The sequence below is a fragment of the Cannabis sativa genome, chromosome 6, assembly GCF_029168945.1.
Source record: "Cannabis sativa cultivar Pink pepper isolate KNU-18-1 chromosome 6, ASM2916894v1, whole genome shotgun sequence".
NCBI classification, from domain to species: domain Eukaryota; kingdom Viridiplantae; phylum Streptophyta; class Magnoliopsida; order Rosales; family Cannabaceae; genus Cannabis; species Cannabis sativa.
This window is the reverse complement of record NC_083606.1, coordinates 7575920-7636867: the sequence shown is the minus strand read 5'-3', so window position 1 is coordinate 7636867 and position 60948 is coordinate 7575920. Positions and strand designations below refer to the sequence as shown.

The 60948-nt window shown below is 34.9% G+C and overlaps 1 protein-coding gene, 2 long non-coding RNA genes and 1 other non-coding gene across 4 annotated transcripts; 3 read left to right on the top strand and 1 right to left on the bottom strand.

The window, feature by feature from the left end:
• The first annotated feature begins 869 nt into the window (after positions 1–869).
• LOC115724647 (uncharacterized) lies at positions 870–3814 on the top strand. The gene is made up of 2 exons (XR_004013242.2): positions 870–1289; positions 3263–3814. It is a non-coding gene; the product is annotated as an uncharacterized LOC115724647 (long non-coding RNA).
• Positions 3815–7956: 4142 nt separating this feature from the next.
• LOC133038743 (uncharacterized) lies at positions 7957–9756 on the top strand. Its single transcript, XR_009688260.1, has 3 exons — positions 7957–8405; positions 8931–8989; positions 9104–9756. It is a non-coding gene; the product is annotated as an uncharacterized LOC133038743 (long non-coding RNA).
• Positions 9757–20719: 10963 nt separating this feature from the next.
• On the bottom strand, positions 20720–22337 carry LOC115725344 (GDP-L-fucose synthase 1). Its single transcript, XM_030654831.2, has 2 exons — positions 22163–22337; positions 20720–21930 (listed from the first exon to the last, which is right to left on the bottom strand). Exons 1-2 carry the CDS (start codon positions 22179–22181, stop codon positions 20972–20974), a joined length of 978 nt encoding a protein of 325 aa, XP_030510691.2. The 5' UTR covers positions 22182–22337; the 3' UTR covers positions 20720–20971.
• A 26495-nt stretch (positions 22338–48832) lies between these two features.
• On the top strand, positions 48833–48939 carry LOC115708537 (small nucleolar RNA R71). The gene has a single exon (XR_004010029.2). It is a non-coding gene; the product is annotated as a small nucleolar RNA R71 (small nucleolar RNA).
• The last annotated feature ends 12009 nt before the right edge of the window (positions 48940–60948 follow it).

Here is a 60948-nt window from a genome sequence, read left to right as displayed (position 1 = left end):
ATATATAATTTTAGGAACACATTTTAATAGTTTTAATTAAACAATCAAAATATTCAGTATTATATTTAAGTTTTATTATTATTTTAATTTATTTATAATTGATGAATAAATATATATTATTATTTACAATAAATTTTAGGGTTTTCTAATATGTCGTGTCGTGTTTTTTGAGCTTGTTGCTTGTTATGTTTTTTGAGCTAGTTTATTCGTGTTAAGTGTCATGCCTTTCGTGCTTTGTCGTGCTTAAAAATATATTTTTAGTATCGTGTTGTGTCAATTTCTAACATTGTGCCGTCATGGCCGACCCTGAGTTGAAATAGGTTATAAGTAAAAAAATATTTTTGGGTCTTTACTATAAAGATAAATATTATTTTTAAAAATTATTAATAAAATATGTATATTTTTTAAAAAATATTTTTTTTATTTAGGCTTTTAAATTAAGCGCGGACTTAATCTGTATGCCGTGTCGTGCCCAAACTTATATTTCTCGTGGCTAGTTATGCTCATTCTTTTAAAATGGTTTTGGGCTATATATTAAAAAATTGGACCCCTATTTACAGCACTATGTGAAATTAGGATTGAGATTTGTGATCAAAAGATACAAATAGACTAAAGCATGACACTGATCAAAACTTCACTGCAGCTTAACACAGGATTACCATCTGAACTTCTTATCTGAACCAAGTGGCAATTTTGGTAATTTATGCAAATAAAAGGGTCTGTTGGTTTTTTATTCAATCAAGATTTTGGTTAAAACTATCTAGAGAAAAGAAAATCAGATAGGGCCACAGTATGTCACCTTCCTTGTCATTAAAAAAAAAATATATATACACAATTTACTTTCACTTTATGATTTAATTATCTTTGGACCCAAAAAAAAAAATAAAAATTTGAAAAAGCTTTTATAATGAGCTTTTCTCAGAAGTCTGGATTTGTGACTGTGAAAAGAGAAGCTAGCTAGAACACCCTCTTTTCTACTTTTTCTTTCCAAAATTGCAAAAAAAAAAAAAAAAAAAAAAATTAAATAAATTATTAATTTATTATATTTTACATAGTTGTCGGGCTAATAACACTTTATATATAATTTGCTCAACTATTTTATTCTACACTCTTTAGCCTTGAGAGACTCCTTTCTTTTTCTCTTCTAAACCTTATTATTTTTTTCCTCAAGAGAGACACAAAATAATACATAAAACTTGTTCTTCAGAAAATGTAGTTTGTAAAAGTCACTACTTCTACTTTGGGTTCTTTTTTTGGTTATCATCTTCTTTCCTCTGCAAAATTACAAGGTACACACACTCTCTCATTCTTTTTTCAATATTAACACTCTTTCTATATGTTAACAAATAACAAAAAAAAAAGTAGTAATTTTTTTTATTATTTATATATATAATCATTTGGGTATCCAAATCATCATAACAAGTTACCAACTTTATAATCCTTGTTTGTGTATGTGTGATCAGAACTGAAACATTTCCAATTTAGTGTTCACAGCCTTTCATTCATAAAACTTTTCTTTTTTGCCATAAATCAGAAACCTTTCAAGTTTTTTTTTTTTTTTTGGTTTGTGTATTATAGTTGTACTATGGACATAATAACTCATTAGAGAGATCTCTTACAATATCTCAAAATTCAGACCCCTTTTCATTCTTTTGATCAGTAAATAATGATGATAATAAAAATCCCAACTTTGAATCTGGATCGTTTGATTATTTATCTCATCTTGGTTTAAGAGCTACCCAACTTTTTCATTGCATTTTTCTGCTATCTCTTAAAACTTTTTCCTTCAATGACTATTCTGTCTCATGCTGTTCTCTATTCGAAACTGGATTTTTGTTAGAGAGTGAGAGAGCTTCAAATCACCTACACCTTTGCTCACTTTCCCAAATTTTGCATCCTACTTTCTTGGCCGTACACGTGTCCCACTTGTGAGTTTTTGCCATTTGGACATTTATACCCCTGTTGAAAAAAAAATTCATACCTAAGAAACTTTCTGCTATCATGATACGTAAAACCCGGGGAACTTTTATCCATCTGCAATGAAAATGACTAAAATACCCTTGTGTATTCGAAAGTGAAAAGTGGACCACTCAAGCCCCACAAAGGTGGGGGAGAGAGTGGAGAATTCTCTTTTAGCTCAGCAGTGGAATTTTATGGCCAAAGGGCAAAATGGGTCAACCTCAAAATCCTTTTTTTTTTCTTCTTGAACCAAGAGGGTATTTTGGATTTGTTTTGGGGTTAATAATAATAGTATTATAAAGCTCTTTAAACCATGAGAAACACTACCCTAGAATCCATAAAAGAATGTTTATTTAGGCATTGAACAACTGTTGTGTATAGGGTTTTGGTGGTCATCTCGATATATAACAAAGTTGTTTTTTTGGGGCCTCGGCTATGGTGCTTGTTTGGTCAGGTTTTATAGTCAGGGCACAACAAAAAAGAAAGAGAGAAAAAAAATAGAAAACAATTTCCATTTATAAAAAAAAAAAGTGTATTTGATTAGACTAAAAAGGGTTATGTTATGTCATTCTTTGGTTTTAAACAAACTTTTTAAGAGAGGGGTGTAATTGGTATTGTAAAGCTTAATAAAGGGTATATATGGAAAAGAAAAAAAGACAGAGATTGCTTGCGCAAATCTAGCTAATCTGAGCTTTTAGGGTAAGCAAGTAAAAAAGTGAGTTAAGGGGGGCCTTAATAAAACACCAAAAAAATGAAATTAAAAAGAAAAAATATTGTTAATTGTGAAGTTTGTTTGTACGAACACAAAAATAAATTCCACTTCTTTCTTTCTCAACATTTATTTGGCCTCATTATGTTGAGATTGACAGGCATACTAATACTCATATATTTATAGTTATAGATATAGATAGAGAGATAAAAAAGAGTCTCGAACAACACACTCCAAACCACTTTTGTTAAGCCTATTTTTTTTTCTACCCTTTTATACGAACAACAAGGCAAAAAAATCAAAGAAGGGAAGAAAGTGAAAGCAAGAAACGTACACACAACAACTACTTGTTATTATTATTACTTTCTTTAAAATCAAATCCTTCTTATGTTTTTCTTTTCCTATCTTTGTTTATGCTCCCACCAATGATGTTATCTTCTTTATTTTTTTTTTTTTGAAGATAGACAAGAACCCATCTTTATTTCTTGTCCATAGAAAAAGAAAAAGCCCATCTTTTTGTTTAATCTAATTTTATGTAAATTTTGTTGTTGTTGTTATTGTTGACTGAAACGACATTGTGTTTTGACACCATAGGTGGATGGTTGAGGAGGTGGGAAACATGGTGGTGGTGGGGGCTATGGCTTCATTCCCCATTTGGATTTTCAATGAAGAAAAAAGCTATGAATTTTCTTCTTTCTTGAAGAAAAAAGTTGTATTAATAATGGGGTCTATTCTAAATGAGGAGGAATATTATTGGTCTAAATGTATTAGTAGAAGAAGCAAGTCAACCATTTTCAAGCTCCAATTCTTGAATCAAGTTCTTCTCTTACTCAATTTCTTCTTCTTCTATGGATTTTGATGATGATGGTGATTTTCTATGGGGGTGATATTGGCGGGAAGGCTCAATCTTCTTCTTCTTCTTTAATTTTTTTTTTTTGGGTATTTTTATGATAATGTTTATTTATCTTCTTTTTGTTATATTTACTCAAAGAAATTAATAACTCATCATCATAATCATCATTATCTTTTACCATTTTTATTTTATTATTTATTTGTTTTATATAGAATTGGGTTATGAAGAGTTCTTTTCAACCTTAAAGGGATGGTCCTTGTTAATTTCTATCTAATGATACATTATTATCATTTTTTTTTTGTGTATTTAATTTTTGTATTTTGTGCTTTTTTTTTTCTCTATTCCCAAGCCAACAACAACAAAAAAAACTTCAATCTCATGTGAAAGAACGAAGAAGACGAACGTTGCCCATTTTGTCACAAAGTCACATCTCATTCAGCTCAGCAGGGTTGGTTGGTTGGTGAGTAAATAAATAAATATAATTTTATTAAAAAAATTAAAAAAAAAAACATTTTTTCATTTTTTTTAATGTCTCTCCAACATCTGCAGAGACTTCAATGCATCAAAAACACTGTTTTATCATGGATTCAAATTACTGTCAGCCTTTTACTATTTATATATAAATATACACAATAGAAAGGGATACATAATACAATTTTATTTTGCTTTCTCGAGAAAATGTGGGGCTAAAAGAAATATATGGTGTTGTATGTATGTATGTAATGTACCATCACATGTTTATTTTTTGAATTGTCAAGTTCATTTTCCAAGTTGTATGTTTGTGTTAAGAAATTACTCTGCCCATTTAGGCTAAACCATCCATGTTGTTTTAACATCAATATCAATATCATGATCATCATCATCTTCTTCTTCATCAATCATCTTAGTGTTATCTTTTCAATTTGTCTTTTTAGTGTTGGCTGAGGTGACAATGCGATTTAAGATTGCGGGTGATTGATGGGGTCCATTAGGTTTGGCTCAAATTGGCTTATAGGGTTTTACCACCAATAGTGTGTCTAATATCACCACCATGAGGTCACATTTAATAAGTTTTTTTACTTCAATTTTTTTTTTCTTTTTTATTGTTGGTTGTAGTTATTTAGGGTCCTAAATTTTTCAAAATTATCAAATAGTTTTCAAAATTAAGATTAAAATATATTGTTGCACACTATTATAATTTTTGGAACACGATTTTGTCTCGTGATGTACTTTCACGGAATATATTTAGTGATGTACGGCAGCCGTTAGATGGGAGAGTTATTTGATTTGAGAGCTGGAGTTGATTTAGGGGTAATTAGGGTTAAAAAATGGTAACGTACCCTGAGACTCATCTAATATACCACAGAATACATTCCGTGAAAGTATATCACGGGACAAAATCGTGTCCCTATAATTTTTATATTTATGATAAGTATTTGTTTGAATTTTATTTTCAGTATTATAAATTATTTAAATTTTTTAAAAAATTTACAAGTAATCTTAAATTATTATAATATACGTGATAATAAAAAATAAAGAGTAATTACTCCATATACTATTTTGTAATATTTTTTGTTCAAATTTACGGTTTGGGTTGCTACGGTGATTTCTATGTGGGTTGATATATGAATTTTGGTTACGATTAAGGTTGATTCGTTGGTTGCTATGTGAATTTTTATAAAAATGTAATAAAAAATTGTTATAAAGTGTAAAAATTCAAAAAAAAAAAATCAAAAGAAATTAGACTACAGAATACTCTTAAATGCCAAAATATATAGAAGTGTCTACCAAAAAACTCATTTAGGGGATATACTATAGAGTTTTTCAAGAAAATATTGTTAGTTTTTTATTAAAAAAAATACATATGATATATAAACTTAATTGCACTAAATATGACATTTTATTTTTTTTAAAAAAAAAACTTAAAAATTTGAGATAAATATCATAGATGAGAAAGAATGCTATAAAAAACTGAAAATCCATATATAAATTTTACTTCTGTATAATTAAAATCAGTTTCTTGATAATATCATAAAAAATTTAAGAACTTATACATAAATTTTACTTTTATACAATCAAAACCGGTTTTTAGAATACGATACATTTACCTTCTCTAGTTTATGCTTCAAACAAAAGAAAAAAGAGTTTTAAAACTTTAAATATGAGATTTAGAAAGATATTTACAATAATATAGCAAATCTATGCCCAATAAAAAAAGCTCAAAAAAATTTCATAAAAATTAGGCAATGATAAATCTGCTATATTTAAGTAAAAAGTTTTTAAAATCTTATATTAAGTGTAATTTCTTATAATTTGTAAAAGAAAAAAAAATTAATTATGCTTAGTAAGCCCTAAGTGTAGGTCTAATGTTTTTCGGTCTAAGCTAGCTCTGCTAATAAATAGTTCATAATGTTTGTGCAATATTATTGGATTATAATGTCCCACGTGAAACAAATATAAAAATATTGTATTAGTAAAAGTATGAGGTACTCCATTTGTTATAAATAGATTTTAATAGAGAAATGTTAAAAAGTAACAATGGTGTCTAACACTTTTTTACATGTTAATATTGTTATTAATAATTTTTAGGTAATACTACTAGCCAATCATAAAACGATACTTCTAGAAAGGGTTAGGTACTATTAGTGCTCAATAACAATGCTCATTTTAATATTAAATGTATTAACAAACTATATGTAGACTAGATAGTATACTAGGGGGCTAATTTAAGATTTAAGAGGGGGTGTCACTCTCATCTCATAGTCCTCCTAGAGTTTCAACTTTCAAGAGTGAGTAGTAATAAATAATATTCAACTAAAAAGAGTAGTAACAATAAATAATGTTGTAATTTATATAGCTATTTAATAGTGAAATAAATTAATAAAAGAAAAAACATATAAGCAAAGACAAAAAAAATAAATCTTAGGCATGAATGACGGAAGACTCTTCTCAGTGTTGTCCCTTTGGATTGGAAAGTGTCCTATCAATTTATTGAATTTTACTGCAATTTCGGACTTTCTTGCTTTCATTTTTGTATGCACGTGAAATCTTTACTCTGTTTTAGTATACTATATATATATATATATTAATATTTATATATATACTTTCATGCTTATTAATTTTCTTCTTCTTTCTATTCTTGACATTTATTTTCTAAGCTTTTTCATGTTTGGGCTGAATCAAAGTGTTGTATATGTTTTCTTAGCTAAGAGAGAGATTTCAATATCATAAAGTTTTGATTTTTACTTCTTTTATTTATGTTTTCAGTCTTTTGTCATTTCTTTCTTTCTTCTCTACCCTTTGCAGATTCTAGCCTTTGAATATGATAATGTGATTTTATATAGTAATACTGATTTCTTGTTATTTATTTTTATTAGGATAAATAGCGGCATAAGTATTCAAAGTTTTAAGTTTGTAAACGGCATAAACTCAATGTTTATTTTTAGCGGCATAAGTATTCAATGTTTGTAAAACTGTAATTTTCTTCCAATTTTGTCAGTACAGACTCTGTTTTGAATATATTAAATGAACATTTAGAAGTAACTGATACCACATGTTTATGTCTAGACCCAATGATCAAGAATATGGACCTTATATGTGGTCTGTTTAAAAAAAATAATAGAGTTTGTACTGACAAAATTAGAAAAAATTTACAGTTTTACAAACATTGAGTACTTATGCCGCTAAAAATAAACATTGAGATTATGCCACTTACAAACTTAAAACTTTAGGTACTTATGCTACTATTTACACTTTTTATTTTATATCTACTTGTTATTATTTGTACGGTATAGTAAAAGCTCATGCACCTTTCTCTCTTAAAAAAAATATTATTGGTGTTTACCATTTTTCTTCGTATTATACTATTATTGGTGTAATTAAGTAGCGGGTCTCTTGAAACTTAAGAAAATAATTTTTAGGAAATATCGCTAACCAATCGTATAGCACTACCTATGGAAAGTGCTCAACACCACTAATACCCAATAACATTTTTCTTTATAATCAATGCACATATTTAATTATTTTCTCATTTCTGTTCATACTTAATAAAACAGTACTAATCAATAAAGAGGGATGGTTCACAAATACAATAAAGGAAATTTTAACTACAAAATTAAATGTGATGTACTTTACTAAAAATATTTACGGTTATAATTTAATGAAAGTATACCGCATTATTACCCTTTTCATAACAAAATTAGAGTTCACCATACTATTGTAAGCGTGTTGTTCTGGTCCAGTTTGTATTTATTTATGCTTTTTAAAAAATGGGCTGTGTCGTGCTAATATTTTTAAAGGGTAAACTTAGTACGACCCGTAGACTTAATATTTTTGTATCGTGCTTTGCTCGTGCTAGCCCGTATTTCCTAAACAGGTCATCCTATTTTTATATCCACTTAAATTTACTTTTTTTTTTTTTTTATATATATTCTTTTATATTATTATAAAGGGAAATTTGACATTTTATGCTTAAAAAATGCACATGGTGTTATTTTATACACAGAAAATATACATTTGATAATTATTCTTAACTTTCAATTTTGTTCCAAAAATACCCCCCTCATTTCAATTCCCCCCAATCTCTCTAACTTCCCTCTCTCTCCTCTCTCTCTTCCTTTCTCGGTTTCAAGCTCACCACCGTTCCCCCTTTCGAACCTAACCCTCATTCTCACCACCGCACCATTCGAACCACCACACCATTCGAACCACCACACGCAGTCGACCCACCAACCCAGTCGACCCAGACGAACCCATTCGACCCCACACGAACAGTGACGACCCACGAGACTTGAACCCCATGAGACCCACTCCATCCCAGTCGACCCACGAGAGCCACTCGATCCCAGTCGATCCACGAGCCACTCCATCCGTTCATCATCGTCCTCGGCACCGTCGACGAACCAGGTATGGGCTTCCTTTAATTTTTTTTTGCAATTTATCCTTTAAATTGTGAATCTGTGATATAACTGAAATATGTAGTTTATGAAAGTTTCGAATTGCTAGTTTTTGTGTTTGGGGATGAATGTAGGCTAGGGGGAATTGGTTTTTCTGGATTTTGGTGTTTTGTGCGATTTTATGCGACTTTAATGCGATTTAATATTGAATTCAAGTTTTTGTTAGGGATTTTGAGCGATGTTATGCGATTTTGTGCGATTTTTGCTAGCTTAGATAGTTTCTGTTATATTATGCGATGTTTATGCAATTTTTGGCGATTTTTGTGCGATTTACTCTGAACAATGGGTTCTCTGTTATATTATGCGATGTTCATGCGATTTTTGTGCGATTTACTCTGAATAATGGGTTCTCTGTTATATTATGCGATGTTCATGCAATTTTTGGCCATTTTTGTGCGATTTACTCTGAACAATGTGTTCTCTGTAATATTATGCGATGTTCATGCAATTTTTGGCGATTTTGGTGATGTCTCAGCTCCTACCCCTACATTATAGACGAGCTACCTCTGAGGTTGCACCACAAACGGAGACCAGGTAAATCTCTCCTTTTTTTTTTTTTTTAATTTAAGTAATTTATTTAATTTTGCATTCCATTATGAATTACTTAACTTAATTGTTGCTAATATTTACTAATTTTTTAATTTGTAGTGGCGATGGTGGAGTGTTTGCCAAGGAGTACATTGAGCACTGCATGCTGGAGCGATCGTTAGAGCTAGTTAATGATGATAACATGCTCACCTTTAGACATAGGTGGTGTGTAGACTTATTTTACTAGAACTTGACATGGTAGTTTTATGTAATGTTATGCCTTGTATTATATTATATTATACTGTGAAATGTGTAGACTTAATGATGATAAACTTTTACAATTGTATTATATTATACTGTGAAATGTGAAATTGATCAATTGTCGCACATATATCGCATACAAATCGCAAATATTATCAAAGTTGAAATAATAACTTGCTTAGCTCGCTAAAAATGTCGCACATACATCGCTTAGAAATCGTAAAAAGTAGACAGTTAGTATATTAGGCATGTTACCAGTGAAATCGCCAAATTCTTCTTCACTTTAGTCACAAATAGTGGCAACAAGTTGTCCACACTCATTTTTGCCTTCATGCTCAAGAACACTCGTAGTTGACTATCTTTCACTAAAACCTCAGGTGGAAACTTAGTGCCTTTCATGTACATGTAAAGAACTTCTAACTTCAATTCATACACCAAGGGATCCACCTCCAACTCCTCATGCAAAACTTCACGCAACTTTTTCGGTGTACAGTCAACGCCCAATATCAATGTCTTACTTTTTGAGGAATCAAATACCCAGTTGAAACCCTCCAAAGTCCAAACGCCATCATACAGTACAAGCACAAATACAGATGAATCTGTCCCAAAGAAATACAAACAAACTTACATTTCAAAATCAGCATACTATATCGCACAGTAAATCGCACAATATCGCACAATATCGCCTTAAGCTAACATAATATAAACCAGTTATGATGTCGCACAATAATCGCACAGAAATGGAAAGCCATCGCATAACGTCGCACAATATCACATAGTCAACAAAATCGCATAACAATGCACAAAGATCGCACATCAATCGCCAAATATTACAATCGCACACATAATCGCATTCAAATCGTACAAAGTCGCCAAAATAAATCGTTTCATCCCTAACCTTGGATTGCTCATGAAATCGCAAACAATATCGCACAAAGTCGCATAAAATCACAAAAAATAAAAAACTCAGAAAAATACAGACTGCTCTTAACAAACTCTACCTCGATTTCAAGGACACAAAAACCACAAATTACAACTAATTACGTTCAGATCCATACAATACAACAAAAAACAACATTATTTACTAAGAAAAACACTTACCCATATGTTTGTTGAGTGTGGTGGATGTTGAGGGTGGAAATGGTGGTGTGGGAGTCGGCCGTGGGTGGAAATGGCGGGAGTGAGCGGTGGACCTTGAGGGTGAAACTGGCGGCCGGTAGTAATAGAGAGAGAAAGTGAAAGAGAGAGAGAGAGAGAGAGAGAGAGAGAGAGAGAGAGAGAGAGAGAGAGAGAGAGAGAGAGAGAGAGAGAGAGAGAGAGAGAGAGAGAGAAAGAGTAGTGCGAGAATAGAGAGAGAGAGAGGCACGAGATGGAGAGAGGGGCTGAATTTTTTGATTGTAGGAGAGAGGGGCATTTTGGGGTTAAGATTAAAAGATTAGCATAGTTAACAAACTTTTGTGAGGGTGACATAAAATAACACCATGTGTGTTTTTTAAGCATAAAATGTCAAATTTCCCATTATAAATTATACATATACTTCAAAACTTTAGTTATATTTATATAATTTTGAACAATATTTTATAAATAATTAAATAAAAATTTATTATCTACTTATAAATACTTAAATTTTTATATTATATCTTATAAATAAATTAATATATAATCATTTTTTTATATTTTATTAATTTTAATTATAAAATTATAATATTCAGTATTATATTTATATTTTATTATTATTTTGACTTATTTATAATTGATAAATTTATATATTATTATTAATAATAAATTATAAGATTTTTTAATATGTCGTGTTGTGCTTTTCGAGCTTGTCGTGTGTCGTACTTTTCGAGCAAATCTATTCGTACTTACGTGTCATGCCTTTTGTGATTCTCATGTCGTGTCTTGTAGGGCTGTTCATTCGATCCAATCTGCATTTTTTTAGTTAAACAACATCCAATCTGCACTAAGTGTGGATTTTATATTTTGGATCCAATCTAATTCGTATAAGAGTTTAAATCCAATCTAATTCCCAATAGTATAGATTGGATCAATTACTTTTTTTTAAAATGATAAATTATTTTATTTTTTTATTAAAATGCAAAAAAAAGAAGAAGAAGAAGAAGAACACAGCAGCAGCAACACAACCAAAATTTAACAAATATTAAAAAAAAAAATTCTTAATCTCCAACAATAATCTATTTCCATCTCCATTTACATACAAAACAAACTGATATTATACATGTCAGTATATATGTACTCATCTCATATGACAAAAAACGAAACAATTATTACAATTTATATTTAGATTTATACCCGAATATGTATGTATTCATTACTAAAATAAATAAGCTAATATATATATTTATCTAAATTTATGTGTATGTGTCTACACGAATAGGAATTATTTTATGATATTTTTCATCATAAAAATAAATAAAATACACCAACTCAATATATTACTAAAAACGATTTTAATAGGTATAGATATTAAAAGTTTGTGTATTTTTTTTTTTAATATCACATGAAAACTAATATAATATTACATTTATATTAATTTTTTAAAATATGTATATATATAATTAAGTACGAATTGGATTAAATCAGTTATTTTTTGATTTCAAACAACTGCAAGTGTGAATATCCGCATTTTGCAAATTGAATTGGATTAGATTAAATCAAATACTTTGTGAACAGTCCTAAGATTGTCGTGCCAATTTGTAGCATTATATTATGTCGTGTTCAAGCTCATAATTTTTCATGCCTAATCGTGCTCATACCGATTTCGTGTCATATAAAAAAAAATTCAAACTGTATTTACAGCAACAGTTCACCAGAACTATATTTTTTTTCTTGTCTTTTTAGTTTATTTATTTTTCATGGCAGATTTTTTTTAATGGTGACAGATTAATTACTTGAATACATTGAATGCTTCATTGATTGGGGTTCTGTGTTGAGTGTCAGAATGATTTTAAATCTTACTAACAAAACGTGATTTTTATGATTCATTATTAGGAAAATGACTTGTCTATGCTGAAAAACAAACAATACTAACCCAAACCTATGATTGTTCTTTCCATTATTAGTATATAGCTTTCAATTAATTTTAGCTATGGAGAGCAAATAACTACAATTATATAATAAATTGTGTTCTATATCTTCCTATGTATTTTCACAAAAACAGAAACCAAAGTGTATTTATTAAGTGTATCAAGCTGAAAAAAAAAAATTAAGATATTTTAGGGTCTTTATGATATTATTTTTTAGATTTTTTATTTTGAATAATTAGTATTTTTTTTTTGCTTTTTAACTTTTTACACCACTAAATTATACTCTTTGTACAGATTTTAATAATACATATCAAAATACAATTTTTACAGTAAAATAGTCATTTTATCACATTTTATTCAATTTTATCGTAAAATTATTGAAGTAGTAAGTAGTAGATGGTAGTTGAAAAATAAATACAAATTAAATAGGGAAATTTACAAAAATACTAGAATTTGGGTTAACTTTTACAAAAATACTGCCACACGAAAATCTTTTCAAAAATACTGTGTTTTTATAAAACACCAGTAAAACACAAAGCATAACAACTCAAAACAACAGTAGAACACCAATAAAACACTAGTAGAACACCAGTCAAAACTTAACACAACATACTGTAGTATGAAACTTATAAAAAAACACAGTAAAAAAGTAAAAAATACCACCTAGCAGTATTTTTGTAAAAAAATAGTAAAAGTTAGTATACCATGTAAATTTCCCATTAAATATCATAAACATTTTTACATTAATAAATAATAAAATAAAAGACTTTTTCCTCTAAAGTGCTTATATAAGGCAAATCCACTCTGTAATATTATTACATCAATAAAGATAATAAAACAGAGCAGAGCTTTTTACTCTGCGATAACTCATATGGTATCAGACGAGATAACTCAATCCATTACAATGGTGTGAAGCACTCGAGGTCACCTTAGCGACACTTCTTCTCAGACCATCCTTGAGCCCCAAATCTCAGTCTGAGGTGATGAGCATGTCCTTGTCGACTCTTTGGTAGCTCATCCTCGCTGCAATTCTTCAAGATCTGATCGACCCATTCAGGAAGACCCTTCAAGTCATTACTTCCTGAGTGTCGGAGATCACTTAGGCCTTCTCTAGGTCTCTTCTGTTCGGACTGAAATCAATTACTACTCGTGGAAACGAGCCATATCCATGGCCCTTGCTGCAAAGAATAAGACCCTCTTCATCGATGGTACACTCCCTCGCCCCTAAGCTCGCGATCCTTTTCTTTGATCTTGGGTTCGTTGCAACAACATGGTGATGTCATAGCTTCTTCAAGCTGTCTCCAAAGAAATTGCCCAAAGTATCATGTTCTTCGATCTTGCAGCAGATATGTGGAATGATTTGGCTGATCAATTCAACCAAGAAAATGGTTCAAGAGTCTTTCAACTCCAAACTAATCTCACTCATCTTTAACAAGGCGATATATCTTGACATCAACTCATACTTCACCAAGTTGAAATCATATTGGAATGAATTGAAAGAATTTTAACCCGCGGCTACCTGTACTTGTGGCGCCATGCAAACTCTCCTAGACTATTACAATCGAAATCAAGCTCTCCAGTTCTTGACAGAACTCAATGAATCCTATGCTTTGGTAAGAACTCAAATCCTTCTTATCGACCCTATACCTTCTATTTCTAAGTGTTTTCAATGATGGTTCAAGAAGAAAGACAACGCACCATTGGTTTTGTTCTTCCTATTGCTTTAGTTGCCCATCCACCACCAGCTCCAAACAATCCATTTCATATAAAGAAGCCTCAACCATCTTGCACTTACTGCAAAAAATCTGGTCATTACATCAATAAGTGCTATTTTTTACATGGATTTTCCCTTGTATATGGTGACAAGAAGAAAATTAAGAATGACAAATCTGTTGCCAATCAAACCTCTTCTTCCTAGGATACTACTACTGATCCAACATCCTCTATCGACATCATAAGTCACCGTTAAGCAAAAACGTTTGCCATTTATTTCTAATCATAATTTTGCTCTGCCACATTTGATTTGATTCACCTTGATATTTGGAGACCTTTCACTTCCATAAGCATCGAAGGCTACAAATATTTTCTAACCATTGTCGATGATAAATCCCAATTCACTTGGACATATCTACTCAAAGCAAAATCTGATGTCCAAAATATCATACTAGATTTTTTTTTACTTTCATATGCACTCAGTTCTCTGCCAAAATCAAGGTTGGTCGAACTGATAATGCAAATGAACTTAATCTTCATTCCTTCTTTGCTTTAAAGGGTGTTCTTCGATATCATTCTTGTGTAGAACGATCCCAACAAAATTTCGTAATTGAACGGAAACATCAACATCTTCTCAAGGTACTCCGAGCACTTTTATTCCAGTCCCATATACCAATTTGCTACTGGTCCTATATCATTAGGACTGCCACATACTTGATAAACCGCACCCCGTTTGCCCTCTTCAAAGGGCTCACTTCCTTTGAAGTGCTATACAACAAAACTCCCACTTATGATCATCTACGAAGCTTTAGATGTCTTCCCTATGACTCTATTCTCTTGTCTCAACAACACAAATTCTCCCCCACAAAGTCGTGCCTCCGTTTTTATTGGCTATCCTAATGGGATGAAAGCCTATGCTTTGTTGGATCTCCAAATCGATCAAATATATCAGTCTCAAAATGTTATTTTCCATGAAAAAATCTTCCCATTTAATAATAATTCCCCCATCTCATGTACCGATTTTTTTTTTTTTTTATCTTAATGTGCTCCCTTCTAACAGCATCCCCTTAGGTGTACAATCTGACAATAATCATCACACATTCGCACCCCATGCTTCTCCCAATGGATCCACACAACCCACACAAATATCTTCAACCTCACCAATCATTACTCGTACTGGGAGATTATCTCACAAACCATCATATCTCGATGATTATGCTTGTTAACTAACTGTTGCTTTAGTTTCAACCATGCATCCCATTGATAATCATCTTCATTATACTATTCTTCCCCCTATTTTATAGCAGCTGCCCTTGTTGCCAACACTATCATTGAACCCACATCCTATGAAGCTGCATCAAAAATTCAAGTGTGGAACAATGGCATGGACAATGAAACACAAGCTTTAGCAAAAGATAAAACTTGGATAGTCACCACTCTTCCTCCAGGCCATAAACCTATTGGCTGCAAGTATGTTTATAAAGTCAAATATAACCAACAAGGTGAGGTAGGATGCTACAAAGCTCGCCTTGTCGCTAAAGGTTATAACCAGAAACCAAGTGTTGATAACATTCAAACATATGCCCTCGTGGCTAAATTCAACACTCTCAAAATCAGGTTGGCATTAGCAGCCATCAACCAATAGACTCTTCACCAAATAGATTTCAATACGCCTTCCTTCATGGTGACCTCCATGAAGAGGTATACATGAAGCTTCCCCCTAGTTACAAACCAACTCAACCCCTTCCCCCTAATCATGTATGCAAACTACAGAAGAGTCTTTATGGCCTCAAGCAAACCTCTAAACAATGGTATGAGAAACTTAGCTCTACCTTTCTAATTGATGGTTTCATTCAATCACCATTCGATAATTCGCTCTTCACCAAAAAAAAAAAAAAATCCACAAAATTCATTGCACTCATGATATAATAGTTTCTAGCAACAATAATCAAGCCATACTTAAATTCAAACAAAAACTAGACATCAAATTCAAACTTAAAGATATTGGCTCATTGCTTAAGATCAGAGATTATTCAAACCACTTCAGGCATATCGATATCTCAAAGGCCCTTCACTTTGCAATTACTTTTCGAGAGTGGCTTCCTTGGCTGCAAACCAACCCCTACTCCCATGGAACCCAATCTAAAACTAAGCAAAGATCAAGGAGATCTTCTCCATGACCCTTTCTCCTACTGAAGCCTTATTGGGAAGCTTGTTTATCTCAACATTTCTTGGCTTGATATCTCTTATGTCGTAAATTGCCTAAGTCAATATCTAACATCATCAAGATTACCACATCTGAACGCTACCCACGTAATATTACAATACTTAAAAGGCACCCGAGGACAGGGTTTGTTCTTCCCATCCTCTAGTACCCTCGCATCTCAGCATATGTTGAAACCAACTTATTTCCATCTGCAATTTGATTGAAACTTTTTTCTGATGCTGATTGGGGGAGTTGTCAAGATACGAGGCGCTCTATTACTGGTATTATGTGTTCTTAGAATCCTTTGTCGTCTCGTGGAAATTAAAAAAACAATAAGCGGTCTCTCAATCCTCTGCGGAAGCTAAATATCGCGATATGATACACGCCACTTGTGAAGTCACCTGGATCATGGCCATACTCATGGACTTTGGAATCACTCCCACCATTCATGTCCTTCTATATTGCGACAATGATGCTACTATTCACATCTCTAAGAATTCCGTTTACCACGAGCGGACCAAGCATGTGGAGATAGACTTCCACATCGTCCGGGAGAAAGTCAACCAAGGCACACTCAAGATGATACATGTTTCCTCCAAGCACAACCTAGCAGATGTCTTTACTAAAGCTTTGTTTCCCTCTCAGTATCTAAACATTATCTCCAAGATGGGTGTACAAAACTTGTACACTCCACCTTGATGGGGGATATTAGACATGTGATTGTATTGATTTTGTTATATTAGTTAGTTTAGATGGTTAGGATTATTAACTAATTCTTTCTACTTAGTCTCCTTTAGCTGAACTGCTTATATAAAGTAAATCCACTCTCCAATATCATTACATTCAAGTCTTGTCTCGGGAGGAAGCAACCACACTTCAAGCAGATAGAAGGGAGTTCGAGTTCTTGAAGGTTCAGAAAGATTCATTCATGAAGGTGTAATGACATACAATTAGAGAGAATCTACTTATGCATAACTAAAAAACTTTATATTTTTACGATCTTACTAATGAATATCTCTAGGTGTGGCCCCGTGAATTAGTAACTGTTGGGTTTTATGCCCTAAATAAAACTCATTTCAATATAATCAGATTTACTTATTAATATAGATCAGAAATAACATTTAATGTTGCATGGTTCACATGATTTATTTCATGATTATATGTACATAATGTATAAATTCATCTGAAACCCTTTTCACATACTTGATCCTGTTTATTGTGCCGTCAACACATTGGAAAGTAAACATGACTATGTGAATAAAGTTTCCTAGATTTATCAGACACAGGGTTTTACTGATATGATAATCTACAACAGAGTTTACTTGCATTTGGAGAAGTGCTATGTTCTTTCCAGAGCATTGGTTAAAGTAAAGCTCAGGTTGGATGCATGGAGTATGCATCGGAAGGGACCGATATTGAACTTTGACTTAGATTTAATTAAACTTACCGTAAAATCTATTCAAGTCAATATCGCCAAGTTGATCCTAGATCAAATGTTCTTAATCCTGTTATGATTAGGCTCAATCTTGAAAGGCTATTCGTGTTCTTTGATTTGTTAGTTAAGCCTACTTTTAGGTCAGGGTGATACGTACATTTTCGGAACGCGGTAGTGCAATTGAGTGGGAGCGCTATCATAAACATGGAATCTATAGCTTCTATCTGGCGAATAGTAAGCAAAGGATGATCTCCTTCGAGCTTGACCAAACGAAAATAAATGGTGGAGTACTCATTTCACATAAGCTGAAATATCATTTATACGGGGTCAAGTGTTTTAAGGAATAAATACATTGTAGGGTGTAACGGTAATTTAATCCCTTTACAATGTAGATCATTCATATAGAGGATCATTGATCACATTAGGATTATAACAATGGATAACTAATGATGTGTCTATATGGTGGAACATATAGAGCATTCTATATACTGAGAGTGCAATTCTAAGTTCTATGCGTGGATTCAACGAAGAATTAATAAGTTAGTGAATTTTAGTGCTAAATTCTTGATCTACTTATTGGAAGCTTGGTTATATAGACCCATGGTCCCCCCACTAGTTGAGATAGTATTGCTTGTAAGACTCATGTAATTGGTTTTGATTAATCAATTATAATTCTCAAATTAGACTATGTCTATTTGTGAATTTTTCACTAAGTAAGGGCGAAATTGTAAGGAAAGAGTTTATAGGGGCATATTTGTTAATTATGATACTTTGTATGGTTCAATTAATAAATATGATAAATGACAATATTATTTAATAATTATTTATAGTTATTAAATAGTTAGAATTGGCATTTAAATGGTTGAATTAGGAAATTGACATTTTTGAGAAAATCAGATACAAAAGGTGTTAAAATTGCAAAATTGCAAAACCCAAGGCCCAATCCACTAATGCTTGGCCGGCCACCTTTGTAGCTATTTTAAGTTGATTTTTTCATTATTTTAATGCCATATAATTCAAATCTAACCCTAGTGGAATGCTATAAATAGATAGTGAAGGCTTCAGGAAAATTACACTTTTCTTCAGACTTCTTCTGATTTCAGAAAACTGAGCTTTCTCTCTCCCTATCTTTAGCTACCACTTCTTCTTTCTTCTTCCTTTGAATTTCGAAATCCTTAGTGATTAGAGTAGTGCCCACACACATCAAGTGATACCTCAATCATAGTGAGGAAGATCGTGAAGAAAGATCATCAGCAAAGGAGATTCAGCATCAAAGATTCAGAGAAAGAGATCCAGGTTCAGATATTGATAATGCTCTGCTACAGAAAGGAAACAAGGGCTAGATATCTGAACGGAAGGAGTCATTATATTCCGCTGCACCCAATGTAAGGTTTCTTAAACTTTATATGTGTTTATTTCATCGTTTTAGAAAGTTCTTATTTAGGATGTTAATAAACATACTTGTGACTAGATCTAAGATACTGGTAAAATAATTTCCAACAGTAACAATCTGCAAATAAAAAATTTATGTGTTTTTATTTTTTTATACTTTTATTATTTGCTAGCTTTCTGGTTTGTACTTACAGAATATTGAGCTGCAGATACAAAATATCTGTTTAGTATCGCATTAATATTCAATAATATTAATGAGACTCTAGAACCCAAATCTTCTAGCTATATTCAGCCCGAATTTAAAATTATTTTTCCTACGATTATGTTTTAAAATATGTATTTAAAAACATGTTGTGGGACTGGCTTTGTGAAGGTTGGTGGTGTGATTAGTAGGGAAGTGTTGGGAGTTGGTTGGGCTGCTTGGGCAGTGTGGGTGTTGTTGAGAATGAGAAGTCATGGGTGCTCCTTCAATAGTTTGGTTGTGTCGAATGTTGTTTGATAATTAAGTGTTGTAGGTGGTGCCACTTGTCATTTAACTAGAAGTGGCCCATACACTTACTTCTATTGCTAGTTTGTTTGGTAATTGTAATTGGGCAAATTTCTGAATTTTTATGTTGATGCAATTGCCTTTTATAAAAAGAGTCATAGACTCTCCTATTATCTAGGAAGTCATTTTTTCTTCTTACATAGAAAACACATTTGGTGAAGCTACTTTCTTAATTCTTTCCAATACTTAGAGCTTGTTTGACTGTGTTTTCAGTTTTCAATTTTCAATTTTTAAAAGTAAGAATAGAAAACAGTTTTTTGTCATTTTAAAAATTTAATGGTGTTTGGCACAAAATTTAAAAAACTGTTTTTAGAATTTTTTTTTTTTTTTGTACGAAAAAAAATCAATATTTTAACACCATACCATGACATTAACCCATCTGAGTCTAGGTTCGGGTATGGTTTCGGGTCTAGGATTCGAGTATGTGAGCAAAATATAAAATATAATATGTTAGAAAAAAAAAATTATTTTTGAAAATTGAAAACAACATTTTGATATTTTCTGTTTTCTAGTTTTTTAAAACTCAATTTTTAAAAAACAGTTTTTAAAAATTTTTGAAAACAGTTTTTAAACTGTAAAGCCAAACAACCGGTTTAATTTAAAACTGTAACTCTCCAATAAAGTAACAATCACTCAAAATTGGTACAGACTATTAAGCTTTTGTCTACTGAAAGTTTAACTTATGATTAACTTTTGTTAAGATTTGGGTTCACCTATTTATATATTGATAAAGCTGACTATTACAATTACAATGTATTTAACCTTTAAAGTGGTTGTTACAAGATTTAATAAGCCAATAAATGAACACTTGGAACATTAATGATAACACTCAAATTAAATCCAAGAGTATCTCTAGAATATATAAGGAAAAATGACATTACACTCTTAGAATATGTTCTGTTATGATAAAGGCACCAACTGGCAACTAACACATTACAAACTATGCAAAATACCAGAACCATGGCACATTTAGATCAAGATAAAATAGTATAAACCAAAAGCAAGCAATTCTAATGGAGAACAAAGAATCATAAGCACTGAAAAGGCCATGCATTTCTTCTAGTAGTAGCTTTAAAAAAGACATCTGACATAATAACTCACTTTGTTCTTATATAAAAAATGTACAAAGCAGGCATGAAAGGTATTTCAATTCTTCACATTAACTCACTTTGTTCTTATACAATTCTCTCTTAAAAAGATGTATCTCCCAATATTCCAATAACATGGTACACAGAATCAGAAATTATTCCACATAAATTTGGTACATAACAAGTGTTCAAATAACTTAGTAAAGACACATTCAATAACAATGATTTAGAATAACTTAATTCTGAAAGAACAAAATGGGAAAAAGCATATACGATTTTGAGTTGAAATCACCTGAAAATCATTGCTTGACATGTTCCAAATACCAATTATAGGTATCAACAAGTCCATCCTTGAGAGAAATATTTGGGTTCCAACCAAGTCCCAGAAGCTTGGAACTGTCCATGAGCTTCCTGGGAGTCCCATCAGGCTTGGAACTATCCCAAACAAGGTCACCTTCAAAACCCACAACCTCCTTAACAAGCTCAGCTAGCTCCTTAATGGTGACCTCCTTACCACTCCCAACATTCACATGCTCCAATCCACTGTAATTCTCCATCATAAAAACGACACCATCTGCCAAGTCGTCTACGTGCAAAAACTCCCTTAAAGGGCTACCAGTTCCCCAAACGACAACTTCCTTAGAACTCTTCACCTTGGCCTCGTGAAACCTCCTCATCAATGCCGGTAAAACGTGAGAATTCTCCGGGTGGAAGTTGTCGTTTGGGCCGTATAGGTTTGTGGGCATCCCTGAAATTGCGTCCCAACCGTATTGGATCCGGTAAGCCTGACACATCTTGATTCCGGTGATCTTGGCCACTGCGTACCACTCGTTGGTTGGCTCTAATGGACCGGTGAGAAGAGCTTGTTCGGGAATTGGTTGGGGTGCGAATTTGGGGTAAATGCATGAGGAACCCAAGAAGAGAAGCTTCTGGACTCCATGGCGGTAAGCGGAGTCGATGACGTTGGTTTGAATCTGAAGATTGACGGCGATGAAATCAGCAGGGTAGGTGTTGTTGGCATGGATTCCACCGACTTTGGCCGCCGCGAGGATGACGAATCGAGGCTTCTCGGAATCGAAGAACGAATCGACGTCGTTTTGGCGTGTGAGATCGAGCTCGGCGTGGGTTCGGAGGACTAGATTGGTGAATCCCAGAGCTTGAAGCTTCCTAACAATGGCGGACCCGACCAATCCCCTGTGTCCCGCCACGAAGACCTTGGCTGATTTGTCTGAGAGGAATGAGTTCGGTGACGCCGTATCTGTTTCAGCAAAGAAAATGGGGTTTCGAAATTAGGGTTTTTGAGATCTAGAAGTATAGAAGAATCACATGAATCTAGTTAGAGATTGAGGTACTTAGTAGTTAAGTTAGAATGAAAATGTGGGCAAAAACAAAGAACTGGAAAGTTTAGTACATTCAATTATGCAAAATTTTCAAGTTGAAGTAATTTTCTCAGGAAACAAACAGAGAAATAGAAAAGAGAAGAAATATACCGTTGCCGACGCCTCCCATTTTTTTTTTTTTTTTTTTGAAGTGAAGAAGCTCTTTCCCTCTGTAATTGCCGATACTGGAAAAGGGAACTGTTTTTAAGTTTCTTCTCACTCATATTTCTTCATTTTAACCAAAAAAAAGAAAAAAAAGTTCGTTGGGCCAGATCATATTATTGGGCCATAATGATGTGAAGTTTTAAAGCCCAATTAATAGTGATGCCATAACAGGGCTTTGAAATAGGGGTAAGTTGAAAAATGCCTCTTTTATTAATCAATTAATCAAATTTACCTCTAATTTTATATTTATTTGAAACATACCTCTTTTTATATGTATTGTACCCAAAATACCCTGACATAAGAGAGTCACATGGAGAGTATCTTGAAGTGACGGGGGCAAAATTGGTACAATGTTTAAAAAAAGAGGTAAAAATGATAAATTTTAAAAAAGAGGGTAAAAATAAAAGAGGACAATATAAAAAGGGTATAGAGTGTAATTTCCTCCTTGCCTGGAATAATGAGATTTATTTTGGGAAATTTACATGTTATACTAACTTTTGCCATTTTTTTACAAAAATACTGTCAGGCGGTATTTTTTACTTTTTTATTGTGTTTTTTTATAAGTTTCATACTGTGTTAAGTTTCATTGGTGTTCTACTGGTGTTTTTAAGTTGTTCTACTGTTGTTTCGAGTTGTTCTGCTTTGTGTTTTACTGGTGTTTTATAAAAACACAGTATTTTTGAAAAAATTTCCGTGTGACAGTATTTTTGTAAAAATTAACCAAAATTCCAGTATTTTTGTAAGTTTCCCTTTATTTTGGGAAATTTACATAGTATACTAGCTTTTGCTATTTTTTTACAAAAATACTGTCAGGCGGTATTTTTTACTGTTTTACTGTATTTTTTTTATAAGTTTCATACTCCGGTATACTGTGTTAAGTTTTCACTGGTGTTCTACTGTTGTTTTGTAGTTGTTCCGCTGTTGTTTTTAGTTGTTCTATTTTGTGTTCTACTGGTGTTTTATAAAAATACAGTATTTTTGAAAATTTGCGTGACAGTATTTTTGTAAAACTTATCCCAAATTCCAGTATTTTTGTAAGTTTTCCTTTATTTTGAGATTTATTATGGGGCAGAATTTTTTTCTAAAATACAGTGTAAGTTTTATACTGTGTACTGTGTTAAGTTTTCACAGTTGTTCCACTGTTGTTTTAATTGTTCTGTTTTGTTGTTTACAGTTGTTTTATAAAAAATGGCGTATGATAGTAAAATTGTAAATTTTTACCTAAAATTCAGAATCATTGTAAAAATCTTAAAAAAAATATTTAAACGTAACAATATAAATAATAATAAAAAAACAGTGTGATATATGTAATTATCCCTTTTAAATAGGGTATTTGTTGTTTGGACAACCTAAATAGGATGTGAAGCTTCGTTATTTGAAACAACTTATATTGACTAGGAAGCTTCACAACCTAAAAGGAACACTTCCTCTTTTGTTCTTTGTGAAACTCTTACCAGGTGATTAATTTGGGAAGAGAAAAAGGGTGGAATATGATGTGGACAGAAAAAGATAATATTATACAAACAAAGAAATTGGATTAGTAAATTTCGAATAATGTTTTTGAAAATATAGCATTTTTGAAAGAGGGAAATATACATTGGTTTTTAGTGTCATTCTAACAAAAATGTCAATCAACCAATCAAACTACGGGAATTCGAGCAACTCAATGAGTTACCAATAATAAGTAATGTTGAAAGTAATCTACTAAAGTTTTTAGTTACTCTTTCATATTACTTCACTTTTTAGTAGCAAAACATCATATTTTGCAAAATAATTTTACTTGGTTAACTTGTTAGTAATCTAAGATTACAAATGAATTTGTGCTTTCTCATGTTGACTAAGATTGATCGCCACTGCAATTTCTAACCTTCAATTATTATTTTTTTTTTTTTAAATTAACTTTTATTTGTTAGTTGGACTAAGATCAAAGTGAAATATATTTAGTATTTAATGGAGCTTAAGGGATTGAACCTAATAGACTAACTATCTTACTTATGTTTGAGTACTTTTTTGTTAAAAGATATCACTACCAATTATAGACATCAAAATTTTGAGTACATAACACCACTATATTAAAAATAGGGTGATTTGCGACTAAACTACTTAAAATTTTAAGTTTAGCACGATTAATCTTTATATTTAAATTTGGGGAGTAAAACTCCCAAAATTACTATTTCTTTTTGTTATGTATTGTTCCATTGATCTAGCTCTTCTATTTGCCAGGCGGGTCCTAAGTGATAATAAGTAAAAAAATATATGCACTTACTTGCCTTTATGTGAGATGCAATTAAGCATATTATAAGAAACTTAAACAAAACCAATCAAAATTATATATAAAAAAAAAGCATGATTAAAATAAAATAAAATAAAAACTAAAACATACTCATTATAGAAAAAAGAAAAGACAATAAACATGAAAACCAAAAAATCAAAAACGAAAAACCAAACGGTTCTCCATTATCAAAAATTGGAAACGAGAAGGTGTTTTGGATTTAGAGGAGGAGTTCGATTGTCGATGGTGGAATTGTGATATCTCATGCGATTGTTTGGAGATCTCCCACCTAATTACGCTAAGTTTCACTGGTTATTCATATTTGTAGGATTTTTCATTATGGGTAGTCACATTTTTAGGTTTTTGTTACGGGTAATGACATTTCTAGGGTTTCTGGTTTGGAGATGGTTGGTAGGATTTGTGAGTGAGAAAATGTTGGTTTTATAGTGGGATTCTTGGTTGAGTATTTGGTTAAAGGTTCGAGGATTTGCGGCTTAAGTGGAATGGCAGATGAGTTGTTAATGATACTTTGAATATTGAGTAAAGAGTTGAAGAAGTGAGTTATCCTAAAAGAATATTTGCTATTTATTTGTCTTTGTCTGTAGGGTACACTTGCACATGCTATTTTTTTGTCGGTTTTCATGGGGGTTAAATGTTTTGGAGGGTTTCACCCAATATGTCAAATAAGTTGAAGTTTAGCCTAATTCAAGGCTCTTACAATTGTCATCTTATTATTGGTTCCTAACATATTTCCAGGGAATAAGGATGATCAATTTACAGTGAAGTTATTCCATAGGGGTAGATGGTTTACCCCTTTTGGAAATAGAAGATATGAAGGTGGGGTGTATGATTGTTTTAAAAATTACAAAGTAGAAAGTTTCTCAAGGGAGGACTTGGAACATATAGCCAGAGAACTACAATAAAAATTCCTATTCGACTTTTGTTCAAGCCATATGGGAAGCACTTGAATTTGGGTTTTATGTTTGTAGTGTAAAGAGAGATTGCTTTAATGGTGGATGATTTGAGAAGTAGAAATTATACAAAAGCTTCCATTTACTTGGTGTTACCAGATTTAGAATGTGTAATTGAGTGGAAAGAAGATAGCCTCCTCAAAGATTGGCCAGGTGTACAATTAAGGAGTTTTCCAAAGACAGTAGGAGGCTGCCTGACGTGGTTGTGAGCCCCCCAGATCAGAAGAACTAAGAAAACTACTTTTACAACATGTTTGTGGCTTTTGGAGATTTACTTGCACATGGGTGTAGTGATGAGATTAAATATGATGAAATTGAGGAACCAATTGAGATTTCATCAACATCATCTACTGAGACAAAGACATCTACTCTCATGATATTTGAACCACCTCAAGAGCCTATATCAAATGAAATAGATGAGTATGATGATTACTATGATTAGGCCCATAAAGAGGAGGAATTTGTAAAAAAATTCAAAATGCTTCAGTGCTCATGGAGATGAAGATTACATGGTATATGTTAAGAGCTTGAAAATGTAACTATTGTAACTATTGTAGTTGTCTGTCTGTGATTTTTTTATTTTTATTTTTTTATTGCTGCCTTGAGTTTTAACATATGTTTGCCTTTGTGTTAGGTACCTGATGATATAGTAAGTGATGTTGAACCTTAATCCCTTGAGATTGTAATAATTGGATCCATTGAGAAAGAGGAAACACCTAGGGCAAAAAGGTTAATATTGAGATGGTTGAGAATAGTTCATTAGCAAAGTACAGAGGAGGTTGATCATGCACCCCCCCCCCCCCTTTGACAAACTTTATACCTGACCAACAACCTGATACACAACCAGAGCCACCAGTTAAAACCTAAGCAGAACCACCACCTGAAAACCTAACCTTCTTCCCAAGCAGAACCACCAGTTGAAACCCAACCTGAATTCCAACATGTTTCCCAACTAGAACTACTAGCTCAAACCCAACTTGATACACATCCTGCTCAAGCCCAACCTAAACAACACCAATGTAACACCTTAACCCGTAGGGCGCCATGTGTGTGCTTTTATAAATTAATTTATAATAATAAATTAACGATTTAAAAGAAAATTATAATTTAATTAAAACTTTGCTAATTATTTTGAAATATAAAAATTTATGGCATTATAATTTTTGAAGTTAGGGATCCTCTTTTAAAATATTACAAAAGATGTCATTACAGTATTATATCAAAATATACATATAAGTCAAAAGAACCGTAAAACAAAATCCCGACAACTTGGCACTGCTAGTCGGATGGGCTAATATGTACATTTACCAAAGAAGACTTCTCGCTCATGGTTGTCCTAACTTTTTATTTCCCTTACCTGCACCACAAAACACCCTTGAGTCACAAAGACACAGCAAAAAAAGTAAAAACACAACATCATATTTCATCAAACAAACATCGTCAATTAAACACATGTAATCGATATCAATAATTCACATACTTTAAGCAATCAATGATGTTTGTTGGATTAAACCTCCACTTACACTGATATTAGATTCAATACACTTAATACAAAAGGATAGAAAAGTAATTACAAGCAAATCCCTAATTTGGCCTTCGGCCTCTAGAATACCTAACAAAAATTAGTTAGAATGGATTTGGTTAATCCACACCTAACTAATTTCTGTAACTAATCTAACTAACAAATACAGAAACAAAAACCAGAACCCTAGATCTATATATACCTGCATCTAAGCCCAGATCTACATGGTTGAGGGTGTTCTTCAAGATCCAGAGTTGGAAGAACTTGAAGAAGGAGAAAGCAAAGCTCGTACATGCACATAAAACAACAGAAAGTTAGATCTAGAGAGAGAGAGGGATTAAACACAAAATACTTGTATTAAACTTGAGATTACCAGTCAGAAATTTACCTGTGACTTGGAATCTCCATTATTGTACTTCAGATCAATAAGAAATAGTGGAATCGAGCTCTCAGATTTGAGGAGCAGCTCAAACGGAGACGTAGCCAATTTATTGGTGAACTTCGGGAAAAATCTGGTGTATTCTAACCCTAATCTATTTCTGTTTGTGTGTGTGGTTGTGTTTAGATCAGATCATTGTAGATCTGATCTTGGCTTTGTGTTTGTGTTGGGATTTCTGGGTTTTCTAGGGTTTGGCTTCGAGTTTCTCAGAGAGAAACTCTCTGCTAGGGTTTCGAGGAGAAACCTAAGGAAGAGAGAAAGTGACTGAGAAGATTCTCGAGTCTTGGGGTTTTGTTCAAACACAAAACGCTGTCGTTTTGGTGTTCTGACTTTGAAAAGTCATTGAACTGTGAAAGGTCGAAATTGACCTTAATTATTGATTAGTGTTGTTTGTTGGTGTAGGGGCAGGATAGTAAAATGCTATCTTAAATTTCCTACAATGGTATCAGAGCTTGGTTAAAGCTGGAAAAGGATCAACATTCAAACTAATCAAGAAGGAAGAAAACTCAAGCAAGAAATCAAGAAATACAAACAAGAAATTCAAGAACTCAACCAGATCAACTTGAAATCTTTAATAAAGGATTTCTGGGATACATTATAATAATCTTTATAACTAAATTGCCTATTAACACTTATCTCTATTTATCTTATTTAAATTCATTAACTATGAGCAATTTAAAGGTTGACATTGACAAATTTGATGGTTCTGGTGATTACAGGATTTGGAGAAGGAAAATTAAGTCACTCTTGGCTCAACAGAAACTGTTGAGAGTGCTTAATGATCCTATAGAATGGCCAGAAGGAACTACCAAGATTCAACAAGAAGAATACTTGGAAACTGCAACTGGAATCATGATAGTCAACTTATCAGATGCCATAATCAGACTAATAGACAAGGAAGAAACCCATGCCCAGATTTGGAAGAAACTGGAAGAACAACTTCAACAAAAATCCCTAACCAACAAGATTTTCTTGAAGGAAAGGATTTTTGGTTTTAAAATGAGTTCATCCAAATCACTTGATCGAAATTTGGATGAATTCTTAAGGATGCATATTGAACTTGCAAATTCTGGGGAAAATGAGGCACTAAGTGATGAAAACCAGGCTATTATCATCTTAAACTCTTTACCTGAATCCTACAGAGAAGTTAAGACTGCTATTAAGTATGGAAGAACATCTATAACTCTAGAGGAGGTGATTTCAGCACTAAAATCTAAAGATCTAGAGATGAGGACAGAGAAAGGTGGACATTCAAATGGTGAAGTTAACTTGAGTAGAGGCAGACCAGGTCCAAGAAAACCTTGGAATAACAGAGGTAGAAGCCAAGGCAGAGGTTCAAACAAACAGGGAGGATTTCAAAGAGGCAGATCTAATTCTAACCCTAGAAATTCTGATGAAACTAATGGTTGTTACAATTGTGGTAAACTTGGGCATTTTAAAAGAGATTGTTATTTCTTGAAAAGAAATAACAAACAAAAACCACATGGACAGGGAGATTCTAAATACTCTAACTCTAAACCTAAATCTGATATGCATGATGCTAATGTTACAGATGGATATGAAAGTGGTGAAGTGTACCAAGTTGGACCATCCATCAAAGATGAATGGATCCTTGACTCTGGTTGCACTTTCCACATGACTAACAATAAAACCTTTATGTTTGATTTCTAAGAAATCAAATGGGGGCAGAGTTATACTTGGAAACAACCAAACATGTGACATACAAGGTTCTGGATCTATCAGTTTTAAGATGCATGATGGAATGGTCAGAACACTAAGAGAAGTTAGATATGTTCCTAATCTAGCCAGAAATCTAATTTCACTAAGTGTTCTAGATGACCAAGGAATTGTTAGCAAAATTGAATCTGGCCAAATGAAAATAAGTAAAGGGGCTCTAACTATCATGAAAGGACACAAAGATGGAGGCTTATACTACTTAAAAGGCACACCAGTTGTACCTTGTAACTATACTGCTCACAGCAACAGTGATGACTCAAATGCAATGTTATGGCACAAAAGGCTAGGGCACATAAGTGAGAAGGGACTGCAACTAATGAGTGAACAGAATCTGCTAGGTAAAGACAAGGTATGTAAACTTGATTTTTGTGAGTGTTGTGTGCTTGGAAAACATCATAGATTGAAATTTTCCACTGGCACACACAACACTAAGAAAATCCTAGAGTATGTTCACTCTGATCTATGGGGACCAGAGAAAACAAGTACTCATGGAGGTTGTGTCTATTTTCTATCTATTGTTGATGATTTTTCAAGAAAAGTCTGGATTTTTCTTTTAAAACATAAAAATGAGGCTTTTTCTAAGTTTACACAGTGGAGAACACTTGTGGAAAATTTAACAAATGAAAAATTAAAAACTCTAAGGACTGACAATGGAATAAAAGGTTTGATGGATTTATGCTAAAGCTAGGTTTTTCTAGAAGCTACTATGACCACTGTTTGTATTACAAAGGAACTGATATTAATAAAGTCATATATCTACTTCTGTATGTAGATGATATGCTTATAATCAGTAAGGAAAGAGCAAAAGTAAACACAATGAAGGGTCTACTCAAGACTGAGTTTGAAATGAAAGACCTAGGGGAAGCTACTAAGATTCTAGGCATCTCTATTAAGAGAAACAGAGCAGAAGGGACACTTAGCCTAACTCTGGAAGACTACATACACAAGATAATTGAGAAATTCTCAATGAAGGGATCTAAAATTGCTAGCCAACCTATAACTACACAGTTTACACTATCTAAGAAGCAATGCCCTGAGAGCAAAGCAGAGAAGGAAGAAATGAGTAAGATTCCCTATGCTAATGCTATTGGATCTGTTATGTACCAAATGGTAAGCACTAGACCAGACCTTGCTTATGCTATTAGTGTGCTTAGCAGATTCATGACAAATCCTGGTAAGACACACTGGCTTGCTATGAAATGGTTACTAAGGTACCTAATTGGGACAACTAAGCTAGGACTCAAGTACAAGAAATAACAAGGAAGAACAGCAATAGAATGCTTCAGTGATGGAGACTATGCTGGAGATAGAGATAGTAGGAAATCTACATCAGCCTACATACTACTATTGGGAGGAAATTGTGTAAGTTGGAAAGTCCAATTACAACCTGTTGTGGCAATATCCACAACTGAATCAGAATACATTGCAACTACAGAAGCCATTAAAGAAAGTATATGGGTTAAAGGAGTCCTAAAAGAGCTAAGATTACTAGACTCAAAGCCAGTAATTTACTCTGATAGTCAGAGTTGTGTACACCTATGCAAAAATCCTATGTTCCATGACAAAACCAAGCACATAGAGATAAAGTATCACTTCATCAGAGACAAAGTGACACAAGGACACATAAATATTGACAAGGTGCCTACAGAAGAGAATCCTGCAGACATGGGGACTAAAGTGATCACCCTATCTAAGTTTAAACATTGTTTAAACTTAATAGGGTTAGATAAAGGATAATGTGATCTTTGGATCACAGAGCTATGACCCTCAGATTTGACTCGACCACTACAATATCAGCTCAGTGAAAGTTTAGGTGGAAATTGTTGGATTAAACCTCCACTTACACTGATATTAGATTCATTACACTTAATACAAAAGGACTGAAAAGTAATTACAAGCAAATCCCTAATTTGGCCTTCGGCCTCTAGAATACCTAACAAAAATTAGTTAGAATGGATTTGGTTAATCCACACCTAACTAATTTCTGTAACTAATCTAACTAACAAATACAGAAACAAAAACCAGAACCCTAGATCTATATATACCTGCATCTAAGCCCAGATCTACATGGTTGAGGGTGTTCTTCAAGATCCAGAGTTGGAAGAACTTGAAGAAGGAGAAAGCAAAGCTCGTACATGCACAGAAAACAACAGAAAGTTAGATCTAGAGAGAGAGAGGGATTAAACACAAAATACTTGTATTAAACTTGAGATTACCAGTCAGAAATTTACATGTGACTTGGAATCTCCATTATTGTACTTCAGATCAACAAGAAATAGTGGAATCGAGCTCTCAGATTTGAGGAGTAGCTCAAACGGAGACGTAGCCAATTTATTGGTGAACTTCGGGAAAAATCTGGTGTATTCTAACCCTAATCTATTTCTGTTTGTGTGTGTAATTGTGTTTAGATCAGATCATTGTAGATCTGATCTTGGCTTTGTGTTTGTGTTGGGATTTTTGGGTTTTCTAGGGTTTGGCTCCGAGTTTCTCAGAGAGAAACTCTCTGCTAGGGTTTCGAGGAGAAACCTAAGGAAGAGAGAAAGTGACTGAGAAGATTCTCGAGTCTTGGGGTTTTGTTCAAACACAAAACGCTGTCGTTTTGGTGTTCTGACTTTGAAAAGTCATTGAACTGTGAAAGGTCGAAATTGACCTTAATTATTGATTAGTGTTGTTTGTTGGTGTAGGGGCAGGATAGTAAAATGCTATCTTAAATTTCCTACAATGTTAATAATTATTTGTCTAATAGGAAAAACGATATTGTTACTTAATAAAGTAATCATAAATTTTTGTTGCTTAATAAGACAACCTTTATACTGTTGCCTAATGAGATAACTTATAAATAAGAAACCTAATAATGGTTTCAATAATAGAGTAATAAATGTTTTTTATAGATGATAGTTATTGAATCACAATTGACATATTAAGTGGTACAATTGTACTTTTCTTACCTCAAGTCAAAATTTAAGTGTGTCAGCCAACTTAAGTGGAAAACACACGACAATCTGAGGCCTTATGTCACAACAGCAATAGACTGGTAAATAACTCATTTTAATATTTAAACTCAAATCCAGATGTTTCCCTATCGATAAATAGTGTTGAAATTCCCTAAATATTGATCAAACACAAAAATCTAAGCACCCAAAAAATACCCCAAATGAAGCACTAGATCGCCAAATGGTTAATCGTTTTCTGGGACCCTGCCTGGGGAAAAGGTTCACGGTTTCTATACTATTTCCATAGAAACGGATAACTGTTTCATTGTAAAAATAGCAAACTTTGAGGTTTCACTTCTCAAAACCTTCCTCAAACTTAACCAAAACTTGCCAAACTTACCAAACCAACCCTAATATGAGTTCTAATCATAATCTACAGCTCAAATAACATAATAATCCCAAGAATCATAAAGTACCATTGTTGAGTTAGCTTTGAGTTTACGAACTCAAACTCATCCAACACAAGCTACAATAACCCAAACCCTTATAAACCAGCTTAAAACTCAACATAAAAAATATTAGAATATATTTTACCAGGATCTAGATTTACTAACTAGTATGTTTATTAACATCCTAAATATGAATTTCTAAAACAATGGAATTTAAACACATATAAAGTTTAAGTAACCTCACATTTATTGCAACAGAATAATATGACTGCTCCTACTCAAATCTCTAACCGTTGTTCCTTTTTGTCGCAGAGTATTATCAAGATCTGAGCTCGATTCTCTTTCAGGTTGTTGGATTCTTCATAGTCTTACACACTATGATTGAGTACTAGACTTGCTATGGGTGGGCATGCACTCATTCACTATAGGCTCGAAATTATTGAAGAACAATAAAGGAGATTTTGAAGTAGAAGAAGGAAGAAGAGGGTCTCAAGAACTCTAGTTGTTTGATAGAATGTAAACTAGGTTATGAGGGATTGGATGAGAATGAGACCATCCTATTCCGTTTATACTATTTCACCTAGGGTTAGGATTTAAATTATATGGAATAAAAAATGATAAAATAATAGAAAAAATAAAGTCATAGTGGCCGACCATATAGATGGGACACACTAGTTATAATTTTGCTATTTTTTTTTAACCATTTTATCTTTTACTTCACAAACGTCACATTTTTCAATTTTAATCCTATAAATGCCAAAAATATTTATTTAATATTTATAATTAATTATCAAACAAAATTGTCATTTATCTTATTTATTAACTAGACTCCACAAAGTCTCTTAATTAACAAATAAACTCTAAAACCTCTTTTCTTCACAATTAAGTCATTGCTTAGTGAAAATTCATAAATAAGACATAGTATAACTTCAGAATTATAACTGATTAATTAAAATCAATTAACTGACTCTTACAAGCAGTATTGTCTCAACTAGTGTGGGAACCATGTGCCTATATAATCAAGCTTCCAATAAGTAGCTCTAGAATTTACCAAGTAAATTCTCTAACTTTATAATTCCTCCTTGCACGCACCACTATAGATTTAGAATTACACTCTTAATTATATAGAATACTCTATATGTTCCACAATATAGATACGTTATGATTATCCATTGTTACAATCCTAATAGTCAAGGATCCTTTATAGATGATCTACATCGAAAAGGAACAAATTTACCATTCTACCATTCAATGTATTTTATCCTTAAAACACTTAGCTACCTATAAATGATATTTCAGTAAACTAATATAATTACTAAAATGAGTACTCAACCAAGCTCGAATGAAATCATCATTTCACTTCTATGTCCAGATAGAAACTATAGATTTTGTATCTATGATTAGCGCTCCTACTCAATTGAACTACCATGTCCTTAATCTGTATGTCACAAGAAGATCCATTGGTCGACTTTAGTGAATAAATTGAAAAACATAAATTATACAACTGAACTAGAACCTAACCCTCTCAGGATTGAGATCATTTGATCTAAGATCAACTAGGTGATATTGAGTTAGATAGATATTACGGTAAGTTTATTATATCTTATCCAAGTCAATATCGGTCCCTTCCGATGTATACTTCATACATCCAACCCAAGCTTACATTAACCAATCTCCTAGAAAGGACATAGCAATTATCCAAGGTGCAAGTAAACTACATTGTAGATTATCCTATCATTTAAATTCTGTGTACTGATAAATCATAGGAATACATTTAATCACATAATCTTGATTACTTTCCATTGTGTTGACATCATAATAAATAAGAATATCAATGTGATAAGGATTTGGATGAATTTATAAATCAAACAAGTGATCACTGTTGCGATATTTTGCACAGTGTACGTATCGTTTCAAGTAGTAAAACTCACGAGGAGTAAGGTCGATCCCACAGGGAGTGTAGTTAAGTACGTTAAAATTAAACTTTTACTTCTATTTGATTAAATAAAAGATAGGAAAAAAAACAATGAAATATAAGAAAAATAGTTGGAAGCAACGATTCGAGAAAATTGATAGTTAATAAACTAGGGTGTCGATTTCAATTGTTTTTATTGAATATGGCTTAATATGATTATTTTCCTAATATTAATTCCTATGCAATAGCAGGTTTACTAAGGTAATTTATAGTCTTCTCAGATATATAAACCTCAATTACATGTAAACTTTCTACTCTCGTGATAAATTTAACATGCAACAGACATTAAACACAGAAACCTTATAAGCTATCTAAACCATATAGGTACTCTCGTCCTATATCGAAATTCAGTTCTATTCTACTATAGCATATTTGACACTCACTTCTCAGATCTCGCATCAAAATCATAAACAGTTAATTGGTGGCCAGACAATTAAAAGTGATTAAGCACAAATAAAATAGAATACATAGAAATTAGGGGGAAAATAAATCATATTAAAACCATAAAACAATGTTAAACAATATCCATCTAACCCTAATTAAAGTGTTTAGTTACTCATGTTCATTGAAGCACAAATACACATATTAACTGATAGAAAAGAGATGAAAAATAGAGAAGAGAAGAAAAGAAGAATGCTGAAAACCCTGAGCAGTATGTCTCCAGTATTGCAGTTGATCTCTCTACTCTGTATCTGAACTCTCACTTTTTTTCTCTCTGAAATTGCTTGCTGAAATCAACTCTCTTCTGCTCTTTATATAGGCATTCAGGGCCTAAAAAGATGGGAAAATCGCACAAATTTAAATTCCATTCGGATTTAAATTTTTGGGAAACCTCAAACGAGATATTTTTTTCTGCTGCGTTGACTGATAGTATTTTGGTCATAACTCTCTCGATATTGCTCGGAATTGAACGATTCAAGATGTTCCGGAAAGATAAAAGAGAGATCTAGAACTTTCATGTTTTGACTTTTTCCAAAATCTAATCAGAAGATTGTCGAATTCAGGATTGAAGTTTCGGTTTTATTTCCTTGCACAATTTTCTCTATTTTAAATATCATGATATTTTTATCTTTTTCCCATCTTTTTCTCTGATATTTTTCTAATCTTCTTCTATTTTAAATCTGCACAAATAAAAGATAACAAGCGTAAAAATGCTCCAAACACGATTCAAACTCAATTAAAAATATACTAAACTTAATCTAAAATTAATACTAAAAATAACCTAACAAATTCCCCCAAACTAAGCTTTTACTCGTCCTCGAGTAAAACACTAAATAAACATTAAACAAGTCAATCTCCAAAACATGAGTAATTTTCAAGTAGCTTCAATAACATGATTATGAAAAAATTCACTTATGCATATAATCCAGAATTTCAGTTCAATTACACCCTTGACAGATTTCAATTTATTTTCATTTAGCTCATGAAACCATAGAATGCAATTAACTAACAATTAAATCACTTTATGCATGCCAATTACAATCATCAATCCACTAACCTAAAATTCTATACGCTTGCAATACTTACCACTCTCCACTAATATAAATTAATGCACAACTAAGAATCAGAAGGTCTTTCTAGGCTTGTAATGTTAGGCTTAGGTAAGGGTAGATGAGATGGTCATTTAGGCTTGTCTATACCATAAGCTTCTCCAATCATGTCACCCAGAATATTTTTCACACAATCCCAATACCTTTTTTCTAATTACTTGAGAGATATTGATTTTTTTTTTCAACAAAATTGTAACAACTTTATATTTATCTTTTTTTTTTTTTTCTAGATTGGACACTGATTGTCAGATTTTTCTTTTCTTTTATTTTTTCAAGTTGTTTCCAATCAAATTTTTTTCACATTCTCTCAATTTTCACACTTTTTTCACACACATACAACAAATTTCTCATCCAAATTCCCCCAAACTAAAGATCTACTTATGGTATAATTAGGGTTAAATATTTTGGATATTCATGGGTTTATCTTTTTAGGCTCAATATGTGTAGAACAAAGAATAGGTTAAGGCTCAAAAAGGGTAAATAGGATAAAATTTAAGGGATGGCTTGAAAGGCACAATCGATCCAAAAATTGCCTAAATCACTTTCCTAGTCATGCATAATTTATTATTTCGCCTCAAATAGCAAGCAAGCAAGTTTTAGAATTTATTTCAAACAACTTTCCATATGTCCCAATTAGCATACATAAATCAATTCAATTATTAGAAAATTACTTAATATGATTCCACATTCTTTTAAGTATAAAATTAAAATTAGTCAAGAATGTGATATCACCAAGCACACGGATTTTTCGAAAAAATAAATGAACTTTTAAAATCATTCTATCTACCTACTTTCAAATTGACTCATATTAAGAAAATTGACTCAAAACAATAAAAACTAAAAACTAAAAACTAAAATGAAATAAAAATTTAAGTCACCCCCCCCCCAAACTAAAGTGACACATTGTCCCCAATGTGCCATTAAAGAAAAAGGAAAGGAAACTTACCTGAGCGCCACATCAGTATGGCAGTGGAGGTGGTGGTGGGTAGAATCCACCTCTCGCATCCATGAGGGCCTTTGTGCCAAACGAAGAAAACTGACCTCCAATGTTGCAAATTTTAAAGCTTTCCTTAGATTGAGAGTCACCTTCATATTTCCCACACAACAGTCTTTTCATACGTCGTCGAATAGTTCAAAATCGTTCTTTAGACTTCCCATTCGTCTTGTTGGTAGTTACTTCTCGACCATCCTTTACAACTTCCAGTCGACAACAAGTAGGAATTTCAGTTGCAGCAAATACTTTGAAAGTCTCTTCTTCTTTTTGAACACGTAACTTTAACTCCCCCTTCTGTACATCAATTAATGCTCTTCCCGTTGCTAGGAATGGTCTTCCCAAGATGATAGGAATATTCTCATCTTCTTCCATGTCAAGTATTAAGAAATCAGCAGGGAAGATGAACTTACCAACCTTTACCAAGACATCTTCAATTATACCCCGAGGATGAGTCAAAGACCGATCTGCCATTTGTAAAGTAACTGTTGTGGGTTTGGCTTCCCCTAATTTTAATCTTTTGAACATTGATAGGGGCATTAAGTTGATACTGGCTCCCAGATCACATAAAGCTTTTATTTGTATAGAACCCCCTATTGAGCATGGGATGTTGAAACTACCCGGATCTTTTAGCTTGGGTGGTAGTTTCTTTTGCAGGACCGCACTGCACTCTTCAGTAAGTGCCACCATCTCAAATTCTTCCAACTTTCTTTTCTTAGATAGGATATCTTTCATGAACTTTAGATAAGTTGGCATCTGTTCCAAAGCCTCTATGAATGGGATGTTGATATGCAGTTTCTTGAATATTTCAAGGAATTTTGAAAACTGCTTATCTATCTTATTCTTCTGAAGTCTTTGAGGATAAGGAATTTTGATGTGATGGTCAATGCTGATGGGTGGTGGAGTTTCTTTTTGTTGAAGACTGTCATTAGTCTTCTTCTTTGTTGTTGTTGGTGCTGGATGTTCATCTTCTTCATTCTCTGGCTTAGCTTGGCTCGGGCCATCATAACTCTTTCCACTCCTCAATGAGATTGCTTTACATTGCTCTTGTCCTTTTACCTCACTAGTGCTAGGTGAATTTTCTTGAGCTTGTTTTGCCACTTGAGTAGCCAATTGTTCCATCTGAGTTTCTAGAGTTTTAATAGAGGATCTAGTCTCCATCATGAATTGGAGCAATAAATCAGCTTGGATATTGGATCCTCCACTAGGACTTTGTTGTTGCAGTTGTTGTTGGTTTTGTTGGGGCTGATTTCTCTGCTGGTAGAACGCCTTGTTGGAAATTATTTTACCAGGATCTTAGATCTACTCACAAGTATGTTTATTAACATCCTAAATAAGAACTTTCTAAAACGATGAAATAAACACATATAAAGTTAAAGAAACCTTACATTGGGTGCAGCGGAATAATATGACTCCTTCCGTTCAGATATCTAGCCCTTGATTCCTTTCTGTAGCAGAGCATTATCAATATCTGAACCTGGATCTCTTTCTCTGAATCTTTGATGCTGAATCTCCTTTGCTGATGATCTTTCTTCACGATCTTCCTCACTATGATTGAGGTATCACTTGATGTGTGTGGGCACTACTCTAATCACTAAGAGAGGTTCGAAATATTGAGGAAGAAAAGAGAGAGAGAGTGGCGGCTAGAGAAGAGAGTGGAGGCTCAGGTTTTTCTGATTCAGAAAGTGTATAATTTTCCTGAAGCCTTCACTATCTATTTATAGCATTCCTCTAGGGTTTGATTTGAATTATATGGCATTAAAATAATGAAAAAATCATTTAAAAAAGCTACAAAGGTGGCCGACCATACACTTAATGGATTGGGCCTTGGGCTTTGCAATTTTGCAATTTTAACACCTTTTGTATCTGATTTTCTCAAAAATGCCAATTTCCTAATTCAATCATTTAAATGCCAATTCTAACTATTTAATAACTATAAATAATTATTAAATAATATTGTCATTTATCATATTTATTAATTGAACCATACAAAGTATCATAATTAACAAATATGCCCCTATAAACTCTTTCTTTACAATTTCGCCCTTACTTAGTGAAAATTTCACAAATAGACATAGTCTAATTTGAGAATTATAATTGATTAATCAAAACCAATTACATGAGTCTTACAAGCAATATTATCTCAACTAGTGGGGGGACCATGGGTCTATATAACCGAGCTTCCAATAAGTAGATCAAGAATTTAACACTAAAATTCACTAACTTATTAATTCTTCGTTGAATCCACGCATAGAACTTAGAATTGCACTCTCAGTATATAGAATGCTCTATATGTTCCACCATATAGACACATCATTAGTTATCCATTGTTATAATCCTAATTTGATCAATGATCCTCTATATGAATGATCTACACTGTAAAGGGATTAAATTACCGTTACACCCTACAATGTATTTATTCCTTAAAACACTTGACCCCGTATAAATGATATTTCAGCTTATGTGAAATGAGTACTCCACCATTTATGTTCGTTTGGTCAAGCTCGAAGGAGATCATCCTTTGCTTACTATTCGCCAGATAGAAGCTATAGATTCCATGTTTATGCTAGCGCTCCCACTCAATTGCACTACCGTGTTCCCAAAATGTACGTATCACCCTGACCTAAAAGTAGGCTTAACTAACAAATCAAAGAACACGAATAGCCTTTCAAGATTGAGCCTAATCATAACAGGATTAAGATCATTTGATCTAGGATCAACTAGGCGATATTGACTTGAATAGATATTACGGTAAGTTTAATAAATCTAAGTCAAAGTTCAATATCGGTCCCTTCCGATGCATACTCCATGCATCCAACCTGAGCTTTACTTTAACCAATGCTCTGGAAAGAACATAGTATTTCTCCAAATACAAGTAAACTCTTGTTGTAGATTATCATATCAGTAAAACCCTATGTCTGATAAATCTAGGAAACTTTATTCACATAGTCATGTTTACTTTCCAATGTGTTGACGACACAATAAACAGGATCAAGTATGTGAAAAGGGTTTCAGATGAATTTATACATTATGTACATATAATCATGAAATAAATCATGTGAACCATGCAACATTAAATGTTATTTCTGATCTATATTAATAAGTAAATCTGATTATATTGAAATGAGTTTTATTTAGGGCATAAAACCCAACAAACTCCCACTTGCACTAATATAAAACAAAAACTGCGTTTCAAATAATCTCAACACCTTGATATACAAATCAAGTGTAGTAGTAGTAAACTCCTCGTAATAAGATCTGAAAGGTTGAATTAACCACAACCTTTTCTCTACCATTACTCTTCCTTAATCACAAAATCATTGATAATGTGAAATTCCTCTCTATATGTCTACTCTCTTGGGATACTGGATTCTATACCTTTGGCAACTACTTTTGGTTAATCAGGAAATTAACACTAGTAGTTTAAGGCAATTTGGAATGGTGCCAAAGATGTATAGAACTTTCCTTAGACTGAATAAGTAACTTTCCTGCAGCTTTAACATTCAGTCCCTTTCTGGTAGACCTAGAGACTTCAGATAGGTTTTTACACTTCTCCAAAATCACTATTCCACCCCAGAGTAACCACCATCTTATCAGAAAGATTTACTAGCACATAGGCAAATTTCGAAATCTGATATGGTGTAGTCTAAGAGTTTTAAACACACCCTTATAGACTAACATATAGTTCCTCTTCTTTATCTTAAGATTTACTTGATTGTCTTCCAATGTTCTTCTCCCCGGATTAATGCCGATACCTACTCATTACTCCCACTCAACAACAGTGTCTGGTCTAAGGCATACAAAAGCATATCTAAGACCTCTCACTGTTGATATAAGAAATTTTTCCATGGCTTTATCTTTTCTGGAATAGTTGAGACTTTTCCTTAGATAAATAAAATCTATACCTAAGAAGTTGTGAAGCTTCTATAGATTGCCATTAGAAAGAAAATGCTTCAGCATCTTACTAAAGTAAGTTGCTTGCATTAGAGTAATTAATTAACCATGTATACCACAAGCCATAGGTTTAGATAAACTCAAATCTATAAGACTAGGAACAGGAAGTTTTGTTAAGTCCATTGAATGGACTTATAAACGAAAATTTCCTTTTATGTCCTTGTAATAGAAAACTTTAGGTTACTCCATGTGAATGGATTAAACCATAGTTCTATTGGCTTTCTTCTTAGTTTCTTATCTTGACAATCCATTACTTGTTTAAACTCACAATGGATTTTAATCACTAGTGTCTCCCAAGTCATAAGAAGGTGAGTTCCTAGAAACTCTCCCACTACGACAAGGTACCGTGAATTATGTCTAAGAAAACTAAATGGTATTGATCTCTTCGGTTGTGACAAGACAACAGAGGCAGTGGGATCATCATATGTCATATAAGATGATAGAACACTTTTGGAATCAAGAATTAAGTATCTCCTTTATTTGCTACTTGTTTTTCGGACTTAGTCATTTTCTTAGAAAAGTAGTATTTGTTTGAACAAACACTTTCTTATCTATTGACAATGGGATGGTCCACCCCTAATCACTTAGAATAGCTAAGAAACCATGGTTAACAGTTCTAGCTTTTCTTAAGATTTTGATTAGGTCATCCATGAATCTAGTAATGATTTACATTAAGTATAAAACCATTACATCATTCTGAAATTGTATTACCATAGAAGGATTTAGGCAACGACTAGTAACTAATCATCAACATGCAACTCGAAATTTCTGGGGAGGTAAGTTTGGATATAATTCAAAAATCAATTTAATGATCTTTGAACTGCATATCTACTAACTATTTCTCCACCCCTATCAGTTCGCAAGATCTTTAACCACTTACCTTAATGGTGTTTAACCATTGCTAGAAATTAATGAAATTTTTCAAACATTTCAAATTTCTTTGCATAAGGTATAATCTAGAGTTATCGTTTTAAGAATACAACGAAAAACTCATATCCACCCCTGAATGTACATTCATCTCGCGAATGAGATGAACTACTTTCAGTGGATATAGGCATATTAACTCTTTGCAGAGATTGATCTTGTCAAATCCACTATGAACAAGATACAAATGCCATAGATTAAGAAAATGTGGTAGTGTCTATGATGACATAGGTTTAGTTACATCAAAGAGTTCTTAGAATACTTCAAGTGGATCCTGGTCACAGAATCACCTAACTCACATTCCATACGGTTTTTAATCCATTAATAAAAGATGGATATTAAACACTTGAGAAAGTGTAACTGTATTGTATTCTGGAATTAGAAATTTAAGAAAATTTCTATTTGGAATCTAAAATTAAAGTCAAAGACTTAAATTTATACCAAATATAATGAGTAATTCTATCTTGGACCAACACTACTAATACAAACTCTAAGTCAGATTTGCCCATACAAGTAGGAGATTTCTAAGATTGAGGATTTATATCAATTGGGAATAGAATTTCGGGATTATAATCATATGCGTCATATAAAATGACATGAAATGATTTATAGACCATTCATCCAATGATATGTTTTGAAAGCTAATTCGAAATGAATACGCTAAGAGGAATTAGGATAATTTCGTTTAAAATAAGAATCCAACGATGCTTCGATTAGCGAAAGTCAAAGTAATCTTATTTATATAATCTTCTTGTTTTATATCGTAAAAATACTAGTCTAAGGTGTCATCAATTGATGAACAACTAGATGTCGCATATACAATATTTATCTTTCGAGATCTAACACTATTATGTATGTCTAATGGTGAAAATCCACTAGGGATTTATCTCATTAGATAAACAAGCCAAGTTAGACCAACAATGAAGATTCGAAATTAAACTACAACTTAATAACAGAAAATAACATGGTTCAATATAAATTCATACACAATTCAGAAATTATAAACATATAGTAAGTAGGAATGACAAGTGAAAATACTAAAACTTACAATCCTAAATAATTTCCAAGGTTTTCAACAAACTGATATCAGTGTCCCGTTTAGGCGAGAGTCAAAGCTACCATTCATTGAATAGAGTTGTCAGCTCGTCTAAAATGTTAAACATTCTAGCAACCTTTTATTCGATCAAGATTGGAATTCAGCGTTGTCCCGTTTAGGCGAGAGTCAAGGCAATTCTATCTTATGAGCTTCCACCATTGTTTCATAATTTGCAAGTCAAGTATGGTCGCCACCATTAGGGTGATCCATACCATACAAAACACTTACAAACTACTTATCATGCGAGGTTAAACGGTGCGAAATTGCTAATGAACGTTCCTCCATTAGGGAGGATTACTCACTAAAACAAACGCGGTGTAAAACCCACAATGGAGATCGAATGTCTCTTGATAATAAAGCTCATTATTTAAAAAGAGTTGTATTTTCTTTTATTCTCTTTATTTATTCTATTTATTTTAAATATATATTTATTTATTTAAAATTTCCAATTTAGAATGAAAAATTCTAAATATAAATTTTAATTTAATATTTATAAATTTTACTTAGATGGATATGAAATAATGTGAATTATTTCCATCTTAGTAATAATTTCCAATAAATATTTAGAAAAATATTCAATTTAAGTTGTTACAAAATTAATTTAAATTAATTTACAACTCAAATTTAATTTTCTATAAATATATATTGCATTTCGAAAAATTAAAGTATATAAGAATACAATTTTCGAAAAATGCATATTAAAATAAAAAATAAATCCTGGAAAAATTATTCTAATTTAATGTTGGCCCAAAATTAATTAATAAAATTAATTTACAACAAAAAATATAATTTTCCTATTTAATTAAATATATAAGAAAAATTACAAATATTTAAGTAGATGATGAAAATCAATTTAAATATTAATTTTCTATTTAATTAAATACACTAGAAAAATACTTCAAGCAAAAATATCACCTATCTAGATTTTCCTTTGACTAATTAATTCAATTTCTAATAATATACTTTAATTCAATTTATTTTAAATTAATCAATAAATGAAAAAATCATTGATTTAAGTTGATCCAAGAATTAATTAAAATAAATAATTAATTTACAACTTAATCTATTTTTCAAGATAAAATTCGAAATTCTAGCATTTAAGAAATGCAATTTCGAAAATTGATTAACAATAAAAAAAAATATATTTTGAAAATTATTTAAATTTAGTTGAAAAAATAAATTTCAACTAAAAATAATTTTCTATTTAATTAAATGTCATGAAAAAGAAATATTTAAGTATCATGATGAAAATCAACTTAGATATTTAATTTTCAAATTAATTAAATGTATTAAATTCAAGAAATAAATAATTAAGTGTAGAGAAGGCTTAATTATTAATCTCTAGTTTAATACTAGGAAAAAATATATTTAAAATAAATTGTACCAAAATTAATTAATAAATAATTAATTTCACAATTTATAATATTTTCCTATTTAATATTAGAAATAATAAGTAGTCTATAAATAACTATCTAGAAAATATCTTATTTGACTAAGTATCTTTTCCACAAAATTTGAAAAAATATCTAATTTAAGTTGTACTAGAAAAATCTAGAACTTAAATATTTTCAAATTTAAATTTAATTAAATATCAAAAATTAAGTTGTAACCACTTAATTTGAAAATATTCCATTTTAAGTTAATATTTGAAAAGATATTAACTTAAAAAAAATATCTAAAGAATCTTAATAACCAATGCCTAAAATTCCTCAACTTAATTTTGAAATTTTGAATTCAAAAGATATTCACATTTAAGTTGGTTAGTTGAAGATAACTAAATATCAACTTAAATAGGAATATTTAATGAAAAATTTAAATTAAGTTCCAGAAAGAATCTAGATGGTTATAATTCTATATTTAATTAAATACAAGAAAATACATATAGTTTAGCTTAGAATATAAAATTCCTTAAACTATATTTTTCTTAAATTAATTTCAAAATAAATGAAATTAATTATGTTGCTAATCAATTTTATTAGGTTAAACTAGTTTAATTAACCTAGTACAGTCATTCAAATCAGGCAAATGGGCCTTCACAATTGGGGTGGTTTGTGTGAGGGGGTGCTGGGTTCAGTATGTCGTACCCACTTCTATGGCTCCCAACTCTCACACAAGGCCCAAAAGAGAGGAATTTAACCTTAATAAGAACAACTGTTATTAATTGAATAAGCCCAAAACTGAATGGGCCTAAATAAAATCTATCAATGACTATGACATTTTATTTAGCAACATTAACCTATATGCATCTATAATAAAATTAAACACATAGGCTCACACAGGCACACTTTGGATGGGTCCTATCATGTTGCTAGGTCATACACAGATGAAAGAAGATTGTAAAATTTACCTGTTACAAATTATTAACTTGACCAAGGGAGCCATCAGATCATTAGATCTGGCAAAAAGTAACCATGGCTATTTGCAATCAAGTAATAATAGGTTTTAAAAACTTACACATAAGCTAAAACACATACTCCTGCAACAAGGTTAGTTGGATAGTTGGATGTAGGATTTATTTAATTTTAAATTAAATATTTAATTTCGAAAATAATTAATTAAATAAAAAAAATAATTATTGAAAAAATAATTATTAAATATTTATTAAATTTTTCGAAAAATTTAAAAAAAATTTGAAAAATTCGAAATTTTTTTTTTTAAAAAAATTTGAATTTAAAATTAAACCTACAATTTTTGAAAAATTAGGTTTCAACCAACCTAAATATCATTTCAAAAAAAATTGCTAACTACTTTTAAATTTTAAATGTTATTTTATAAATAAAAATTAAATAAAAAATTAGAAAAGATAAATAAATATCTTTTTCAAATTTTAAATGTAATTTAAATAAATAAAATAACAAAATTTAAAAAAAAATTAGCAAAATATCTTATATCATTTAAAAATTACATGATTATTAATATCTTATTTTTAAATTTAAAATAAGATAAGATATAATCAAATTTTAAAATAAGATAGATTTTTAAGCAAAAAGATAAATACTAATTCTATTCGAATTCAAATTACACTAATATCTTGAATTAATTTAAAAAAAAAAAAATTTAAATTAATTCAAAATGATAATTAGAATTGAATTAGGAATAGTAATAGTATATATACAAAACCATACAAAAAATTGGAAGTTAATTCCATGAAAAAGTATGAAAAATTGAAGAAAAAGGAAAAAATCCGAAACTGTACGGACAGTTCTGATCGTGAAACTATCAAGACAAAATTTCGATTTTGTCAAATCTTCAAAAAATCATAACTAATTCAAATAAAATCCAAATTGAGTTCTGTAAAAGGCTAACTTGCTTAATTTTTTCCATACTATCCAATAAAAATAATTCCAGAATCGAAATCACAATTATTTTTCACGAAAATTTCACAAACATCAATCAATCATCAAATAACACTCAATACAACATGATACCATCCAAAGAACATACAAACAATCGTTTTAAAGTCCAAATTTCTTGCAAGTAAATCAATTACCATGGCTCTGAGGCCAGTTGTTGGAAATTATTTTACCAGGATCTTAGATCTACTCACAAGTATGTTTATTAACATCCTAAATAAGAACTTTCTAAAACGATGAAATAAACACATATAAAGTTAAAGAAACCTTACATTGGGTGCAGCGGAATAATATGACTCCTTCCGTTCAGATATCTAGCCCTTGATTCCTTTCTGTAGCAGAGCATTATCAATATCTGAACCTGGATCTCTTTCTCTGAATCTTTGATGCTGAATCTCCTTTGCTGATGATCTTTCTTCACGATCTTCCTCACTATGATTGAGGTATCACTTGATGTGTGTGGGCACTACTCTAATCACTAAGAGAGGTTCGAAATATTGAGGAAGAAAAGAGAGAGAGAGTGGCGGCTAGAGAAGAGAGTGGAGGCTCAGGTTTTTCTGATTCAGAAAGTGTATAATTTTCCTGAAGCCTTCACTATCTATTTATAGCATTCCTCTAGGGTTTGATTTGAATTATATGGCATTAAAATAATGAAAAAATCATTTAAAAAAGCTACAAAGGTGGCCGACCATACACTTAATGGATTGGGCCTTGGGCTTTGCAATTTTGCAATTTTAACACCTTTTGTATCTGATTTTCTCAAAAATGCCAATTTCCTAATTCAATCATTTAAATGCCAATTCTAACTATTTAATAACTATAAATAATTATTAAATAATATTGTCATTTATCATATTTATTAATTGAACCATACAAAGTATCATAATTAACAAATATGCCCCTATAAACTCTTTCTTTACAATTTCGCCCTTACTTAGTGAAAATTTCACAAATAGACATAGTCTAATTTGAGAATTATAATTGATTAATCAAAACCAATTACATGAGTCTTACAAGCAATATTATCTCAACTAGTGGGGGGACCATGGGTCTATATAACCGAGCTTCCAATAAGTAGATCAAGAATTTAACACTAAAATTCACTAACTTATTAATTCTTCGTTGAATCCACGCATAGAACTTAGAATTGCACTCTCAGTATATAGAATGCTCTATATGTTCCACCATATAGACACATCATTAGTTATCCATTGTTATAATCCTAATTTGATCAATGATCCTCTATATGAATGATCTACACTGTAAAGGGATTAAATTACCGTTACACCCTACAATGTATTTATTCCTTAAAACACTTGACCCCGTATAAATGATATTTCAGCTTATGTGAAATGAGTACTCCACCATTTATGTTCGTTTGGTCAAGCTCGAAGGAGATCATCCTTTGCTTACTATTCGCCAGATAGAAGCTATAGATTCCATGTTTATGCTAGCGCTCCCACTCAATTGCACTACCGTGTTCCCAAAATGTACGTATCACCCTGACCTAAAAGTAGGCTTAACTAACAAATCAAAGAACACGAATAGCCTTTCAAGATTGAGCCTAATCATAACAGGATTAAGATCATTTGATCTAGGATCAACTAGGCGATATTGACTTGAATAGATATTACGGTAAGTTTAATAAATCTAAGTCAAAGTTCAATATCGGTCCCTTCCGATGCATACTCCATGCATCCAACCTGAGCTTTACTTTAACCAATGCTCTGGAAAGAACATAGTATTTCTCCAAATACAAGTAAACTCTTGTTGTAGATTATCATATCAGTAAAACCCTATGTCTGATAAATCTAGGAAACTTTATTCACATAGTCATGTTTACTTTCCAATGTGTTGACGACACAATAAACAGGATCAAGTATGTGAAAAGGGTTTCAGATGAATTTATACATTATGTACATATAATCATGAAATAAATCATGTGAACCATGTAACATTAAATGTTATTTCTGATCTATATTAATAAGTAAATCTGATTATATTGAAATGAGTTTTATTTAGGGCATAAAACCCAACACGCCTGCTGGTTGCGCCCATAATTATTATTTTGGGCATAGTTTCCAATAGCTTTTGCTTGATCCATTGGTAAACTATTCACATCCACCGGACATTCCTCATAGGGGTGAGGACCTCCACATAGCTCACAAACCACCTGAGCTTGTTTTACTAGAACAGTTATCAGTTTTGTTAGGGCCTCTACCTGAGCTGTCAACTTGGTAATAGCATCCACTTCATATATACCTGCAACTTTTTTAGATGAACCTCTTTCTGTTGACCATTGTTGGTTAGTCATGGCCATCTCTTCAAGTAATTCAAAGGCCTCATTAGCACTTTTCCTCATGAAAACTCCACCAGCAGCGGCATCTATGAGTGTTTGGGTTTCATTCATCAACCCATTGTAAAAGTTGTGCACTTGCAGCCACTTCTCAATCCCATGATTAGGGCACTTTCTCAGTAAGTCCTTGAACCTCTCCCATGCTTCATAAAGAGATTCACTGTCTTGTTGGGTGAAGTTATTGATATCAGCTCTCAGCTTGGCAATCTTTGCAGGAGGAAAGAACTTAGATAGGAATTTCAGGGCCAATTCCTCCCAAGTGTTGATAGAATGAGTTGGGAAAGAAATAAACCAACTTTTGGCTCGTTCCCTTAGTGAGAATGGGAACAACCTTAGTCTGATGGCGTCATCGCTAACTCCGTTCATCTTGAATGTCTGGCACAGTTCTTCGAAGTTGGCGAGGTGCATGCTTGGGTCTTCTGACGGCAGTCCCCCAAACTGGACTGAAGATTGGACCATCTGCAGTATGGCTGGCTTGATTTCAAAATTGTTTGCGTCAACAGCAGGTGGCCTTATGCAGGATCGGGCCCCTGTTAAGTTAGGAAGTAAGTAGTCCCTCAGGCTACGGTCATTATTGTTATGTCCATTAGCCTGTTCTTCTACACCTCCTCCGTTGTGTCCATTGTTGCCATTATTGGCGTTGTCAGCCATGACTTCTTCTTGTTTAATCTCTAGTGCCGCTCTTTCCAATTTCCTCCTCCTTCTGTTTCTTCTACATGTCTTTTCTATCTCAGGATCAACAGGTAATCTGGCAATTGGACCTTGACTTCTCATAAACTATTGAACCTAAAAGCAGAATAAGATCTTGAGACAACAGAGTTAGTACTTAAATTAGAAAGAAAAATAAAATTAGAACAAAATTTAATTTTTAATAATATTAACTATCACTCCCCGGTAACGGCGCCAAAAACTTGTTGCGATATTTTACACACGCAAGTGTACGTATCGTTTCAAGTAGTAAAACTCACGAGGAGTGAGGTCGATCCCACAGGGAGTGTAGTTAAGTACGTTAAAATTAAACTTTTACTTCTATTTGATTAAATAAAAGATAGGAAAAAAATAATGAAATATAAGAAAAATAGTTGGAAGCAACGATTCGAGAAAATTGATAGTTAATAAACTAGGGTGTCGATTTCAATTGTTTTTATTGAATATGGCTTAATATGATTATTTTCCTAATATTAATTCCTATGCAATAGCAGGTTTACTAAGGTAATTTATAGTCTTCTCAGATATATAAACCTCAATTACATGTAAACTTTCTACTCTCGTGATAAATTTAACATGCAACAGGCATTAAACACAGAAACCTTATAAGCTATCTAAACCATATAGGTACTCTCGTCCTATATCGAAATTCAGTTCTATTCTACTATATCATATTTGACACTCACTTCTCAGATCTCGCATCAAAATCATAAACAGTTAATTGGTGGCCAGACAATTAAAAGTGATTAAGCACAAATAAAATAGAATACATAGAAATTAGGGGGAAAATAAATCATATTAAAACCATAAAACAATGTTAAACAATATCCATCTAACCCTAATTAAAGTGTTTAGTTACTCATGTTCATTGAAGCACAAATACACATATTAACTGATAGAAAAGAGATGAAAAATAGAGTAGAGAAGAAAAGAAGAATGCTGAAAACCCTGAGCAGTATGTCTCCAGTATTGCAGTTGATCTCTCTACTCTGTATCTGAACTCTCACTTTTTTTCTCTCTGAAATTGCTTGCTGAAATCAACTCTCTTCTGCTCTTTATATAGGCATTCAGGGCCTAAAAAGATGGGAAAATCGCACAAATTTAAATTCCATTCGGATTTAAATTTTTGGGAAACCTCAAACGAGATATTTTTTTCTACTGCGTTGACTGATAGTATTTTGGTCATAACTCCCTCGATATTGCTCGGAATTGAACGATTCAAGATGTTCTGGAAAGATAAAAGAGAGATCTAGAACTTTCATGTTTTGACTTTTTCCAAAATCTAATCAGAAGATCGTCGAATTCAGGATTGAAGTTTCGGTTTTATTTCCTTGCACAATTTTCTCTATTTTAAATATCATGATATTTTTATCTTTTTCCCATCTTTTTCTCTGATATTTTTCTAATCTTCTTCTATTTTAAATCTGCACAAATAAAAGATAACAAGCGTAAAAATGCTCCAAACACGATTCAAACTCAATTAAAAATATACTAAACTTAATCTAAAATTAATACTAAAAATAACCTAACAATCACATGTACCAAATAACATTAAACAAGTAATGAAATAAATCTATTTCTTTATTGATAAATGAATATTCAAGATTATATTGAAATAGGGCTTTATTTAGGGTACAAAACCCAAAGACAATCCTAAGCTCATGCAAACATTACAGAACCTAACTAAACAAAAACTCATATAAAACCATACTAAAACTTAAAATTCAAAGGGAAAAAGAAGAGTTAAGTTGCCTTGATTCTTTCCTACCACTTTAACACCAATTTCTAGCAATAATTCTAATGGTTTGGTCATGAGGAATTTGATTAGAAAATTTTTGGTCTTTCTTGGTTTTGGGTGAGCGGAGAGATAGAAAGAGAAATAAAGGAAAAAGATTTAGGGATTGTTTGGCTTCATAACTTAAAATCCGTTTCAGTTTTTATATACAAACTATACTTTTAAAAACTAATAGGGGGTGTTTGGCCAAATTTTTTAAAAATAGTTTTTTGAAAACTGAGTTATAAAAAACTAGATAACAGAAAATATCAAAATATTGTTCCTATTTTTTTTTTTTAAAAAAAAAAATTGTCTAACATATTCCTTCTTAAATTTTTGCTCACGTACACGCACCTGGATCCTTGAACTTCTCTACTTCCTGGACGCTGTTTCATTTTGTTTTCATTTTTAGTCTGCGAGTCACTATAGTTACCACAATTTTGTGAGTTACGTTCTCATCAGCGTCATTGGAAAAAATTATTGTTTGAAAGTTAATGCCACACGTTTAGTTCACGTTAACTTTAACAATTTTTTTAAAAAATAAAATGAATTATTGTTATATAACCACTTAAAGATATATAGATATATATAAATTATAATGTCTCTCACCACTAAAAAAAAGGTTTTTGTGTCAATTGGAAGCTATATATATAACTGTTGACCGAGGTTTTCGGCAACTAATAAAATACGAATATAATAATGAGCTGTAAGAAAGCGAGATGAAGACTTACGTGGTTGGGGCGTTAATGAGCCTTAGTCCACGAGCCACTGATATTTATGGATGTCTTTAATACAGATTCTACACTTGGGAGAATGTTTCTCTCTTTAATACAAAGAATGTTCTTGGTGAGTTTTTTCTCTGTTTGCTCTTAAGCAACCAAGATTCTCCGACCCCATTAAATGAGCTTTGAGGGGGTATTTATAGTGTTTTGGTGGGGTAATCCCTAGAATTGTACTTACACATGTGTCTGTAAGTATCCATAAAGTTGGGCATTTCCGATGAATATACCATGGGTGATGCATGGTCAAATCCCTAGGTGCTGTAGGGTTTTTATGGAGAATGTCCTTTTTGTCTTATGATTGACGTGACTCTTCGCAGAGTAGCCGTCGCTAGACTTAAATGATCATTACTGTAGCGCTGCTGTTTGGGGGATGTGCCGTCAGACTTTATTGCGTGTTACAGTCCCAACACGCTTCCTCCCATGCAGCATTAAATGCGACTTGATGTCTCGGGAGAGGACTGACGCATCCCGGAGTGCCTTTAAGCTATGCTCTCTTCCGGGAGTACCTTGTACTCCGGGTGCATCATCCGGGACCCATGCGAATAACGCTTCCTGGTGTCATATAAAGACTTAGCAGTTCTTCCCAAGTAATTTGATCCACGTGTCCCTTCCTGATTGGTCCACGTACATTGGGCGATTTTAGGAGCAACATTTACCCCCCAAGCCTTGTTTACTTAGTAAAAATAAACCAAGGCTTGTTCAAGTGTCTCCAGTTGACTCCTCGTTTTCCCAGCTTGAGTCTCGAGCGCGTGGGGGCACATTAAATGATGTTATTTAATGCGACAATATGCTTGTTCGCAGGAATGTTTCCAGCCGCCTCCTCGGTCTTATGATACGACTTGGGGGCGCGTGAAGATGTGTCTAATAATGGCATTAAATGCAGTGATTCACTTTTGCAGAGGTCGATTCGTTTCACGCCCCATGATTGATGCGGCGCATTGATGGTGTCAGGCGGATACTCAAACGTTTGCACCGCCTTAATGGTAGATTGATCTAGCCCGTTGATCTTTTGGGAATTCGAATCGTGCGTTTCCCCTGCCGTACGATTGGTAGGTGAAGACGCCTGTTCCTCATGCATTTTTGCCTATAAAAGCCACCACCTTTCCTTCATTTTGGTTACTTTCCATTCCTTACCATTTTTGCTTGAATTTCTCAGAGAGAAAATTTCCTCAAAGTAGCACAAACCGTCATAACACTTAAACACTTTCTATAATCTTCCAGTGTTCGATTTCGCCAGTGCTTCTCAACTCTCGCTCAACCATTACCCAGTACCCCCAGTTCAACAATCAACTGTAAGTTTTTCGCATCTTTAGACACTAACATGCTTACATTTATTTTGTCTGTTTTCTGGGTTCGTACTTAGAGATTTCTGGAGTGTGAGTGTTTGAGTTCTTTGAGTTCTGCTTTTACGTTTTACTGTATTAGTTGTAGGCGTACAGTTTTGTTTGAAGAAGGCCGTGTATCCTTCGTTTAGCGATTGCTTAGGGCATAGGAGGACTTTTCTTTTCCTTTTTGCAAAGCCACTGTTACTGCGACTTTACTGCACCCGACACTTGTTCAGGGATTCTCTTTCGAGTTTCCCAGGTGACACGTGTCCGGAGGGGGCCTCTTTCCAGCGGTTAGGGGACCCCCACTCCCTTTTTTCTTTGATTTAGGGTTTGATATGGGGCCTAACTGCTGGGTTTTTTCTTCTTTTTGTTTTTCTCAGAGCATAACATGTCTGCTTCCGGCTCGAAGTCTTCAAAGAAGAAAGGGAAGAATATTGCCACCCTGGAGGAGGTTTCTCTGGGACCTGTCGCCCAGGAGGGGTACAAGTCCCGCGCTACCGGCTGGGAAGTGGCCGAGCTTCGATCGACCCTGACCTGCCCTCACCAGCTGGAGAACATTATTAATGTAGCCGGAATCAAACCCTCTACCTCAGGGACCTTCCACCGGCCTCCCTGTGACTCGGAGACACCCAACCTCAACTATGATGGCTTCGGGGCTTGGAGTCAGACCCATCTGATGGCCGGTGCAATGCTCCCGCTCCAGGACTATTTTGTTAATTTTCTTGTATTTGTCGGCCTTGCGCCATACCAACTTATTCCTCAAGCATACCGCCTGCTCTCAGGCTTATTTATTTTTTACGCCGCACGCGGCTGGGGGTCTCCCAGCCCGGCGGAGATTTTATATTTTTACGAACTTGTATCCGTCCCCAAGAAAGGGGACAAACTTAAGGACGGTTTTTATGGGTTCCGGATCCACCCTGCTAACGAAGGGGTGGTTCCGTATAATAGGCAGACTCATGTTAAGGAGTACCGCCACCGATTTTTCTTCTCCTCCGGTTTTAGGGCCGTGGACCATCCGGAGCTTCTCACGGAGTGGGTGCGGATCCCACCTTACCAGCGGACGCTCACCACTCAGGCGTTCCTTCGAAGGGCCCAAGCCTTCGCCTCTTACGACCATGCCGATCTTGACGTCGGGGGCCTGGTCACCACGGAGAATTGCAGAAAGGCCAAACTTATCCTTTCTCACCAATCCGTGGATGACTCCAACCTTTCCAAGGTTATCTGCCCTAACGTGAGGGCGCCAGTCGCGGAGAAGGCCTTCCGGGATGAGCTTATTGCTACGGCAGAGAAGAAGTACCAAGATTATCTCTACCGGAAGGCCCAGGAGAAGGCGTATTCTAGTGCCCGTGTGCCGCTGCGGGAGAGGGCTTCGCGTGGGGAGCCCGGTGGTGCGGAGGAGTCAAGCCATTGGCGGGAAGTCCGAAGCAAAATTTTTTGACAAGATTCTTCAAGAAGAGATTGGAGGTCCTTCCGCCGGGGGACCCCTTCGTCTTGAAGGTTCTTCTGAGAACCAGGCTTCCCGGCCTCAGCCTTCAGTCCCCGAACCAAATTCGGGCGCTCCCGGTGCTAGCACTTCTGGTGCTGGTGGTAAGTCTCCCTTGATAATTCAATATGTCCCTTCCGTTGATGAATATACCAGTCGTAGGCCCATAGGGTTCGACGAGCGTCTCCGTAGGTTTAAGATGCCGTCGACCCGGTGGGGGGATCATTTGAAGGAGTTTTATTTTACAAACTTAGGAGATTACCTAGGTCGGTCCCGGATGGGCCCCGGCCCTCCGGAACCTATTCCCTTAGGTCCGTCGGCTTACATAGCGTCCAGCTGGTTTCGGCCCTCGGACAGTTATCTTGGAGATGATGCTGCCAGCATTAAAGTTCGGGACTTTGCTAGGGTCGAACTAGGGAGTCCGGGTAGGAGTAGTTTATTTGCTGCACCTTTTTGTAAGTAATTTCTCACGGACTTTTAACACTTGCTTGTTTTATTGGAACAGGTACCTCCATGGATGCCATCCTGGAACGGCTGGCTGGGGTCCATACTCCGGTGGCTCCTCCGGCTTTCACCCCCTCTCCCCCGGCCCCTTCCTTGAAGGTTTCCTCCGGCGCTCCTCCCGAAACCATCGACTTGGTGGATGACGAGGAGGTGCTTCCGGGAGAAGGCCAGGAGAAAGGGTGGGACTTCTCGGAGGAAGCCGCCGAGGGTGCTGGAGAGCCTCACGCCCTTCCAGCGGTAGCAGAGGAGGACGAGGAGGAGCCTGAAGTGGCTCTGACTCGCAAGCGCAAGGGCAAGATGGTTGCCCAGGATGAGCCGAAGAGGCCTCGGAGGGCCGACACTCCCGCTCATGGCCTAGACGGCGGGGTTTCTCCGATGGAGGAAAATCCTGCTCCTCCTCATATTGACCTTACCCCGATTCTAGGGGACGAGGCAAGGCAGGAGCTTCGCATAGCCAAACACAACTACGCTATGGACGAGTACTCCCGGGGATATGCCGATGCGGAGGCCCTTAGGAGGATTCTGCGAGCGGAGGTTGAGGCGAGCATTAGCCGTCCGGAGTATCATGATCCGTGGAACCTCAACCTGGATCCTTTGGCGGACTGGTTCCGTCCCCTCCTAGGGCCCACCTTGGCTCCCTTTGCCGCGGAAATGACCGGTGAGTTCGCTTCTCAGCTTACACGCTGTGCGCCCAAGCGGTTTGCTACTTGCGCTTCCCTGAACTCCATCTTCCAGGTCCAGGACCTCAGCCATTCCCTCACAGTGGTAAGTACTTCGTCATGGTTTGTATTTTGTTTTCCTCCTTTGAGGAATTTTTCCTTACACTTCGTCATGGTTCAGCTTGCAGCTGAGGCTGGTCGCCTCTCCAGGAACATTATAAACCATGGCTTCGCTCTGTCCGAGTTTGGGGACATGAACGACGTCAAGAAGGTCCTCCAAGACCTTACAGCGGAGAGGCAGATCTACCAGGCGGCTGCCGAGCGCCAGGAAGCAGAGGCCAAGGCCAAGGAAGAGAAGGCCAAGGCCAGGGAAGAGGAGGCCATCCGGAGGGAGGCTCAGGCGAAGGATATGATCCAGGCCGAGGCCCAGCGGAGAGGCAGGATGGAGGCCCATCATCAGGAGGAGCTAAGGGCTCAAACCGAGGCCGCCGAGAAGGCTAGGCGAGACCTTCGGGAGGCCAGGGAGGCTTTGGACGAAATGGCCGCCAAGGTGAGGTCTCTAGAGGAGACTCACCAGTCGGATATCGAATCCAAGGCCGCTCTGGCTGCGGAGTTGAAGGAGCTTCGGGACTACAAAGATCAGTCTATCAGGAAGGCCAAGAGGGCCGAGCTCCTTTCTCTCGTCTCCTGTGCCCGGTGCCCGAAGCGCTTTGATGATGGTGTCTACATGGCTTGGGCCACCAACGATCAGAGTATCAAGCTTTCCTTCTATCCCAAACCCGAGGACATGATTGCCAAATTTCGGGAGAAGAAGAAGAGACTTGATGCTGAGCTTGAGGCACGGATCGGGCCTCGTCTTCCGCCGCGGGCTGACTGAGCTGCCATATTACTGACCCAGATTGTACCCGTTCTTTTCATAACTCTTTTTTTTTTCTTTGTACATACTTGCTGCTGCCTTAGAACAATTTACTTACAGGCGGCAGCTTTTATTTGAAGGGGAGACAATTTAAGGCCTGTCCCCGGGCCATTTATATGTGTATGACCTAACCTTCGGGCTAGGATATTTTATTTTTTTTTATTTATATATATGTGCGATCTTTTTTCCACACTTTATATATTTCAACCTGTCCTTTGGCTCAGGGTTTCATACTTACGCTCTTTATTTTTGCGCATGTTTTTGACCTGCCCTTTGGGTCAGGATATTTTACTTAGCTTGACCTGCCCTTTGGGTCAGGATATTTTACTTAGCTTGACCTGCCCTTTGGGTCAGGATATTTTACTTAGCTTGTTTTTGTTTGTCCGTGCGGTATACCCTAGTACCCCCCTGAGTGGCATAGAAACTTTGTTTTTAAGGCACTCAGTTTTATTTGATATAGAGGAGGCATATATTTGGACGGTACAAACCCTTTGAACAAAAGCTAAGTTTAATTCGCTACTGGTAGTATTTTCTGAGGTGATCGGCATTCCAGGCTCTTGGGACAGTAGTTCCGTCCATTCTTTTCAGTTTGTAAGTGCCAGAGCCGATTTCGTCCTCGATTTCATATGGTCCTTCCCAATTTGGTCCAAGTACCCCCACTCCGGGTTCTTGGGTGGCTGGGAAGACCCTTCTTAGGACCATGTCACCGATAGCGAATTTTCTGTTTTTAACCTTGGAGTTAAAATACTTGGTCACCTTCTTTTGATAAGCGGCCATCCGTATTTGGGACTCATCCCGGAGTTCTTCGACTTGATCCAGAGCTTCTTGGAGCAGGGCCTGATTGGTGGCCGGGTCATAAGTCGTTCTCCTGTGGGATGGGAATAATGTTTCCACCGGGACCATTGCTTCACAACCGTATGCCATTGAGAACGGCGAATGACCGGTTGTGGTTCTGGGGGTCGTCCGGTAGGCCCACAATACCCTTGGCAATTCTTCAGGCCAGTTATTTTTACAAGCCAGCAGCTTCTTTTTCAAGGTGACCTTTAGGATTTTATTGACTACCTCTTTCTCTAAGGCCTCGGCTTTCGCCGAGTCGAGCGGGCGTCTCTTTTGTTGTATATGAGGCATGTCCGGGTTGACGTTGAGGACATGGGTGATGACATGAGGGCTGATGCCGGTCATGTCCTCTTGGCGCCATGCAAAAACATCAATGGCGCCCTTCAGTGTTTTTATTATTTTATCCTTTTCCTCCGGATCTAGGCCTCTCCCTATCCGGAGTACTTTGGTGGAGTCGTCGTCGCACACTGGTATCTCTTCGACGTCCTCCATTGGTTCTACGACCCTTTCGGATCCTATACGAGGATCCAACTCGTCTTCTTCAGCCTTCTCTACTTCAGGGGGCCCCCGGACCATGAGCACTGGCAAGTGGGTGGCAACGTTGTAACATTGCCTGGCCTCTCCTTGGTTTCCCCTCACCGTTCCGACTCCGGCTTCCTGGGTAGGAAATTTTAGGCATAGGTGTCGGATAGAAGTTATTGCACCAAAGTCGACGAGGGCCGGTCGGCCTAAGATTGCGTTGTAGGCTGTTGGACAGTCTACCACCACGAAGGTGCAATACTTAAACGTGCTCTGGGGAGTGTCCGGGCACAGGGTAACTGGGAGCCTGACTTTTCCCATCGGGATTAGAGTTGTCCCGTTAAACCCTGTGAGCTGCGATCCACTAGGAGAAAGGTCCCGGTCGGTCAACCCTATCGCAGTGAAGGCCTCTTTGAAGAGCAAGTTCACGGAACTTCCATTATCAATCAGGACCCTGGCCACCACTTTATTTGCAATGGGGGTCTCTATGACCAGCGGGTCGTGATGAGGAAAACGCACCGTTTTGGCGTCTTCTTCCGTGAACGTTATGGGTTGGTCCATTAGCCGAGGCCTTTGAGCTGGGAGTTGAGTGACCTCCCACACCTCACTTTGCCTTGCGGCCTCGGCATATCTCTTTCGCTCCTTTCGAGTGTTTCCTCCGATATGGGGACCTCCGGAGATCATGGCTACCCGTCCATTAGGCCGAGGCGGTAGTCCGGCATATGCCGGGTGTCACTGCGGAGCACCGGAGGCAATACTCCCGCCGTACCCCCGGTGTTCCCGAAGGCATGCCCCCGCCACCTCGCCCCGGGTTAAGGTGGGGTAACCTATTCTTGATCCACTCATAGAGGTGGCCCAACCGGATCAGATTCTCAATCTCATCTTTGAGATTTTTACACTCGTTGGTGCTGTGGCCGATGTCGTTGTGATATTCGCACCTTTTGCTCGGATCTCTCCGGAGCCGTCCCCGTACAATGGCCGGGGTCTCCGTAATGCGTATTCCGCCTTGTGGCAAAATAGACACGTTCCCGAGAGTCCGTGAGCTCTGTGTACTGGGTGTATTGGGGTGTGTACCCCTTCTTTTGGCGCTTCTCTCCTGTTCGGGTGCTGCCCTTGGAAGACCTCTTGCTTCTAGACCCTTGAGTAGGGCCTGTTAAGCTAGCGGTTGGGGCAGCCTGTGAAAGAGCCCGTCCATTCACCCCGGACGGATTGCCGTAATGGGAAGATGCCGGGGGCAGAGCTTGGCCTTGGTTGTACCCGAGAGTGGCAGAAAACTGTATGCCACTAACCGGAGGGGTCGCGGTCGGGACAGTACCCGAGGGCGATACTCCTGGCATGTACCCTGCTATCCCGGTGGGATAATAGCCTCCGTAAGCCACAATCTGGGCTTCTTCGAGGTTAATATATTTTTGGACTCGCTTCTGGAAGTCCTGAAGGCTAGCAGCGCCTTCGTCGTAATTCGTTCCGAAGGGAGTCCCAAGACGGATTCCTCGCTTGGAGAAGCGCAAGCTGTTGTCCGTCGTCAACCTTCTTGGTCTTCGAGGCCTCCTCTCGGAACCTCTTGATGTAATTCTTCAAGGTCTCGGTGGGTAGTTGCTTGATGTTAGTCAAGGCACTAACCTCCAAATTGACCTTCCTGGCGGCGACAAATTGTCTCCGGAAGTTGGTTTGGAGTTTGTTCCAACATCCCACCGATCCTGGTTCTAGTTTCTTAAACCACTCCTCCGCCGAACCGCTCAGAGTGAGGGGGAAGCATAGGCATTTGGCGTCATTGCTGACCCGCATGACTGTCATGACTCGATTGAATCGTGACAAGTGATCACTGGGGTCGGAGTTCCCAGTATATGCCGCCATTTCGGGCATTTTGAAGTTTTTAGGGAGCTCCGCCTCCAGGATATGCTTGGCACAGGGCTCCCGGTCCTCACTATCCGAGTCGGAGTCATCTCCCTTCTGCCTCCGGGAGACTCGGGCGATATCTTTTCGAAGGATGGCAAGCTCTGCCATAATCCCTTCGTTTACAGTGCCCGAGGAGACTTCGGGTCTGTATCTTTTTTGATCAAGGTGATCCCGGAGGTCACCTTGATTCCCATTGATTTGATTTCTCAAATCAACGGGTGGACATCTTTGTCCTCCTCTGCCTCTACCCCCCGGTTCCTGATGCACGGAAACGCTTTTTCGGTCCCCTCGATCCTGAGGGCCAAGACTCCCTCTTTGGGGCTTGCCCCTCTGCGGACCTTTCCCTTTAGGGAAATCTGAGCGGACCTTACGCGGATCCTGCGCCTTTTTCTTTCGACCAGGGGTAGAAGTAGGGTTTTTTGTTTGGTTTTCCTCAGCAGGGTGCCTTATAGGGCTAGGTTCCCTAGGCCTTTGCTGCTGGGAATTGGGCGAAGACGTAGCTGGCTCCCCATCGAGTCCAGCGGCCATTGCCTTGGGATGCACGTGAATGCCAGCTGCTTCCATGGCTTTTTGCATGGCTAGCATCACCTCATGCATCTTTTGATTTTGCACTTTCTGAGCTTCGATCTCAGCTTCGTGATCGATGGCTTTTTGTCTGAGGAGCACCAGCTCTTGGTAGCTTCCATCATCGTAAGCGTACTCGTCGAGGTGTTCCTCGTGGTTTTCATCTGGAACTTCTTCCTCGGACTCCTCTGCTGCCCTTGAGGCTACATCCTCTTCATTGGGATCTTGAGCGTCTTCTAG